This window comes from Miscanthus floridulus, chromosome 5 (genome assembly GCF_019320115.1).
Source record: "Miscanthus floridulus cultivar M001 chromosome 5, ASM1932011v1, whole genome shotgun sequence".
NCBI lineage: Eukaryota > Viridiplantae > Streptophyta > Magnoliopsida > Poales > Poaceae > Miscanthus > Miscanthus floridulus.
In genome coordinates this window covers 147,124,073-147,193,301 of record NC_089584.1, presented here as the reverse complement: position 1 = coordinate 147,193,301, position 69,229 = coordinate 147,124,073, and the positions used below count along the sequence as shown (strand labels likewise).

Below are 69,229 nucleotides of genomic sequence, written 5' to 3'. Positions count from 1 at the left end.
CCTTTTTGGTGATTGATGACAACTTGATTAAAGCTTACAAAATGATATAAACATTTAAACTTTTGGGTTCAATGATTTATGAGAGGCTCCCCCTTAATATGTGCTTATGATTAGAATTCACAAAATAACCTCAAATGTCAATTGCACATACTAAAACATATAGAAGACTCCCCCTAAATCATTGCATCCGTGGGGTGCATGTGTGTGACAAAGTTAAACCGTGATGCATATGACAAGATATATCACACAAGAATAAATATAAAGGCATCACATCAAATATTTTCATTCTAGCATGCATAGTCCTTATGAAAATAAATATAACACATGTAATTCACACATAGCACTCATTACACATTTTCTCAAGTCTAGAAACCACCGATATATAAAAAAGATCATATCTCAAGAGATACATAGATAAAGCATAAGTGAGTCTCATCTCTCACATGATACAATCTATCTCAAATCCAAGATACATCAATGAAGCTCAAAAACAAGAAACGACAGCCTGTAGTACATATCTTCAGGTACAAAGATAAGCAAATGAGACTATCCTGAAGCTTTAATCAGTCTCTCTCCCCCTTTGTCATCTATCACCACAAAGGTCCAACAATGACATACTAAGGACAAAGGGGCTACAAGCTGTCACACAAAGCACAAAGGGTGCTTAAGGTTCAAACTTTGTACTAATCTCTCTCTTTGTATTAAACTCTCCCCCTTTGTCATCTTAAAGAGGTTGTACTTGTCACTTGTTTGCAATTCAAAATAGATCAAGTACATGGGTTTACTAGCTCATGAACCAACTCATACACTAACCACTAGATTATATAATCATTCAAGCAATAGTGGTATTCTATGAGTCTAAAAATTTTCATTTGTAATGCATGATCCTATAAGCATGTACTATATGTACTAACGGCATACTAGTAAGGGATGAAAAATGATCATGCACAATACAATGATACCTTTGCTATATTGGAGAGGAAGATAGTCATATAGATTTCAATTCATTTCTCCAATAGCACCATGAAGTCCAATTATAAGCTTGGTGAAGACCAATAGATACCAATTCTTTGAATTCCTATTCTTCACCCATATGAATTGAGAATCACTAATGATCAAGTGCACTCTTCTTGTTGTGGTTGGCTTGCTTCTTCTTTGATCATTGCTTGCTTGAGAGAACTAAAAAGATGCACCACTTGTAATACCACTTAAAATTTCATGACTTGTTCTCTTTTGGGTGTTGCTTGCTTTCTAGACCAATCTCTTGATTTTCTTCAACCAAGTACCTCAAATGTCCCTTTAGATTACCACTTTGATTTTAGCCATCCAAGCCTAGGATAAAGTGACCTCTCTCCAAAGAACCATCATTGATACTCACTTGAAATAACTTAAAAGAAAATCACTTGATCCACTTGAAAGATTTTGTTTGATTGATCCATATTGTTGGACTTAATTTGATGAATAACTTTGAATCCTTCTTTAAGTCCTTTTCTTTCTACTTGTTTAAGTCCTTTTCTTTCTATCAAAAGATCTCCAATTATCACTAGAACTTAAACTCCATCTTCATCTTCATCTTGGTCTTGATCTCTAGCTTGAGTACCAAATGTGTACCAGATACACTCTTCAAACAAATTGTCTTGTACTCATCATTTGTCATACTTCTATCTCAAACCAAAACCAAAACATAGGTACCTCAATCACTTATAGATATGATTCTAATTTGAGGACCTTTGAATCTAAGTGACTTTTGATCAATCCAATAATTGTCACTTTCCTGGCAGATTCTGTACTCTTCAAAGAATAAATCATATCTCCCAAAGTACATATCCAAAAACCACAAAATTTGGTGAAGATGTGACACACTAAGCCTTCTAGTAGCTGTAAAAATTTTAGCTTCTTTTGACTTCTATATTGCTACCAGATTTCATATCTTTCCACACTGCTACATGCTGAAAACTGCTGCACTATAGCTGACAAGATCTACTCCAAATCCGAAGTATCACTTATCCAAATCTCATGAAATTTGCACAGCAACTAATACCATAAGTGTAGAGCATGCAGACCAAGTTTCAAGCCAATACAAATAGATTTGGTTGCTCAAACATGTCAATGATCACTGCTAGCTCAGATTTTCAATATTGGACAGATTTCAATAATTGAGCTATTTTTCTCCAAATTGAACCAAACTTGAAATCAACTTGTTTAAATACTCTCACAAGACATATGTCCATTCAAACCACTTACTAGAAGAAATCTTATGAACATATCCAATCAAACCAACTTTAAACTTGATTACTTAAGCATTTAATCCATTCAAACATCTCATAGCAAGCAACATATGCATATATATATATATCCAATTCAATTAACTCATATGCACCCAAATAAACTTTGATCAACAAGAGATATACTTTGATAGCTTATGATCATCTTTGCAAGCTGCAACTCCACTTATTTGCAGGCCTTCAAATACATCAATAAATTCCCACAACTTGAATATGACACTTGTATGTTGATAGCATATGGACTTCAATCAATTTTGACTTGGCATTGGGATAGAATTGCACTAGATTTTAATACTTGACTCAACATAAGATGAACAATAATAATTTCATTGAATCAAGTCTCCAATGCCATGGTACCTACAAACGATCATCCACTTTTCGATGGTACCCCAAACTAGTTTGGGTCCTCTCATGTTAGATGCAACATACTTAGGCATAGCCTTAGTATGAATAGCGGAATTTTTGCAATACTAACCAATAAGGTACAATAACAAACCTTCCTAGGCATAATATTTGCATCAATTGAAATAGGCTTAGGATTCTCACTTAGGGGACATGAATTAGCCAAGAATTGATTTTCTCTTTTATGAATATTTGGCAAATTTATGATTTTTAAAAACTTGAGAGAGAATTTAGACGGACATAGGGATTTTTATGGACTTGAGAGAACCATGTCACATGTGATTAGGCAAATAATCAACCAAGGGTAGCAATAATCACAATATGACATGACTAGGTCACAAAGACCCAAAAACCACATGATTTTCGAAAACCACACCACCTACACATGCTAGTTAGGGATTTTGAAAAACATCTATCCTATATCACACAAATGCACACACTAGCATATAAAGGGCCTTAGATGCACTTACAATGCATGTATGTAAATACATACCTTTGTCTTGAGCCCACAATATCACGACTGAGATAATACATGTCATGACAACATCATGTTGACCTCACTTGTCAAATAATCATACCATATATGAAATCAATTTTCATCCAAAGGACTACAAATAATACTAGATAAATTTGTTAGTCCACAATATCACCACTGAGATAATACATGGCATGACAACATCATGTTGACCTCACTTGTCAAATAATCATACCATATATGAAATCAATTTTCATCCAAAGGACTACAAATAATACTAGATAAATTTGTTAGTCCACAATGGTGCAAAATAGAAACTGAGCTCCCCCTAAATAAGTACCACAAGTAATTTGACTGACTTTCAACAAGCACTTTATTCTTTTAAGAATTTGGGAGTCAATTTTCTATTTTGACCAACACAAAGTAATTTGCCATATTTAAATTTCGTTGAGACATACTCACAACCCACTTAGGTTTGATAGATCACAAGCTTCTGAGCAAATTAAGGATATATGAAATCATATGGATCAAACCTCAATTGCATCCCAATTAGTGCTCTGGTTCCTACCATACCAGACACGTCCGGTAGACATAACGGACACGTCCGGCATGTGAAGAACATAAACACTTTTCCTTTCTACCCTGGCCATACCAGACATATCTGGTAGGCGCAGGACAGAAACAATTGAAGCGCTGCTTGTGATTCTTCGTTTTAGCTCTAGTACTTCTTGTATGCCTACATCTGAACAAATGCATTGCTCTACTAGAGAGCCATTAAAAGCATCACATGGCAAATATGATAATGATTAAATAAAACTAATTAGTCACTTCCAATTATTTCACAAATATGCTTATTTGTGAGCCATTGAGCACTAAACACAAAGTGGCTATCCTATAAGGTCTTTAGATACTTGTTACCAATGGTAGAGATGAAGTAAACGATATGGTCATTGATTTATCTTCGGGTCAACCATATATGAGATTATGATAAGAATTGATTGATAGATTGAGTGAATATTTTCAATTTACTTGCTCAACCACCTCGAAGCTTTCATCTCACCACCAAGTACCTACATTATCAACCTAAGCACATTTTGGTACCCAACTCTTGTTGGGTCCTTTTGGGTTAGTCAACAAGTGCTTAGGCACCCAAATGGCCTTAGTACTAGTTTGTGGTGAACACATCACCTTGCTAGTGCTAACTCCTTTTGTGGTCTTCCTAAGCATATTATCATAAACAAATGTGTTCGGCTTAGGGATGTTACCATTTGGGCAATCATAGCTTAGATGCCCCTTTCTTTTACAAGCATAGCATATGCGACCTTTATTTGCTTTATGCTTGTTTTGCTTGTATGGACATCTATCAACCTTGTGGCCCATCTCATTGCATCCATAGCATCTTCTTGTTGCAACTTGGGCTACCTTTCTTGACTCTTGATATATTGGGCATTTCTTGGTAGGATGCCCCAATTTCTTGCTCATGAGACAAGCGCTTTGTCCATCACTCTTCACTTGCTTGGCCTCCTTGATTGAAGCCTTTTGAGTGGCGGCTTCAACCTTGTCGGCCCAATTCTTATGTGGACACATAGCCCACTCATGTCCATACAATCCACAACCATAGCACATACTTTTTCCATGTTTCTTGCTCTTGGTTGTGTTGGCCTTGCTTGAAATGTGATTCCTTTGTTGGGTTTTGAAGGAAGTAAGGTTTGAACCCTTCTCAAGCTTCTTCACCATGTTATCACGGTTATCTTGAGAAGGTTGTGCTTTCTCCTTACCCTTCAATCGAATCACATCTTTCTTTAATCTTTTCACCTCTTCTTTGAGCTCTATGTTTTCTATAAATTTTTGCTCAATCGAAGATTGGCTTGCTTGAGAAGCACACTCATTAGCACAAGAAATATTCAATTGAGATTGTGTACAAGTGAGTGTGTGAGTAGGAGGTTGAGATGATTTTACCGTTGTAATCACAACCTCATGAGCCACCTCAAGCATGATGCTTGATTCTACTAATTCTTCATGAGAGCACTTGAGATGAACATAGTTTGCTTGTAGCACATTATATTTGCTTGAGAGTTCATCTAATTTTGCCTTGAGCTCAAAGTTTTCCTTCTCTAGTTGTGAAACACTAGAAGAGGAGTTAGTAATTAAAGCATGCTCAATTGATAATTTTTCATACCTCTCATTTATGCCCTTTAGCTCTTGCAATTTGGAGATGAGAAACTTTTCTTGATTTTGAAGAGATTGCTCTTGTTTCTCATTCTCTTCCTCTAGCTCATCATTCTTCTCAACTAGCTTCATGAGAATGAGCTTGTCTTTGTTGCTTAGATGATCAAGAGTGTAGCTATCTTCAATTTCAATATCACTCTCTTCTTGATCATCTACTCGTGCTATCTCCTTGGCTTGATCTTTCTTGCTAGCCTTCTTCTTGCTTTTCTTGGCCATGAGACACAAGTGATGAGGATCATGAGATACTGAGGTTGACTCATCACTTGGCCGCCACCGGGCTTGAGCCTCATCATCACAGACTGTCTGCTGTCCGACTGCCTCGGCCATACCGAACGTGTCTGGTAGGGATACTGGACACGTCCGGCATGCGCTTGCAAACATCGCAGTCACCTCGGCTTGCACCTCTTGCTCCAGCTCGGCGCTCTTGAGATCTTGTGAGGCTTCTTCGCTGCATGAAGACATAATGGACATATTTTCCATTGACTCGACCTCAAGTGCATCATCGCATTTGGATTTTCCATATAACTCAATGAGTTTGGTCCAAATGAGATGAGCACTCTCCGGAGGTGGTTGTCCATTGAATATTGCCTCATCTTGAACCTCTGCACTCAATGTACTCAAAATGATATTAATAGCTTGAGCATTGAGTTGCACGCATATTTCTTCCTCTTTTGATAAATTCTTATAGTTGCTCCAATCAACTATAGGAAGAGGTATGCTTGCAAACACAATATGCTCAACAAGAGGACTAATCTTTCTAAAAGCATTGAGTACATGAATTGACCAAGGTAGAAAGTTTGAACCATCATTTTGGAGAAGCATCGGCTCCAACTCGATAGGCGTCGACATCCTTTTCTCACGGCGGTGAAGCTTTAGGTGAGAACCTCGCTCTGATACCAATTGAAAGGATCTAGGATGTCGCCTAGAGGGGGGGTGAATAGGCGTTTCTGAAAAATCAACACCTTTAAAAGCGGAAACGATTAGTAATAGGAGTTTCCAAAATGGAAACTCCAAATCAAAGTAATACAACCCCTCACAAGTTAGCCACAAAGTATATAAAAGATACTAGATAAACCTAGGGAGCCAAACAACGGCAACCAAAGAGTTGAATCAAAATGCACTAGTCAGTTAATGTCGGAAGTCCCGACAGTTTGGGTCAGAACTTCCGACGTGTCAGAAGTCCCGACGTTTGGGTCAGAACTTCTGACGTGTCAGAAGTCCCGACAGTTTGGGTCAGAACTTCCAACGCAAACTGTCAGCACTTCCGACCCCTACGGGAAATGAACTACAAGTGCTAAAATGAACTTTGTGATGCCGATGACTTACAAACCCACTTCCTAGTGGTAAGATAAGGTGTTGGGTCACTCTCTTGACGTTGATAAGCCACCACTCCGTGGATCAAGGCCCAAACCCTAAGGAATAGCTAGAGAGAAGGAGACAACCAAATACAAGTAATTTCGAGCAAATCACAACAACAACAAGCACGCGGGAGACAAGAATTTATCCCGAGGTTCGGCAGCCCCACAAAGGAGCTCCTACGTCCTCGTTGTTGAGGTGACCACTTAGGTCGGAGTCTCTTCCACCTCCTTGCCTCACTCAAGGGTACCACAAAGGTCACTTGAGTTTCTTCACTAGAAAACAAGGGTAGTACAAACTTCCCAAGGCTCTTCCACAAGATGGAAGCTCTTGGGCGACGCCTCGCCGGCTAGGGGAAAATCCCCAAGAGTAACAAATGCAAATCAAACCGGCTTGACGAAGAAATCAAGTGCTCAAGCTTGCTCAAAGTGTTTTTCTCACTCAATCCACTCTCCAAACACTCAAACCCTTTAGGAATTGAAGTTGGAGGCAAAGGAGAGAAGAGTGGCGAGCCTAGAATGCTTGGGGGCTGTTTTGGCTGAGTGTTTGTTGCAATGAAATGAGTGGGCAACGGTTAGAAATGAGGAGAGGGGTATATATACTCCAAGGCAAAATCTAACCGTTCAGATCTACGTCGGGAGTTCCGACGCAGATCTCAGGACTTCCGACGTATGAAGAAAACACTATTCATGCGAGGTCAAAGTCCACTTGAGACAGCCAACGTCGGGACTTCTGACGAACGTCGGGACTTCTGACGGTCGGAACTTCCGACAAACGTCGGGACTTCCGACGTGCACAGTCAGCAGGTCAGTAGAACCATCGATGCCGGGGCTCCCGGCTTGGGTCGGGACTTCCGACTGTCGGGAGTTCCGACTCACGTTGGGACTTCCGACATCCACAGTCATCGCACAGGCAGTGACTGGGAGTCAGCACTTCCGGCAAGAGTCATGACTTCCGACTGTCGGGAGTTCCGGCTTACGTCGGGACTTCCGACACCGACAGTCACAGAAAATTATTCTATGTGCCCGTGAAGTGCTAGAGTCTCTCTTTTGATTTAATTATTATGCTTGAGCACTCTATCTTCCTCAGACCACCTAAACTTGCATCCCTCTTAATAGTATGGCATACCTATTAACTCAAGATCAAAAGAAAAACAAAATTAAACCTTTTGAGTTGATCTTCTTTAAATTGATGCCGTGTCTTTCAATCTTCATCAAGTGAGGGTGCCAACATGTCAATATTGAACTTTTCACTTGAGCATAGCCATCTTGAGCATGTGACTTGATTCCATTCATCAAATATGAATAACTCCAAATGCATCAAGTCACTTTAATCAACTTGTCCAATATAGATTTGATCCTTCACATCAATATGACCATCTTAGCTTGATTAGTACCTCAACTAAATGCAAGTACTTTCTTCTTCACCCTAGCTAGATTCTTCGGCCGCCAAGCCGTCGCTTGCCCTTCACCCTTGCTTAGTACCTCGAAGCCTTTCCTTGCTATCTTCACCATCTCAAGCCATTAAGTCATATCTTGTGTTGAATCATTCATTCATATGTATTATTATCTTTTTCATTTCAATTTAGCAAGCTTCAAATATGAGACCAATCCATATGCAATCCCTTATGTCTCATTAATTAAATCTTACAAGCTTGCTTTCACATAGAACATGGAAATCCCACAATAAATAAGCCTTTGCATGAATTCTATTTGCATTGTTGTCTTGTGCTTGAACTAGATTGTTTACACAATAACACATCATTTTGGCTTTCATTAAGTACCTGTGAGATAACCTATTACCTGTCCATACTTAGCAAACAGGTTAGTTCTTTAATCACGTTGTCATTCAATCATCCAAAACTCACTAAAGGGCTATATGCACTTTCAGCCATAATGTTTCTCTGAGCTATTTTCTCCATATTTGCTCTCCAAATGATTTTTTGAACCCTCGAACAGTCCTGTTGATGCTCAAACGCCTTCAGAGATGGCCCTATCTCTGGCTCCTCCCTACACATGCACGAGCGTCTGCCCTCTGCGTTATGGGTGGTCGACAGCGGCTCCTTGGTCACGCCTGTTCCTCCTACACGTGCATGGGCTCCGCGCTTGACGTTATGGACTATGGGCTAGCTAGGACTAGAGACTCAGCTACACACTAACTGTTCGGGTGGTTTATATTAAACATAAATATATTTTCACGCCAACTGATCGCCGAACTGCATATGTCGTTTCATCACCATTACTGATTTTTCTCCAGAGTTCATTTATTTTTACATCATGTACTACCCGTTCTACATGTTTGTACTGTAGGATCATCATCCAGGTGATCGGATCACCTAGTGCTCGGGCTCCTCCACCGATTAACTGGTCGGACCGCTCGGTTCATGGACTCCATCGTCGACCAGTTGATCGGACTGTTCGTCGGTCGTTTCTACTCAATGCTCACTTCGCCACCGACTAGTTGACTAGACTGTTCGCCACTCGTGCTTCTTCGCCAGCTACGCTGGTTACTCCTCAGCGCTCGGATTCTTTGTGCTCAAGGACTAAGTGGGCACACTTCACCGCACAGACGTCGTCAGCTACGTTGGTGCTCGGACATCGCCGCCTATGCCGGGGACTCCTCGCTCCTCGGTGCTTGGTCATCACCAGCGACGCTGGGGACTCCTCGCTCCTCGGTGCTCGGTCATCGCCAGCGACATCGGGGACTCCTCACTCCTCGGTGCTCGGACATCGCCGCCTACGCCAGGGACTCCTCGGTGCTCGGTCATCGCCAGCGACGCCGGGAACTCCTCGCTCCTCGATGCTCGGTCATCGCTGCCTACGCTGGGGACTCCTCACTCCTCGGTGCTCAGATATCGCCAGTGATGCCAGGGACTCCTCGCTCCTCGCTGCTCGGTCATCGCTGTCTACGTTGGGGACTCCTTGCTCTGTGGTGCTCGGTCATCGCCAGTGACGCCGGGGACTCCTCGCTCCTCGGTGCTCGGTCATCACCAGCGATGCCAGGGACTCCTCACTCCTCGGTGCTCGAACATCACCGCCTACGCCAGGGACTCCTCGCTCCTCGGTGCTCGGTCATCACCGCCTACACTGGAGACTCCTTGCTCCTCGGTGCTTGGATATCGCCAGCGACGCCAGGGACTCCTCGCTCCTCGCTGCTCGGTCATCGCCGCTATGTCCGGGGACTGGCTGCCTGCTCGGCTGGTCTTCTACTTTATGACCCTGGCACCACGTGACTGCGTCATCTACTGTCAGGCTCGGGGACTAGCTGTGGGGGTATGGCCCCCAAGACATGGGCCGCACCATCAGAGGTGGCCTAGCCCACAAGATCAAGGCATGCACGATGCTACTTGGCGTGCACCATAAGACATTGTATAGTACCAAATATGATACTTTTCTTGTAACCCTACCTCCTCTAGAGTATATAAGGAGAGGTAGGGGTCCCCTAGCGGATAGGATACATACATCTAGATCAAGCTACTTGGTTATCTAGATTAATACAATACACCAAAGACATAGGACATAGGGTATTACGTCGATCAGATAGCCTGAATCTGTCTAAATCGCTGTCTCTACGCCTTGTGTCACCATCCGGTTCCTGATTATGCGCACCCCACCGACAAATCTACCATCGCGGGATATCCCTCGGTGGACTATCGAGCATATTCTGTCGACAATACCCTCTCCCTCTCACCTGTAAAGTCATCCCCTTCATCTATAAAAGGGGATGCACTCCCTCCAACAAAAGAGACCAAATCATCCAAGCTCAGTTCCTTTAGATTCATTAGTCCAATAGCTCACAACCATAGAACCACCAGGTTCAGACCTTAAGCACATGCTTGAACACTTAGGTCATAGCAGAGTCCCCGTCGCTCTCGGCCCTTCTGACCGGAGCCAACCGGGCCTCTTGTACACCCCATCTTTCTCCTTCTTGTTTATAACCCCACAACAAACTTCGAGCACCTGGGCTCAGGAATAAAGTCACCGACTAACCCTGACTGGACGTAGGGCACGTTGCCTAAACCAGTATAAATCCTGTGTCATTGAGTGCTAGGCCACCTCCGATCACAACGTACAGTAAAACTATAAATATTCACTAGTTGATCACTTTCTGTATCGACAGGTTCAGATAAGAAGTTTGCGCTTAGCAGGTGGTTTCCAATGTTTTCCTCACATCCATATCATACTTCCATGTTTACAGTGATCTAAGCATATGTTTGACCTGGCAGGTAATACTCATATTTAAGTTACAGTTACTATAGACTTACGAATATGATTAAATTGTATGGAATCAATTTATAAACTGAACTAAACCATTACAGTTAGCACTTAAAATGGATGAAGCATATACATAACCAGGTCGCCATACTAATAGAAGACAAGCATGCACGGGATACATAATGAAGTTCAGAAACTGAATATAAGTTGCAGCATTTCAGCAGCAGCCATGGTCACAATTAACACAAAATAAGCTAGCATGGATTATGACATATTGTAGTACGTCAACTTCAATTTTGCTACGAGGAGTATGCTACTAGTACTCTGCTACCTATACAAGTCTTTGGTCCAATCAGTGCCTTTTTTTCTCTCTTTTGGAAAACAAAACAAAACAATACGGCATCTCACATCAAATGGTTAATTTTCAGTCAGACTAAAGTTGCTAAATAAGTTGTCTTTGCAGTTGCATAACTCATGACACATGGATATCAGGATATGGTGACAAAACTCATACAACAAGAAGGCACCACAATTAAACATAACAGGCATCATGTTAGGCATCTACCTTCTCATTTAGGACCGCAATATATTTGTCATATATAACAACTCAGCACCACCTAAGAACCTACCCACATTTCCTAACCCCTGTCAGGAATCACCTAGCGACTTTGTAATCATAACACAAGGAACAGTGTGTAAAAAGAAAACCCAAGCAATTGCATCAACTCATCATTAACCAATTGAGGCTTCAATACTTTATAAGAAAAAGAATCTTGACTTCAAGAACTATGAACCCTAGGCAGCACCAGGGAGAAAAAAGGGGAAGGAAGAGGAGAACTCACTAGCGCAAAATTTAATCCATATCCCGCATACCCGCACCGCGGATCTCAACTAGAACTAGATCATCGTGCTCGTCGTCCAGGATCAAGAACCCTAGAGGGAGAGATGACGAGGATGAAGGGGAGAGTGAGGGGATCACCGATGAGAAGGGATGAGGAAGGGGAAGGACGTACGGTTGGAGTCGATGGCGTCGTCGCCTCGCGCCGCCCCGCCATCGCCTCCACTGCGGGTGCTCGTGGTCGCCTCGCCTCTGGTTTCTCGCGTCGTACCTTGCGCCGCCTCCCTCCAGGATCCAATCTGGAGGGTAGGAGGTGTGGCTTTGTTCCAGGCCGTGGAGGGAGCGGAATGGCAAAACCTGGCCAGTTTCCTTTCCGGATCGTATCTAACCGAACGACCAATCCTGGCCCGACCTGACTTCAAACCGGGCCATGTCAATCCGGGCGGATCAGGCCGCGTTCCGGGCCAAAACGAACGAGGCCTTAGGGGGTGTTTGGATCCGGCTACTAAAACTTAGGAGGTGAGTTGGGAGGATGTTGCATGGAGTGTTCGGATACTAATAAAAAAACAAATTACATAATCCGTCAGTACTCCACGAGACGAATTTTTTAAGCCTAACTAATCTATCATTAGCACATGTTTTACTGTAGCAAACATTGTCAAATCATGGGCTAATTAGGCTCAAAAGATTCGTCTCTCAAATTAGTCGCAAACTATATAATTAATTTCGTAATGAGTCTATATTTAATACTCCATGTATGTGTCCAAATATCCGATAGGACAACGACTAAAATTTAGGAGGAGCAACCAAACACCCCCTTATAGGCCTTGGTCTGATTTGAAGAGACAACAAGGACTCGTCATACTGGTTAGGTAGCACATGGCTACCCATGCTAGGTTGGTAGCATAGTGCCGGTACAATAGAGAGTACGACGAACTCCGTACTTGGTCCTGCACAGTATAATTACTATGCAGAGTGTGGCCCACACGGTAGCCTGTCCGTATAGCGTCTAAGCCTGTTGATGTACTCCTCCTCCCGCGCAATTTGTCCTGTTCGCTTGGCTGATAAGACATGGCTGAAAGTATGGTTGGCTGATTTATTGTGAGAGAAAAATATTGTTCGTTGGCTGAAAAAGTACGGCTTATAAGTCAAGCGAACAGGACTAATGGCTACCCCGCTGTGCGGAGGATAGCATGTCCCACTCGACCATTCTTGTGCACCAAGTCGGTGCGACACCCCCAAGTTAGGTACGCTCTAGGCTAATTGGTTTGGTCTACCCTATCTTTTGGAGTCGGTTGTGATTCCGGTGAGAATGTCTTTAGACACTTTTAGCTTTCGTCTGCGCCGCTCTTTGCTATGACTATAAGGAATGTGTTTAGAGAATATGGGATATCTTCAGATATGATAGATTAAGATTGTGTAATTCTGTTATGCCTTTATCTCTATCGACTAAGCAATGTATTCCCATATAATTCTTTCACCAACTCAGCAATGCAATCAACTATTCCACCAATTCTATTTGTCATACTATCTCCAAAAAGTTTAGCGTGCCCCGGTCACTTTGCAAGCACAGGACTACTACGACATGTGTCTTCTCTTACGTCTGTTCAGAATTCTTGGGGAACTTTGGAATGAATGCATGCATCACACACTAGAACGAATATTCGTAACTGTCTTGTTCCATTATATTTATGGATACATCTTTAAGCTTTTGGTCCATACCATTTTTAGCTCAAAGGTAATGTGCTACTAGACTCACAAGCCACTAAACTCTGAAACATGAGTAAAATTCATACTACATTGATACAGGTTTTACATGCATGTGTAGCTAAAAAAAAGAATTCCGACCCATGAGTTAGGGGGTGTTTGAACTGCGCTACAAACTCCACCGTGGAGCAGCTCAAAAAAAAAAAAACCTGAAGTTTGTAAAGCACCCCTTTAGGTGCTCTCATATCTCCACCCTTTTTTCTCGAACAAAGCGTGCGGAGCTGAAACCGTTTAGCTAAAAATACGTGGAGCGAAGCTAAAAAAAAAAAACGTGGAGCGAAGCAGTCCGTAACCCTTAGCATAGCAAATGGATACAACCGTAAACACCGCTGACAGTGATATGGACATCAAACTACACTAGCCGGTGGGGGCAGGTAGCCTGTAGACTCGCACCCGCACCCGTCGATTCATAAAACGATTGGCGTGCTGATGCAGGAAGCCGGCGATCAAACGTGAATGTGATGCTGATTGTGCAGTCACGGGAACAGCCTATGTTCTCTCTTCTAGCGGCCAACATGGGGTTGCGTGTTCCGTCGCTACAAGTGAAGAGATCACGGAAAGATTCGTGAATCGTGATAAGAGATCTCCAAGAGCTGTAGTAACGAACGTACATGTACATCCATCTGCTCCTCGCCTGGCCCTGGCTCTCTTCTCCAATCCGGCTGATGCTGAGGCTGACTGAAACATCTGATACAGCGCCACATTGACAGTGACATTCAGATGCAGTATCTGCTGAGTAGAATAAGCACAGCGAGCAAAGAGGTCCAGGCAGCGACTGCTAGTTCTTCCTTGTTGGATTCGGTGGTGGTTGGCTGGCTCCCGCAAGCCTCGTAAGCTCTTGGAAAATACTGTAACTCTGAATTAGTCAGGGGGAGACCGATCGATCGAAGTCCAACGAGTAACATCAGCTCTCTGAAGTCTGAATCTGAACCGAGGATGGCCAATGACAGACCCAGTTAGTACACTGTCAGGTTTAGTTAGACACTTCTCCATTTTGTTAAATTGCTGCTGCGTAGCTGATTCAGTAACTATGTGGACTTGACCAGATATTGCTTATTAGTTGACCGGATAATAACTATGTAGACACTTTCTCCATTTAGTTAAACACTTCTCCATTTTGTTTAACACTAGTAGTGGTAGTGCTTGGTCATGGTAGTAACAATGTGGACTTGACCGGATATCAGCTTAGTTCGTTGGTCATCCCAGCTCTGATGAATTCATACAGTTTGCATATAAGCTGGTACTGTACATTCGTTTGTCTGCATCTGCACTCATCTGTTTGACCCGTGGTCAACGAAAGAAGGACAAGTTACTTGGGTTGGTTCACATACCACCGAGGAGGCTTAAAAGGGACGTGACATGCAAGACCGGAAATGCAACGGGATCAGACACACATGATTTGGTCCAGATTAAATGTTAAAGATGACTGTCAAGGGGGCACTGCAGAGAGAAAACCGTTTCAATGAACACGGCAATTTTTTTAAAAAAAAAAGCTTTGTTGTGCAGAAACCAGAAAGAACCTATTAAACCAAAATATCTAGCCCTGGAACTAACTTCAACTGTCTTAAGTCCTACGGCATGTATATAGTGAAGAAACATGTACTAGTAAGTCAACATCCAATGCAAGTGAACTGTAGAAAAAATAGGTGGAGCCCTTGACCCTGAACTCCAACTGAAAGTTAAGCTCCACATCTTCTGTTCCTTCAAAACAGCCAACTGTGAGATGACAGAGACGTGCTTTCCTCCCACTGCCAATTCTTCTTCTTCTTTTCTTTTGAAACGAACCCACTGCCAATTGTCAATTGTTGTGGTTGTAGTAGACAGGTAGAGGCATCGATCGGCGGCGATGACCGCGGACACTACCCATGACTTGGAGCCTTGGAGGCCTGGAGCTGTCCCCTCCTCCTTGCCAAGTTGCCATAGCTAGCAGCCGAGCGGCAGAGGAAGCGCAAGTCCCTGCTGCCTAAGTTCCAAACTTGTCAGTTTTTTTTTTTGTTTTTTTTTCTTGTAAGGAAGCCGTCAGCTTATCTAGCTGCATTGGTTACGCCTAGGCCTCAAAACGCTTGGGCCTGAACCGCTGATCACTCTTGGCCAAATTAAACCTACACAAAATAAGACTTGCGAGTGAAGGGGACCGTGACGCCTAAGAGGAGGGTGGATTAGCCAACTTAAAAATTCTAACTCACAACCATGGTCTCTTTTTCTAACCTTAGCAAAACCAATGCAAAAGATAAGCTATCTAAATGTGTAACTACGGTTTTGCTGATGTGTTGCTATCTCTACCGCAAAAGGAGTAATACAATCAATATAAATGCGGAAGCTAAAGAGCAAGGTAGAGATATGCAAACTCCCGTCGAGGACTCCGGTATTTTTACCGAGGTATCGAGAAGCGCGCAAGCTTCCCCCTAGTCCTCGTTGGAGCCCCTCGCAAGAGCCAAGCTCCCGGTCGGGTAACTCCGTAGATAGCCTCGGGCCTTTTCCACGCGCAAGTGGGTCTCCGACGTGCCTTCCGGTAAGCATCTCCCGGATGCTCTCCGCCGTCTTCACTATCAAGCTGCCGGCCGAAACGCCGTGGGCCTTGTTCCCTCCGGTACACGGTGACGGCCACACCACAAACACGGTTGATGTGATCTCGCAAGACTACAAGCACATTCGATGTACAACAATGGTGCGTGCAAGCACCGAGTGGAAAGAGGTATGCAAACCTCACTAAACACTAGGCCTAAACCTAGAGCAAGTGCATAAACGGTGGTCTAATCAACCTAAGCACTTCGCAAAGCACCTACGCTAATCACCTAATGAAACACTAAGCACTATGCAAGTGGAGATCACTAAAATGATGTATCAACACCTTTGGTATGTTTCCTCAGCTCCACACTACCCAAATTGCCGGTTGAGGGGTCTATTTATAAGCCCCACTGAGAAAGTAGCCGTTGGGATGAAATCTCGCTTTTCTACTACTGACCGGACGCTGGAGTCATCCCGATCGGACGCTTCCGGTCGTCCCGACCGTTGCAGCCGCGAACAACTGATCAGACGCTGCCAGCGTCCGGTCACATGCCACCGGACGCGTCCGGTCGCAAGTTCGCCGCTCTGGAACCCCTCTGTACTTGATCGGACGCTGCTGTCCTGCGTCCGGTCGGTTTGCCGCCAGCGTCCGGTCACTTGCTGAGTGTGTTGTCGGACTGACGAACAGTGCCATCGGTGCGTCCGGTCGATTCACTTGTTCAGCGTCCGGTCGCTGCTGTTGATGCCTGTTGTTGCCGAGCCACTGATCGGAGCGTCCGGTCACTTTCTTCCAGTGTCCGGTCACTTCTGTGAGCTCGTTTCTTCGTGATTTTGCGTGCGGCTTGGTTCCTATCTTTATGCTTGGACTTTGCTTGATATCTTGGATCTTCTCTTGTGCTTCTAAGGTCTTGCTTGAGGTGTTGATCATCGGATCATCACGTCGCCTTTGTCTAAGTCACGTCTTGCATCCTATTGAACTACAAAACAATCACTTGCAGATTCATTAGTCTAATTTGGTTGTATTGGTCATCAAACACCAAAATCCAAAGTAAATGGGCCAAAGGTTCATTTTCCTTATAATCTCCCCCTTTTTGGTGATTGATGACAACACGACCAAAGCAAGCAAATAATAGAATTTTGAAATTAAAAAACCACCTACTTGCTAGGATGCAATGCAAGAGGCAAGATTATATGATACTAAAAAGATATTACTTGTAAGACTATATAAAAACTTAGCTTGCCCTTACAAATATCCCCATGTGGTATTATGGATTTAAGCCTTGCTTCCTACATATTCTCCCTATTACATAGTCTAATCCATAATCCACTATCCTCTCTTTCTCGGACCTTTACTACAAATTAATGCTTGCTTTTGGTCCTCTAAATTCTTCCCCTTTGGAATCAAACACCAAAAAAGAAGACATTAGTAGCACAATGGAGGGTTAAACTTTGTGATCCTTTGTGTGTAGAGTGAAATAGATCACAAAATTTGACTCTCACATTATATAGACTAAGCTCCTCCTAAATATATGCATACATATGATAGAAGTCAAAACATAAGCATAATTGACAAAGTATTGCACAAGGAAAATTAATCTATATAATACACGGAGAAAGCATATAAATATCAAAACGAAATCAACATGATGATATTGGTTTAGAAATAACACATGTGGAAACCAATTTGATTTCTACCACTTGCAATAGGTGGTGGATATTTGAAGTATGATGCTTAACTCCGGGGACTCCATTTTCCTTGCAATGAGACTACTACACACATGATAAGCTTGAAAAGGTGTTGGTCTCAAAGCATCCAACTTGTAGAGTAACCTCCCCCTAAATTTGTGCACACAAGTATGGAATATTTGTAGAAAACATGCACATTGATTTTAGAATAAAAAATACCACTTGAAAGATGACATCACATGAATGCGAGAGTCATTTTTGAAGGCAATATCCGGGAGAAATTATCTATAATTTGGACTTTGGCACATATTAGATGAACAATTGAAGGACAAGCTATGTGCCGTGCTCCTAAATAATTTTAAACCATGTAGGATTGCTCCAAGGAATAAGAATAAAACCGAGCAAGCCTATCATATGAAATACCTAGTATATGCATGGCAAAATATATAAGAATGCAAATGCAAACCTAGGCATAAAGAGTAACTAGATGCTAGAAGATACCAATTATAGGAAAATTTAAATCTAATACCAATTGAAGTAAATTGAATCTAGTTACCTAACATGAGGAGGGGAATTTGGGTCCATAGTATTTACTAACCCACTTGGCAATGATTTTGTCTATTATGATGCACCCCATGAAATGCATTCATACTTTTGCTAAGTCTCCTAATTCCCCGAAGTCCATAGGACTTCTCACTTCCTTTTCGGATTCCAAACCTTCTTGGTGCTCTTCATGTTGGAAATGATTTTCTTTGGCACCCAAAAGTGTTTGGCCCCATTGTTGGCTTGCTTGTTCACCTTGATGGCCACCACCTTGTTATTTTTCTTCTTCTTCAAGAGATAAGGTGTGGAGGCCTTCTTGTCCACCTTGTTGGCGTAGGTGTTGGAGAGTTTGCTTGTTTGCTTTTTCTACTTCTTCTTTGCTCCTCCCCCATTCTTCACCTTGCACTCATAGGACTTGTGGCCTTCCTTGTGGCACACGTAGCAAACCATGATTTGTCCTTCATCAGGCTTCTTCACTCCTTGACGGTGTTATCTTGATGAAGTTGGGCTTGCTTCGCCTTGCCTTTCACTTGAGTCAAGTCCTTGGTGAGGCGAGCTACTTTTTGCTTGAGTTGCTCATTCTCCTTTGCAACCTCTTGTGTGTATGTATCTACAACAACTTTCTCAACACAAATTTAGTTGCACAAAGATAAGTCTAAACATAAATCATTACAAGAAGTAGAGGCATCCTTTTTAGACATATTAATGATAGAACTTTTCTTTTTAGATGCCTTGGTGGGGGTTGTGCTAACGGCTTTAAGATTAGCAACTTTATTAGTTAACTTATCACAATGTTTTCACATGGTTTCTATTTTAGCAAGCAAACTTTTATAAGCATCTTGTGAGCTAGCTAACTTTTCTTTTAATTTTTTATTTTTCTTTACAAGTTGCTCATCATTGATTGTGCATGCATTTGTTGTTGTACTAGCCTCAAGTCGTTCAATTTTAGTAGATGGTTCAACATTAAGATTAGTAAAGTTCTCATATTGTTCAAACAAAGTTTTGTATGCTTCTTGTGAACTATCTAGCTTTTCTTTAATCTTTTCGAGCTTCTTTTGTTGACTAGTGCAAACTTTAGCATAATTAAGATTTTATTGCATAATTTCTTCATAAGAAGGCATTTTATCATCACTATCACTCTCACTAGAAGATGAGCTTTCGTTACCTCGTGCCATAAGGCACACATGAGAAGAGCTTGATGATGAGTGCTTGCACCCTCGCCTCTTGTGATGGTCTTCTTCTTCACTTGAATCATCACATGTCCTTATTGATGTGAGTGTTTGTTTCTTGCATGCCTTCTTCTTTGTCTTGGGTGTGGGCTTATTTGGATAAACTTCCACAAAGTGTCCTATCTCGCCGCATCCATAGCATCATCTCTTTGTTTGCTCATTTCTTTGATTTGTGAAAATAAGATCTTGGATTTGGATGCGCACACCCTTAACATTGAGCTTTTGATTCTTCATCAAGGTCAGAGGTGGAGGAGGAAGATTGATCATCATCATCGTCATCCTCATCTTCTTCTTCATCTTCACTTGAGGAGCTTGAGCTTGAGCTTGTCTTAACTTGCTTGCCCTTCATCTTCTTTTCTCGCCACATGCAAGAGCTTTGCCTTTGCTTGATGAAGAGGCTTCTTCTTGACCCATCTTGCGTGACATTTCAAATGTCACTATCTTGCCAATGACTATGGCTGGAGTCATGGTGCTCAAGTCCTCCATATTGTGAAGGATGGTGATGATGCTTGCATATTTCTTTTGTGGTAGCACGGAGATGATCTTCCTTACAATGTCCACATCATCTAGCTTTGTTAGTCCTATTGAATAGAGCTCATTGATAATTAAATTCAAATGAGAATACATATCACGAACAAGCTCATTATCATTCATTGTAAAGGAATCATAACTTGTTTAGCTAGACAATGTTTTTGCTCATGGACATTTGATGTACCGTCATGGAGCTCTTGGAGTTTTAACCATATTTCATATGATGTATTAAAAGTGAATACTTTGGTTAAACACATCCATGCTAAAAGATTCAAACACGCAATTTTTAGCTCTAGCATTGAAATTAATTTCCTTTTCATCACTCTTTGTGGGTTTATCAGGATTCTTAATGGGTTTCATCCCATCACGAGTGACTCTCCAAACTCTCAAATCAACCGCTTCAAGGTAGCAAGCCATTCTAGCTCTATAGTAGGGGAAGTTAGTGCTATCAAAGTGCGGAAGTCCAGAGGTATCCATCCCAACCACTCTAATTAGCGTCGGCTCAATGGCGGTTAAGCCAAAGGTTCAAATTGAGCCAACCGGCTTTGATACCAATTGAAGGGGACCATGATAACTAAGAGAGGGGGTGAATTAGGCAACTTAAAAATTCTAACTCATAACTATGGCCTCTTTTTCTAACCTTAGCAAAACCTATGCAAAAGATAAACTATCTAAATGTGCAACTACGGTTTTGCTAGTGTGTTGCTATCTCTACCGCAAAAGGAGTAATACAATCAATGTAAATGCAGAAACTAAAGAGCAAGGTTGAGATATGCAAACTCCCATCGATGACTCTGGTATTTTTACCAAGATATTAAGAAGCGCGCAAGCTTCCCCCTAGTCCCCGTTGGAGCCCCTCGCAAGAAATCCCTCACAAGGGCCAAGCTCTCGGTCGGGTAACTCCGTAGATAGCCTCGGGCCTTCTCCATGCGCAGGTGGGTCTCCGACGTGCCTTTCGGCAAGCCTCTCCCGAATGCTCCCTGCCGTCTTCACTATCAAGCTTCCGGCTGAAACACCGTGGGCCTTGTTCCCTTCGGTACATGGTGGCGACCACACCACAAACGCGGTTGGTATGATCTCGTAAGACTACAAGCCCCTCCGATATACAACAATGGTGCGCGCAAGCACCGAGTGAAAAGAGGTATGCAAACCTCACTAAACACTAGGCCTAAATCTAGAGCAAGCGCATAAGTGGTGGTCTAATCAACCTAAGCACTTCGCAAAGCACCTACGCTAATCACCTAATAAAACACTAAGCACTATGCAAGTAGAGATCACTAAAATGATGTATCGACACACTTGGTATGTTTCCTCAGCTCCACACCACCCAAATGGCCAGTTGGGGGGGTCTATTTATAAGCCCCACTAAAAAAGTAGCCATTGGGGATGAAATCCCGTTTTTCTGCTACTGACCGGACGCTGGAATCGTCCTGATCGGACACGTCCGATCATCCCGACCATTGGAGCCACGAACAACTGATCGGATGCTGCCAGCGTCCGGTCACATGCCACCGGACGCGTTGAAAGGTCCTAGTATGGCTAGAGGGGGGGGGGTGAATAGCCTATTTAAAAATCTATAAATCAACTAGAACAATTTGATTAGTATGACAAATAGCGTAATGCAAACTTGCTCTAGCTCTACAAGGGTTGCAAGCCACCTATCCGACACTTCTAGTTGCAATGTTAAATAAGGCACACAAACTTACTAATCTAAAGAGCTCAACTAGATGAGTGTAAATAACAAAGCAAGCTCTCAATTCTAATTACACTAAAGAGCTTGTATCAACTAGTTTGCAAGAATGTAAACAAGCAAGTAGGGTGATTATACCATCGTGTAGGGGATGAACCAATCACAAGATGAAGATCAAGCCAATCACCGGGAGAATGCAAATGACAAGAGACAACCGATTTTTCTCCCGAGGTTCACGTGTTTGCCAACACGCTAGTCCCCGTTGTGTCGACCAACACTTGGTGGTTCCACGGCTAAGAGGTGTTTCACAAACCTCGTCCATACGATAGGACACCGCAAGAACCGACCCACAAGTGAGGTAACTCAATGACACGAGCAATTTACTAAAGTTACCTTTTGGCACTCCGCTGGGGAAGGTACAACTCCCCTCACAATCACCGAAGGCGGCCACGAACAATCACCGACTCGTGCCGATCCTCCACCGTTGCTCCAACCGTCTAGGTGGTGGCAACCACCAAGAGAAACAAGCGAAATCCGCAGCGCAACACGAATACCAAGTGCCACTAGATGCAATCACTCAAGCAATGCACTTGGATTCTCTCCCAATCTCACAAAGATGATGAATCAATGATGGAGATGAGTGGGAGGGCTTTGGCTAAACTCACAAGGATGCTATGTCAATGAAAATATGCAAGAGTTGTCCCTTGAGCCGGCCATGGGGCTATAAATAGAGCCCCCATCAAATAGAGCCGTTGTACCTCTTCACTGGGCAAAACACGCTCTGACTGGACGCTTCGGTCATACCGACCGGACGCTGGCCCTCAGCGTCTGGTCGCCCGATGGACGCCACGCGTCACCAGCTTCAAACGCTGTTCGTCAGATTTCAACGGCTACGAAGCTGACCGGACGCTCCGGTAAAACTGACCGGACGCTGAAGCCCCAGCGTCCGGTCGTTTCCAGTAAGCTCCCCGAGGCATATTTTTTCGACCGGACGCGTCCGGTCCACCTTGACCGGACACAGACCAGCGTCCGGTGCTCAACCCTAGCTACTGTGCCGTCTGACAGCTCGACCGGACGTAGCCTTTTAGCGTCCGGTCGTTGAGTGACCTAGTGTCCGGTCAGTAGACCGACGCCAGCATCATTTTGACCAACTCCATTTCAACTCTAACTTCTCCACCCTTGCTCAAATGTGCCAACCACTAAGAATTTGCATCCGGCGCAATAGAAAATAGGCATTTCATTTTCCCGAAAGCGCCAAACCCATCTCAACCCTACAAACACCACCTCCTTTGTAAATGTGCCAACACCACCAAGTGTGTCACCTTGTGCACAAGTGTTAGCATATTTTCACAAACATTTTCAAGGGTGTTAGCACTCCACTAGATCCTAAATGCATATGCAATGAGTTAGAGCATCTAGTGGCACTTTGATAACCGTATTCCGATATGAGTTTCACTCCTCTTAATAGTATGGCTATCTATTCTAAATGTGATCACACTCACTAAGTGTCTTGATCACTAAAACAAAATGGCTCCTACATTTTATACCTTTGCCTTGAGCCTTTTGTTTTTCTCTTTCTTCTTTTCCAAGTTTAAGCATTTGACCATCACCATTGTCATGATCTTCGCCATTGCTTCATTACTTGGAGTAGTGCTACCTATCTCATAATCATCTTGATACACTAGGTTAGCACTTAGGGTTTCATCAATTAACCAAAACCAAACTAGAGCTTTCACGCGTCTGGTCATAAGTTCGTCGCTCTGGAACCTCTCTGTACTCGATCGGACGCTGCTGTCCTGCGTCCAGTCGGTTTGCCACCAGCGTTCAGTCACTTGCTGAGTGTGTTGTCAGACTGATGAATAGTGCCATCAGTGCATTTGGTCGATTCACTTGTTCAGTGACCGGTCGCTGCTGCTGATGCCTGCTGTTGCCGAGCCACTGATCGGAGCGTCTGGTCACTTTCTTTCAGTGTTCGGTCGCTTCTGTGAGCTCGTTTCTTTGTGATCTTGCGTGTGGATTGGTTCCTATCTTTATGCTTGAACTTTGCTTGATATCTTGGGTCTTCTCTTGTACTCCTAAGGTCTTGCTTGAGGTGTTGATCATCGGATCATCACGTCGCCTTTGTTCAAGTCATGTCTTGCATCCTATTGAACTACAAAACAATCACTTGCAAATTCATTATTCCAATTTGGTTGTGTTGGTCATCAAACACCAAAATCCAAAGTAAATGGGCCTAGGGTCCATTTTCCTTACAGCGAGGTCAATTATGCCACGCGCGGTCAATCTATGTACCAATCAAAATTATACTAGGTCTCTCCACGAAAATGTTCCCCGCTGAGAGCTTTTAACCATTGTACACCCAAAAAAATATACACAGGAATTAGTCTCCATTAAAATCATCTATACTATAATGGACCAATCAAAATTATACTAGGTCTTCCCACAAAAATGTTTCTCGCTGAGAGCCTTCAACCATTGTACACCTAGAAAAATACACATAGAAATTCATCTCCATTAAAATCAATAGCTAATAAAACACCTAAACTAAATTCGATGGCCATGATTCGAGGTGGGATGCCAGGCTTCTCATCCAGGCTTCAAACGCATCTCACCCCGTAGGCCTGCACGTGCTCCGCCCCCAATACGCCCTCCATGGCCATGGATCGAATCCCCACCTTCTCTATCTCGATTTCTCTAGGAAAAAGAAAATAGAACTCACGGCACAGAAGTCGAAAACGATAGGCGAGGTCGGTAGATGGCGGCGGCGGCTCCACTCGATGCTTAGGAGCGCCCGCGCCTAGGGTTTGGGTGAAGGGCACGGCGGCTGCTTAGGTCACATGGGCTTGCGGGGTGCTCGTGGTGACTCCCCCAACACCTCATCTCTCCTACACGCGTGACTCGCTGACTCCTCTCCTCCCCCTACGGATCAGGGCAAGGCGTCAGCCGCTACCCCAACACTCTAGGCCAGCGTCGGCCACTAGGCCTCGCTCGGAACGGTGGTGAGTGGCTGAGATGTGCCGGTAGCAGTTGTGGGAGGAGCGCCCATGATCCTAGGCCAGATCTAGGCGACGCGATGAAGGACGCCAGCCGGGATGGGGCAACTCGCGACAACGGCAAAGGTGCCGCCCAAGGTGAGTTCCGCCTCCTGGCTTGATTCTCCCACGCGTGTGCTAGAGTCGTGATACGACACTGGCGTCGCTCGTTGTGCATCCAGGGACGCTGGCGGGACCAAGAATGGGGAGGGCACAAAAGGTCAGGATGCTTGATGGAACTGCCGCCACCACCGCGGCGAGGGGTAAGAAGCCAGGGGTTCTCACGCAGAGCGTCTCCTTCCCTGCGCTGGGTGCAGCTGCTGTGCGGACCTACCTAGACCATGAATAGCCCCCATCATCTGGTTGTCTTCAAGAAATCTAAGTAAGAACTTCCCCTTACCATGACCTAGATTTTGGTGACATTTTTTTGTTTGGATTCCTGATGGAGAAGGATCAGAGCATAGGTTTAGACGTTAAACTTTGAGTTGGTTGTTCACTGTGTTTCTGTTTCTCAATCATTAGGTGACGGAAACACTTTTTCTGAAAAAAACTCATAATTACAAAGCTGTGGATATCATTGGGACCTAACTGCTGGCAATGATTTTTTGATGGATCTTCACCATGTTTCTGTTTCTCGATTATTAGGTGACGGAAACATTTTTTTCCTGTAAAAAACTCATAATTACAAAACTGTTAGTATCATTGGGACCTAACTGCCGCCAATTGTATTTCGATGAAAGATGTAGGAGTTATACCTATGTGAATATTATTGTTATGTTGTCAATGTTCTGAAACTGCAGTTAGACCATTAGTTTAGAGAACATTAAATGGTTATCCCGTAAAAATTGATAAGTTTAAGGTCGTAGAAATTTATCCAAGCTTTCCTTCAAAGTATACTGCACTGGGTCGAGAGTTATGCTATGTTAAAGTTGTCTGTCTAAAAATGCAGTTATGATACTGAGTCAAAATTCAGAGGTATTTAGGAGACCTTACCTTTGATCTAAAAAATAATCCTATAATTAAAGTTTTGTCTTTCAACATGCAGTATTTATATCTGAACATTAGTTATATTATCGTTCATGGATTAGTGGCATGTTTTCAATTTGGCAACGACTTTTAAGAATTCAAACTGCAGCTCATATATATGACAGGGCCTGCCCTTATTCATCTAACATTGGTTCCACACTCTTTGAGACATGCTACAGTCTGCTCATGTACTATTTAATTTGTGACGGAATTCCACCTTGTTTTGTATTCTGACATTATTCATAAGTAAGCTTCCAAAGCATGCTTCTTTTTTTGTCTGATTTTACAGGAGTTTTAGATATAACCCAGCTGAGTTGAGTAGTTCTTGTCTAAAGACTTTCTGGTTACGGGTTCTTGCTCAGTGTACGTGGAGCCATAAGAACAACGATTGGGGATGTTCTCAAGAAGCTGGAGGCCTTCGCGCTAGTGCTCAGCCAGTGCATGCCATCTCCTTGTTGCTGGCTAAGCTTGTAAGACACTTAGCACCATACATTTTGTATATTGGAAATGCGAAGGCCTCACTCCTCAGAGGTTAACTATTGACAATTAAATTGTGATGATATATTATAAAATTAGTGCTTGGAAAGTAATGATATTTTTTTTTGTCACGGATTGATATTGTTCCATTCTATCCTTTGTTTATTATCTTTTCTGTTGTTTTACATATTGGTTAGGGAGTAGTGTAAACTTAAGTGCCAAGATGGATTAGTTAAAATGATGTAGGGGCTTTGATGCCTTTTGCTTCTACGGCTCATGGACATTTTGTGTTTTCGGCAACAATGCCATAATTGTCCGCAAACGAGAAAAGTTATGAGCCCAGTTACTTTGGAGGTGTGCTTACTAACAAGTAAAGTTAATCAGTTAATTATATTTTTACAGGTGTGCATAAGTTGTCCAGTGTGCTTGCAATATCAACACTGAAGAAACCAAACAACCTATCTATAGTGTTTTAAGGGCACTCCCAATGCAGAAACCACTATAGTTTCTATGGGCATTAATTGTACTGCCACCTAAGCATTTTGCTGATGTGGCAAGGTAGTTATTGAAGAGAGAGAACAAAAATCATAGAAACCGGGTCTAAGTTAGAAACTATGTCTACACGAGAACCAAGACACGAAGGGATGTGATTGGTAGCGAATGGAGAGAGAGTGTATGTGATTGGATAAAAAGTTGTTCTGTAGAAACTATCCATTGGAACCATGGTTTCTATACATAGTGTCTATGAAAATTAATAGGTATAGAAACTATACGTAGTTTCTAGCATTGGGACTGTCCTAAAATCTTCAGATTTGCGTTGTAATTCTGTAAAGCTAGACAAATTTTACTTGATGAAAGAAGCAATGAGAAGAAGATAACTCAGATTAACTGACTCAGATCATGTTTTAGTTTGCATATATTTCAGTTCTAATTTACATATACCTGATTTGTTCCATCGCAAGAGAGCAAGGACTGCAGCTAGGATGTGATATTTGCAGAGAAACTAAACTTCAAAGTAGCACTTATCTGGCTGGAGTTCAGGGTGGCGCATGCTTAAGATTGTTGTGGCCGTCGCCAACTGACCAGGTCGTGGCCATGGTTTGCATGTGTAGTGTTATAGTGAGAGTAAATTCAGTGCTCCACTGCGGCGTGCTTGGCGGGCTCGCGGTCGGCCGGGGGCATATCATCGTCAAATCTGATTAGAAGGTAAAGCTCTCAACTGCACCTTTTCATTTATATTGCTCAGACTTCAAATCTATCTCTGAAAATTATGTGTAGTAGTACAAATGTATGAATTAAGATTTTTTTTCAAAAAAAAAAGAATTAAGATTTTTCATCATTCATTGGATCATGGAGCATCATGTGTAGATTTCATTAGATGTGTTTAAAAGTATCGCTGGCAAAAAAAATGTTGCAACCTGGGTTACAATATGTATTTATCTCTATTGCATAACTAACTGCTACTCTATTTTCTTTTGTTTGTTAGCCCAAGTACAACGGAGACTCTTGATTAGACTCATGGGGAACGAATTTAGCTAATATAATTAATAAAATTGTTGAGACTCATGAATCCGCAGTAGAATGTGTAAAGGGCTCCCAACCGCTAGCATATTCTTTACTCTGTGCTTTTAGAAGCTTATGCTTTTAGAAGCTTATGAGTTTGAGGAGAATGGAGACCTGTAAGCCTCGAAGGCCATCTTCACCTATTGATCTTTTTATTGGAAGAGGTGATTTTTTTAGAGAAAAGGTTTGTGCGGCTTTATTGAACCATCAAAGCATAATTCGATTTACATTCATCATAGCATATTTGAGGTGCGTGTGCCATTGAAAGAGGGGATATAGAAGGCATTTTGAAAATGGATCATATTGTTGCCTAACATTGTCACTATTGTATCTGTATCGTCCGGCACCCATCCTCTGAGTTTTTTAACACTTTTTGTAAACTAATTTTAAATCTAACACTATTTTAATTTTTTTCAAAACTAACACTTTTGGCCGCGCCTATTTTCCTGGCGCGGTGAAACGCCTGTGCCGCACCATGCATGGTGGCGCGGCGAGAGGGATGACGTGACGTCGACCAGGGCGCTGACCGGTGACGTGGCAGGGTCTATCACGCCACCGATCTTGGCGCGACAGTGACGTGCCCTGATCGGTGGCGCGGTAGAGCCGGCTAAAGGCCCGCGGCCCAGTCCCTCCTGCCTGCCGCCGTGGGCCTTGTTATTTTACATTGATCTGATGCTAATAACATAAATTACACACTACTATTTTAAAATACATGGAAAACATGCAAGATATATATGCCAGCCAACCATTTTTGAAATAATTTCACTTTATTTTGTTCGTTTTAGAAATTCTCAACGCATTCGCTATTATTAAAAAAAACTTGGATGCATCGGAGAGCGACAAACGGATGGGTTGGAGGGTGACAAACGGATGGTATCACTTAAGATCGACCATGGGTAATTCGAGTACATGATACATGGGTACAATACATCAATAGTTTAAAAAGAAAACAAGACAACACAATGAAAGTTCTAGTACATAGCTACATTGATCATTAATAAAGCATGGAACTAACAGACGGCGCAATAAAAAACCATCAGTTAGAAACATACTGAGCAAGCAACTCGTCGTCTGAGTACCAATCCTCTACCACAACCTTATTGCTGTGGCTAGGGTCACCTGCATTGTCCTGATCTATCTTTTGCCTATAGTAAGTAGCCTCCGCTTCATCTGCGGCATGAGACAAGAACGTGTTCTCTTCCTCCTCGTTCATGTGGCTAGGCTCACCTGCATTGCTTTGACCTGTGTGTCGCCTGTAGTAAGCGGCCTCCGCTTCATCTGTGGCCTCTGTGGCCTGAGTGAAGAACACGTCATCATCCTCCTCTGCCTGCAAGCCCGTCTCTGCTAGAGCGATGAACTTGCTCAGTCTGCCAGTGTTGTCCTCAGCCTCCTCCGCCTACAAACCCGCCTCTGCTAGAGCGATGAGCTCGCTGAGTCAGCCAGTGTCGTACTTAGCCTCCTCCGCCTACAAGCCCGCCTCTGCTAGAGCGATGAGGTCGCTCAGTCTGACAGTATCGTCCTCATCATTGTCCCTCTCATCAGACAACACAATCGGTGATTGAACGGTGCGACCAACTCGTGTTCTATACTCATCTAACTTCTTTTCCTTATACCTTGCACAAGCCACCTCTCCGTCATGGTCCTCATTGTATCCAATCCCTTCATATATAAAATGTAATCAATTAGCAACGCGATTATATTATATTTAAAATCAGGCAATGAAAAAATGGCTTTCAAGCACTTACTGGCACATAATGCAACAACATGCTCGTTCAAGGCCTGCATCTGTACTCTTGTCTCCTCCCTTGCCTCCTTGCTTGCTCTCTCCTCCTCTAACACCCTCCATCTCTCCAATCCCCATTTATCTAGCCCAATATCGATCGGGTTACGAATACAGCGTTGTCTAGCAAACTCACGTATCTTGTCTTTATGATGTTTAACGAATAGATTGACATAGTCAGGTCGATATCCCCTCTTCCGTGTAATTGCTTACCTCTCCTTCAGTTCATCCAAGAACTTAGCTTGACCATCATAACATTCCCACCTGTATTTCCTAGTGCTATGTTTAAACGAAAAATTATATCTTATATGTCTTAGCAAAATAAACAAAATACGATTTCATATTTACCACAAAAATAACCAATCTCATCATAGTCAACCATATGGCCGCAAATAATAGCCTATTCCAAGCTCCGAAGGGACTAGGCCATAGTTGGATTTAACACCACATTCGTACATGACAGGAGGTGCTTTGTAAATTACCCTTTCTTTCTTCTTTTTCTTAACCTTTGGCGGTTCTTTCGGACATTGGTTCTTATGACCATACAACCACTCCTTGAAACAACACTTCGCCATTGAAAACACCTAAATAAGGTGACATTAGTACATGAACACATATAGCTCAATATTTCAACACATACACTTTGCACTTACTTCATGCTTGTTTGGATACATAAACTCCAACGCATTCTCAGGGTTTATCACAGCTCGATCTCCGCAATCGCACAGAGAAGGTTCCTCGAGTTGTCTAACTGCGGCTAAGTGCTTCTCCTTAGCCATCATTGGAGGGGGGGTTAGGGAGAGGTGGAACCCACCACTTGAAGTGCTCTCATGGATGTCGCCCTCTCCACCAATCATTGAAAAAGAGGTACTTAGGGTCAAACTTGTCTGCACCGTCAATCCACTGAAAAAAAGCACCTCTCATGTGCCTACACAACAAAATTCCAACAAAATATTAGTAACCTAGTAATACAAATGAAGAAAAAAACATACGGAAACAATTACTTACATTAAAACGACTGCATGTGTAGAAGCAACGAGCTGCTGTGTCCGAATGTCTCGATTGAAACACGTCGGCCGGACGACCACAATCACAGTTAGGGACATGGAGGTCAGGAGGGACGGGGGCATCTTTGCTAGACTCGTCGGGGTACAGTTCTCTAGGACGACCCCGTTTTCGCCACAACTGCTCTTGAAAAAAATGGTTCAAATTAAACATCAATCAAAACAACGCAAATTAATATAAAATATAATCATTTGCATTGCAACTCAAATAATATAACCAACACTTATAGCAACAAAAATATACATGGTAAACATACTTCTAACTAAATAATTAACCTTAACATCGACAAAATCAAACTAATATCTTCCTCCAAACCATAGCCCATAGTTCTCAAACATAATTTTTCTCCTAACCTTAACTCCCATTCATAATATTTCAATCCACCATTCAAACGAAAATAAAAAGTACGTCATTACCTTGAACGAGACCGAGGAGGGAGGGAGGCGGCCAGGGAATGGAAGGAAAGGGAGGGAGGGAGGCGGCAACAGAGGGCCGGGAGCCGACAGCACTTGGGAGTGGTGGGCAGGCGGGGCGGCGGGCGCGAAGGCGCGGCGGCCAGGCACGACAGGCAGGCGGGACTAGGCCGCAGGCCTTTAGCCGACTCTGTCGCGCCACCGATCAGGGCGCGTCACTGCCGTGCCAAGATCGTTGGCGCGGCAGACCCTGCCACGTCACCAGTCAGCGCCTCGGTCGTCGCCACGTCATCCCTCTCGCCGCGCCACCATACATGGCACGGCACAGGCGTTTCGCCGCGCCACTGAAATAGGCGCGGCCAAAAGTGTTAGTTTTTTTTTTAAAAATAGTGTTACATTTAAAATTAGTTTAAAAAGTGTTAAAAATAAAAAAATTCTCCTCTGTGCGCTTCGTGCTGTTTGACCTAGGGATTTATCGTGGCCATCTTCCTTTGCTCTTGCTTGTGTTGAAGAAATTGGAAACTCCCCTCCAGCATTTTTATTAATGTACTCGAACTGCATCCTTATGTAGGTTGTCTGCGTGCTCCTGAAGCGAGGATGTTGCCTTGCTTATGAAGTGAGAGGATCAAAAGAGAACAATCTGAAATGGGGAATAGCTGTTCAAGAGGGACATCTAGGGAGAAAGCATCATTAGCTGTTCAAGGGACGACAGGGGAGACAAGACAGTTACAGAAAGAGCGTGTACAATACGTGCCTTTGGTAGAGAGTCATATATAGGAGTATATGTAGCTTTGCTATTGTTACTGTTTTTTTTTCTAGCTCATACATCTATCTATTGAAGTACACACATGGATGACTTAGACATGAATGTTTGTGAATTTGTGTCTATCTGTTGATTTAGTTTTTTAGTTTTATGATTTATTTTAGTTTTAAGATTTATTTTTTCTAGATGCCACGGTAGCGTTAGTACGGACAATATACTAATATAACTAATGGAGTTATGGTATAGCGTTTGCAAGAGTTTGAATCATTTTGATTGGAAATCTAGGATCGTCAACGTTGATATTTTCACAAATGGACTTACATGTACCTTCCGAAAGATCGTGTCACAACTATACTATATGGCTGTTGTGTGACCCTAGCTTGGCAATTCTCAAACTTGTTCAGATGTGTCATTTCGGTCCTCAAACTCTTAAAACACTCATTTAGGTCCTTAATCAATGTTTGGGACTCATAACCAATTCAAGCAGCTCTAAACCCATACATGTATGCCTGACATGTGGGGAGACAAGTCAGCTCCATCTCCATCCTCACTCTTCTCTCTTGTGAGCTCCATCATGTATGACCAGATGATTTTCAGTTCAGGTGTTAGATCCGTGTTCAAAGAGCATCGAAAGGGTAAGCAGTAAGCTAAGAGGTGGCCATGAACTAATTGGGTAAGAAGTATTTCTTAAATCTTTATTTTTTATAATATAGATAGATTGGTGATAGAAGTATATCTCCTCCATTTGTAGGGATAAAATTGAATTAATTAATAAAAAAGTACATACAAAAATATAAAAAAACATGGGCTGCTATGGATCAGCTGGGCCGTGGGATCAACAAAAACATTCATGGGCTTCTACTTCTTCTTGTTAGGTGGGGTGGGCTGCGCAACTTGGCAAAAAGAAAGAAAGAGGAGCGCCCCCAACAGCACCCGTGGCCTTTCTTTCCTAGCGGCGAGCGGCGGCGCCATGCGCATGCGCTGGTCTCTTTGCCGGCGAAGGGCGAGCGGCGCCCCCACCCCTAGGTATCTCTTCCTTCCTGCTGTTCGAAAACGAGCACTCAAACCCTAATGCAAACTGCTTATACTTGGATCTATGGAACAATTAAAAGTATATACATGTATTATACCAAAATTTGTCGGGTGTACATGTGTACACCCATGTCCTATACGAGTCCGCTCTGAGCACGTTGATTTTTGTTTCGAAATTTCCCTACACGTTTGCATCCCCTTGGGTCCTTTTGGATGGACAAGTTATTATCCCCTAAAGGGACTATTTGGACTGAGTTCACTCTATCATTGTAATGATCAAGATTAATGAATATTAGAGAACGCTTTACAGTTTACACATGATCCAGTGGAGGAAAGGGATAAGTATGATGGTTTGGCTTCATCAAAATTGATTTTGGGCCGCTGCAGCTTATGTTAGGTCAAGGCCCATCAACCTTGTAAAAAACCCTGCATTCATAGACCTTATTAGAGGGTCTGATGGTTTTATGGCATTGCTTTACTGGTATTAACCCACAGTTTTCTTTAGAAAACAGTATTGGACGATGTTGATTAGAGCGGGTGGTGGCCATCGCATAAGAAGGTCAAAGAAGAATAAAAGAACTTGCAATGATGACAGAGAGACAGCAGAGTCATTGAATCCAGGTCTGCTTCTTCCTCATTTCTGCACATGTTTTTTTACATCTTTATTTATGTGAACATTCACAGTTGTGCTGTTTCATGTTTCTTTAACTAGGCGATATTCATCAGGACTCAATACAAGATGTCTGGAGTGAGCTCAGTGAAGAAGTTGCATCAAATTTGTCTGAAAGTGTTGTCTCAGTTGCTATACTCTGTGGTGATTATTTATGCTGCTCTTAGTTTTCTGAATATATATCTACATTGCCGTATACATGATTCAAATCGCAATGTTGTGTAGGAAGCTCTGTGTTATTTGCATGCTCGGGAATAGCTATAGAATGCCAGGGGTGTGTTACAAGGTTTCTGACTTCAGCAAGTTTGGTTAGAGCTTTAAATGATAAAACAAAACACCCTGCTAACTTGAAGGTTTGCGCTGCAATTCATCCTTTAGTAAAAAATGATTATTTAGTTAATATAATCTCGATCAATTTCTTGTTTTTTATTTATCAATATAGGTTGAAGTGCGCTATGAAGGCAGTGTTGTCACAGGATTTTTGGGGAAATATGATTTAGATTATGGCCTTGCTATTGTCAATGTCACATCCTGCCTTGATGTTCATGCTGTACGTCTCACTCATGTGGTGGACATGGAATTTCTTCCATGTACAAAGGTAGTAGCTTTAGGGCGTGGCATCTCTGGCAAATTAGTGGCTACTGGTGGGATACTGACCCGCGATTCAAGAGAATCTGAAGATAGTGAAGAGCTTATGCTGTCCACTTGTAAAATTTGTGAGGTACACTTGCATTATGATATAATTTAATTTTAATGTGTTTCTCCTATATACAGTCTCTGAGGCACAGTCGAATTATGATAGGGTTATTTTAATTTGTTTCTGTTCCTATATGCAGTAAAGTGTATCTCAGGGGCAAGGCAATAGGAATGTGCTTCCTTTTTCTTTCCCTAAATAACTCTTGTTCCATACAACTCCATTGTTTTGCTCCTGTAACCTTTTTTGTGTGCCAGGGTTGGGAAGGTGACCCACTTTTCAATACAGAAGGGAACCTTGTTGGCATGAACCTTTTTTTTGTTAAAGAAAGAACTGTGTTCCTGCCAACAAGCATAATCTTTGAACGGTTGGAGCATTTTCGAATATTTCTGAGGAGTGAATTTCTTGAACGGTTACAGAACTTGAAGGCGTGCAGGTATGCCTTTTTTAACTCTAACTTCATTTTGTATGTTTGACCATTGTTGGTTCACCCTCTCTTTCATATCCCAATTTAGCCCCCCTCCTCGTCATGACATAAAAGGTGAGCTGTTTTGTATTCCAAACAACTTGTGTGTCCGTGTGTTTGGTGGTGGTTGGGTGGTGGGAGGCGGCAATAATTTAGATCGTTACTTGATGTTCCTTTTTTTGAAAACAGTTACTTGATGTTACTTTCGTAGTTTTTTTTTTTGGCATCAAGTTTTGAGAGGGAACACTCTTTACTTGGTGACATACATTATAAATGCAGCAACTTGTCAGGTTCCTAAATACAGTTTTGTGCAACAAAACTAAAATAGATCAGGCGAGACCATAAGCCAGGGCCATAGTAGAGCAATGAAATGAGCTTATTGGGCTACCATTTTTAGCCCCTGGTCGGTTGGCCCTACTGAAAATCCAAAGTTGGTGTTTCACTTTTTTTGTTAGTTTAGCTTTTAAGTTGATTCTGGGCCTCATACTAAAGCTTGTGTTAGGTCAAGATCCATCATCCTTGACATAAAACCTTTATTAGGGCACTTGAATTAATAGGTGTGATGATTTTGCAGTGTTGGTTTACTGGTTTTGACCCACATTTTTGCCTTTTCTTAAAAAAAAACAAAATTGCTTCAGTACTGGTGAGACACTGGTACTTGAGAACAGTGGTGCTGATCTAACAAGATGCTTGAAGAAGAATAAAAGAACTGATGATGTCACAAGCTTGAATATTAAGAGGACTGATCTCGCAAGAAGCTTGGAGAAGAAAAGAACTTGCAGTAGTGGAGGAAAGACAACCAAGTCATTGATTTCTGGTCTGCTGGTTCTTCCTTTTATTTCTGCACATGGTTTTTACAGCTTTATTTGAGCAGCTACAGTGTGCCATATCATGTTTCATTAATTCGGTGACTTGTGTCACGGATCAAATGGTTTTACATTTGTAATTCATAATAAGTACCGCCTCTTACAGTTATACTTTGATACTTTCATATGTTAGTGTTAATCCAGTAACACTGTTACACTTTGTTTCTGGGTATTTTCATGCAGAACCACTTCTGATTTGTCACTCAGGCTGTCATCAGATTCTAAAATTTACAATTGGATATTATGTACTGAGTTTTGTGGTGATTATTACATGATAATCACTAGTCAGTATTAGCAAATGTCAGTTCCAATAACTTGACTTTACTGCACCAGGAAATAGTGATGTTCTTATTGATGATCCATTTGAGGATTTAGACTTCTCAGGTCATCCAAAGCCACCAATAGATATGTCTGGTGAGTCAACAGTTGTGAAATTTCTGACTTTTCATATGTTCTTTTTACAGCTATGCCGCACCTTTGTCAGCTAATTGTACTATGTATCTTCAAGCAGATGGCATGATTTTAGTCAATACTTTTGAAGATACTTTTGGCGACAAATATGGCAGTGGTGTCTGGAGTGAACTCAGCGAAACAGTTTCTTGTAACATATCTCAAAACGTTGTTGCACTTGCTTCATGCTATGGTGATTTTACAATAATGTGCTATTTAACTGTTTCATATTTATATTTGTTTATCACTAACTAATAGCCAATGTGATATGCAGGGAAAAAAGGATTTTTGCATGCACGGTTTTTTTATTGAATGGAATGGATATACAAGTATTCTGACGTCAGCTAGCTTACTGTCAGATTTTGTTGATGACAAGAAGATTCTTGAAGACTTAAGGGTTGGTGCTACTAACTACTCTTATTGATCCTTATTCTTGTAGTATGGTACTGCTTAAGTTTACTACACCATTTTACAGATTAAAGTGTTGCTTCCAACCAAACATATCAGAGAAGGGACATTACAACATTATAATTTACATTACAATGTTGCTCTAGTCAGTGTCAAGGATTTCTGTTCTCCACATCCAATAGATATTGAACATCGGAGGCATAATCATCTTCGTTAATTAGTATCTGTAGGGCACTGCATAAAATCAGGCATATTAATGGCTGCAAGAGGAATACATATGAACAGGCTGGGGAATTGAATTGCAAGTTGCTACAGTACTCCACATGTAAAATCACCAAGGTACTGCTGTTGATTACTATTTTCCTTTTTTTTGTTGCTTTTATTTACATGGTTGTAGTTAAGTTACATATCTGTTTGGCATTACAAATGACAACCTGTCCATGTCCACCTGGTTAGGCTGTTATTGGAGGGCCTGTCGTTGATCTTGACGGGCAATTTATTGGCATGAGCTTCTATGACATGCAAAGAACTAGACCTCCGTACCTATCATGGGATGTGATTCTTGATGTCTTGGCATATTTTAAGACAAAGCGGTATGTTTGGATTTCCTTCTGGAATTAAGTGGCTTTTTTTAACATGTTCAGGCTTAGAGCTTGCACTTGGCTGCAAGACTAGTGTGAACAATTCGTTTTAGAATCTTGTTAAAACAGGTTGCTTCAACCATGATTTTTGGTTAAATCCATCCTTTGATACGTTTGACAGGTCTGTTCCTGAAGTAGGCCATGCTAGTTATTATCAATCTGCTGCCCTGCTTGACTGGACTATTTTTGGAGACAAGAGTGTTCGTTCAAACAGGTATTCTGAATTTGAAATACATCATCATATTCATATTGTGAAGTTTCAATGTCGCGCATGCTTGAACTTCTGCCAGACATTACATCGTGTGCAAATTGTTCTTCTGCCACAGACATTACATCGTGTGCAAATTGTTGGATCGCAGTTGGCCTGTGCCCAAGGCATTTTGGTGCCCTGCTGAGCTTGCTGGCATGGTGGGTGAGACACGTGTTCAAAGGCGAGGCAAACGCAGCCGCCCCAAAGTTAAAATCGTCAATGGAAAGGAGTACTGTATATATTTGTGTTGATGAACCTGCTTGAGCTTGTTTCTGAATCGAAGACATTAAGCTATTTTGTTTTATATATAAATATATAATAGAAGAGTTTGTTCAGTGTGCAACACACACTAGTTGTACCCAAGAATCTCGTGGACAATTGCTTCGCTACGTTATTATTGCTAATTACAGATGATGGGTGGTCTTATGTACAGTTAGTTATCCTCGATTTCTACTTTAGCCATCATGATGTAGCGACGATACTGACGTGGAGTACTCGGTTGTATGGCGTGGCTAAAGTTTTAATTTTTTTAATACCTTTATTTATAAAAATTACAAAAATATAACCCTCATGAAGATTTGTATAGAAGTAATACAATATCGTTCTAGGATAAAACGAACCGGACGGTTTTGGATAAACAAATCCCGGAGTCCAACAATCAAGTGACGCAAACGTAAAATCATCCATTTCTCCAACCAGAGGTGTCTTCTTCTCCTTCACACATCAAACACAATCTTGGGACAGTAATTGATTTTAAATGGAAAATTCATCGACTACAGATTTTTAGACTTTTGTTTTGGCCGTTTATTCATTCGAGTCTGTTTGAACTTTCACAATGTACCTTACTAGTAGAAAGGCGCGCGCATTCGCGCGCTCTGTGTCCCTCTCCTTTATCCAGTAGTCTAAGAACTAAACCTTACAATGACATAAGAAATAATCAAGGCCAGTGCATACACTATGTTTAGCAATGCACGTTTGTTCAGCAAAGGTTAACTGAGAAACAGGATTATATTATTACAGAAATGCAACACCAATGGTGGCACAATAGAGCATGTCATTTGTGTCTAAGCAATGAAGACATATTAAATGAACGAAAAAATAAATCCATTCCTACATTTTATCATGTCTGCCAAGAAGAATTACACAATTGAAGTGGTTGGGTTAAATAAGAACTCATCATACTGTCCTATCTGGCTGTCCTTGCTGCCACCATTTCTCCATCTGCTTGCCTAGCAACAATCAGAGCTCATAGGTCCGAAAAGAAAAGCGAGTTACATGCAAATACCTAGAACATGTATTGTCGGCGTCCAATAGACAATAATAAGAGAAAAAAATCTTTCGTAAAAAAGTTTCAGATGGCAACAATCTGAGAGTTTTGTAGCATAGGAAGCTAACACCTTGTCCATCCTGAAAAAACGCTGTCCGGTTTCCCCTTCCTTAGGTGTCCACTGTAAGTCATGAACAAACTATCCATCATCTCAGATATTCAAGAGCAATCTAGAAATGGACATCCTACTCTATGTTATTCAAAGTAGAGTTAATCTACAACCACATAATTTTAGGCTAGGCATATTTCATATTTTTGTTGCACAGAAGGCATCAAGGTTGAGTAAACCTAGGTTTGCAATTGGCAGTGATGAATTAAAATCAAGAGCGTGCTCTAAGGTTGACAAACGCATTATATGTTGTACAGGTAAATATTGGAAAAAAAAATACTGAGTATCCGAAACAATATATGCTGCATACTTTCTCACTCATTTTTCTAAAATTACTGGGAAAATATCGTACGTTCCACGACAGGTGGAGAAATTATTGGAACGCATAAGTCAGTTTTTTCAACAAGTCATCTTAATTAGGCCATAATTAGAATGGTTTGGATGTACCTAACTGGTGTTTAAACAACACTGGTATTTGTATTGTTGGGCAAACAATTTAAAAAAAAAGATGCCGCTTCAGTAAAAGTAATAAACCAAAATTCTAATATGGTCTGCAACTAAAATCCTGAAGTAAAAATAGAGTATGGTTAACCTGAACTAAGTGTGAACTTTATGTTATAAAATTATGTATTTGAAAATCACATATACTGATCAGAGATGGAGCATTTATGGTAGAATCATATATCTGAATATAGTACTCTACTCAATCAGTAATACACCAAGGGAAGGCCTACAAAATGCGTGCTAATCTATAGCAGCAACCTCCACTACAACTCCACATTTTTGTGTTTCCGATAGTACAGTGACTAAATGTCATGCAATCCTGCAGTCATATGTAGGCTGACCCATATCAAGTTGCAACAACAGATATCATTTTAGTAGAAGGACAGAAACACCAGAAAATAATAAGTGGAAAAGTAAGTAAATAAGTGGAAAAGTAAGTATGGATGGCTTGTATTACCTGGTACATTCTAAAATCAACAATTCACAGAAAGAGCTCCATCCACTACTCCCTGATATTTTGCAAACAAAGAAACGAAGGTTAACCCCAAGATCTGTCAGGTAAGGCATAGTAGGTGGAGAAAATTCTTAAGGGCCTGTTTGGCTAGCTAGCAATGTGGGCAGGATTTATTTTAGGTCATCTAAGATTATGTAAATTAGGCAAACATTTTGAGTGGGAATCGTTCCAAGTTAGCATTGCAGCTAAACCGAACAACGGCTAATTCTTTTTTATTGGAAAAAGGAGAAACATGAACTGCAGAAAGGGCCTAAAATCTATACAAAAAGCTTCAAAGAGAAGAACCAATAGGGGTAAAAAATAGTGGATACTGTAAGTACAATTAATACTGGCATTGTTTACCATACTCATAGAAGAAACACACTTGCATATGTTGTGACAAAACTTTTTTTTTTGTTATTGTTATGGTGTCCAAGTGAACAAAGAAAGTGCCATCTAAAAAAAATGTCAACCTACAGCAAGTTGCATTATTCCAGTGATCAAAAGATGGAAAGGTAGCGCGAAAGTCGCACCACCCTGCATACGCAAGCTGCATAGTTCCAGTAATCATAAGAAGGAAAGGTAGCGCAAAAACTGACATCAGTATTCATCTAAATTTCTGGTTGGAAACAAAGGCGGAGAAGTATAAATCATTCCATTAACGATCCGCACAACTCAGTCAGCAGCTTGAGATATTCCTAAATCATAATATATGTAGAAACTGAAGTAAACATCAAGAGAAACAATGCAACTAAAAGTGCAGGAAGCATCCACTACTTAGATAATGCTTGTTTTTTGACCGAAGTCAGCAAGGGAAACCCCAGCCTTTTTTATTTTTTTAATAATGTAGATCTGTTTAAATTCGCTCCCACGGGGAGTTGAACCCAGGTCTGCTGGGTGCTACTCAGGTACTCTAACCACTAGGCTAGTTGGCAGTTCTGCATCACAAAGGTGAAAAAGAAATGCAACTTTGGGAACCAAGACGAGCACCTGACATGGCATCATTTCAATCCCCATGCACACCTTTGCTGGACCCATTGTCGGCCTGAACTTCATAACCTGTAACTGCAGCTTATTTAGTTCTCCAACCATGAGCACACAAAATCCAGATACATTGACTTGCCACGAGCCAGATTGTATGGTTAACCCAAAAATTAGAAATCTCAAAGAATGTCCAACAGCAAGGTAAGGCCAACAGACCAGCCCTTGTTGATGGATATATCATATATTTGGTGTCGATAACTATGTTTTGGAGAGGCACCTGTAGATGCATAACTACATCAGCATACTCGAATATATTAGTGAGGAGGCCCGTTAATTTACTTCTGATCACATACCTGCTCACAAAATTGGCAATGGTAGCTAATTATATTAGAATATATAATACATGGGGTCACGTAGCTCTGTGTGGCACCTATAGGCTCACTAATTTCTGAGCAAGCAGTATGTTTAATTACCATTAGAGGAAGAGATGCCTTTCTTTATTTCACCAAGTAGCAAAGGCTACATCTAAGAAAGCAGTATACCTGTCATAGAATCATGAAAGAATGTAACCATCATTATAGTAGACTCATAAAAGGATTTTAAAATCAAGTAGATGTACTTTACCTTACAAATTGTTGGCAAGAAGCATAGCAAGGAGCAGCAATAAATTCTCATCATGTGTCTATTACTACGTGGCCATCCATAGTGCGAGGAAATATACATGTACCAATCTCACACCTGCAGGGACCTACAAAGTGCTTTGTCCAGAAATTTAAGTTGAACTATTGGCGCACAAAAGAGGGAGTCACTAATTGCCTGTTTTTTTTGTTTAGCCTGTCCCTATAAACCTGGTAGATGACGACGTGCACTCTACAGGGAAAAATGGGAATCCAACAAAAGATCAAGAAGGAGCCACACATTATAGGAAATCTATCTATAAATAAAAGTAAACCACACCGAAAGGGCCAAATGTAAGCCTATCTTTACCTGCCAGCAGCCGATGGCCTCAGCCGCTATTGAGTATGCAGTTCCCCATGTATGAACGACCTGCAAGTGGAAGATTTACACATGCATATTTATCAGAATCGAGAACGAGAAGAATCGATCAAAAATTGACTCACAGCTTACCTATCGATATGTCATAGATTGAACATCAGTCTCTTGGAAACATCTCCTGCCAAGGGAATGGATTGGCCTCCATATACTATACATCGATTCACCCAAAATTTTAAAAAGAAATACCAAAGAAATCCCTGGAACAGGGGCATCCCAAAAGGCCAGCCCCCGCACGTGGCTGCTGCTGCCTGCTGTCGTGAGCTTCGGAGCCACCGCCGAAGAGGCAGGTAGGGTTTCTTACCAGTGGGAGGAGGCAGCACTGGGGACGCCCACGAGCACAGCCTCGGTGAGATACAGCCGTGAGCCTCGCCGCAACCGCCGGAGGAGGCACCTAGGGTTTTGTGGAGTGGCTACAAACCGCCAGGAGGAGGCAGCGCATGGGGATCCGCCGCCGCGGCCACCGGCGAGGCCGACCCGCGCCGCTCCGTGACCGGGGACGGCCACCAGCAGGCCTCACGGGGCTGGCCGCTGCACCGCGTGCCGCGAGCGCCGGCACTCCACCCGCATCGGGGGAGGAGGGAGACGGGAGCGAGAGAGAGGAAGCGGTGAGGCAACCTGTACGGGAGGAGGCGAGATTTTTTTGAGAAGGGTCGGGAAGGAGAATCATGAGTTGGATATTTATTTTGTTTTCCTGGATTCTCATTAGGAGCCCAGCAAGATAAATAGAAGCTGATGAAAAGTTGCAGGTGGCAAGTAAAAGCTGAAGAAGCTGATCCCTGTAAAATCTAATTCAACAAATCTCATCCATTGAATGGCAGATCCGACGGTGGGAGGAATTCCGCGCGACGTGGACGTTGGTTCTGTCGGAGGAGCCGTTCGGGCTTGTTTAGGTAAATTTACTTGAATAGAAAAAATATGCAATAGGTAAGGATGAGAATGGGCCAAGGATTGGAATAGGCTTAGAATTTGGGGCAACAATTCGAAAAATTGAATTTCAATATACGAGAACTTTAGACTTTAATGTAGGAACATAAATGACTTCAAATGAAAAAGTCATCGACAAAAACATTGTAGATCTCATTGACATTTTACAACTTTGGTTTTGGTTGTTTCTCCATACGAGTTCGTTTGGACAATTCAAAATTTGAATTTCAAAATATGAGAACTTCAAACAAATTTATGGGACCGTATATAATTTTAAATTGAAAAGTCATTAAAAAGAAAGTTGTAGAACTAATCGAGATCTACAACTTTTGTTTTGCTCATTCTATCCGAGTTTGTTTGAATAATTCGAATTTGAATTTCAAAATATAAGAACTTCGAATACAATCTTGGGACAGTAAATGATTTCAAATGAAAAAGTCATCAGCTATAAAGTTGTATAAATCATCTAGATATACAACTTTTATTTTGGTCATTTCTTCATCCAAATTTGTTTAGAAAATTCAAATTTCAAAATTCAAAAATTGAGAACTCCGAACAAAATTTTAGGAGAGTAAGTGATTTCAAATGAAAAGTCATCAACAACAAAGTTATAGAACTAATCGAGATCTAAAACTTTTCTTTTGGTCATTTCTTCATCTGACTTTGTTTGAACAATATGAAATTTAAATTTCAAAATATAAGAACTTCGAACTAAATTTTGGAATAGTAAATGATTTCAAATGGAAAAGTCGTCAACTAGAAATTTATAGACCTCATCAAAATTGACAACTTTGATTTTGGTCATTTCTTCGTCCAAGTTCAATTGAAGAATTCAAAATTTTGAATTTCAAATTATGAGAACTACAAACACAATCTTGGGATAGTAATTGATTTTAAATGAAAAGAGTCGGCAACTACAAATTTTTAGACCTCATCGAGATCTATAACTTTCGTTTTATTCGTTTATTCATTCATGTCTAATGGAAAAGTCATCAACTAAAAATTATATGGACACGCTGGCCACATGGCGCCAACGTAGCAAACATATTTAAAAAAATGCAACAAAAGTTTTTGTGACATAAATTTTTTATCACAGGCTCAGCTAACGTGGCAAGGATATTTTAAATAATAAATAAATTTTTTTTGTGACATATAATGGGTGTCGTAGGTTTATGACATTGCAAATTAACCGCTATGACATAGCAAGTATTGTCATAAGAGCATGGCGACATGCATCATGACATTTTTTGTGTCAATAATTTTTTCTACGTCATTAAGTAGAAAGGCCGGAAGGTTAATGTCATAAACTAGATGATTTAATGTTGTTCTCACTCTTTGTCATGGTGAAAATGTCAAAATGGTCGGTTTGTTGTAGTGTAGTTACACATGGACACGCATCTATCATGGGTTGGCAGATGACCATTCAGCTGTGCCATGTCTCGGTAAGAGCAACTCTAAGAGCATAGATAAATTTGGATAGGTAAACTGGCTCTCCAAAACAACTTAGCTTGTCGAAGTATGAAAGTTCTGCAGCAGCTTTTCTAAAACCAGCTCGTTATTTGTTTTCTAACCTATCGCTAGTCATCAGGCCTACATTGAAGTGCAACGGCATCACTTTGGAGCACACCGTCGAACACCTTCATGGCATGCCTTGCTTCTCGTCGAAGCGTCATGCCTCACTGCGAGAATAGGCCGCCGCCGCAGTGTGCTTGTGCGGGTCGAGCGTGAGCAGATCGATGACGTTTGTGTTCGCGACGGCGATAGCTCCATGTTTGCGACGCCATCTGCCTCCAGCTTCTCTACGCCACTACGGACGAGATGGCCGGCCGTCGAGCACCTCGTCACAGACCATCTTCCAAAGCCTGAGGCCTGAGCTAAAACGTTGCGGAAGCACCAGAGCTCCACTCGAACATGTGCACTTCCTTGGGACCATGTCGCTTGGCGGCAGCTGATGTAGTACGCACTGCTTGCTCGTCGAAGCTCGATGTGGCCACAGAGTCGATTGTGGGGTGCAAAGAAAAGAGATCCGCCGCCCTGACATGCGCACGGGCGCGCTATGCAGTAGCGCGGCGCCGGCGGCATAGAGATGAAGTCGGCATGCGTGAGAGTGATTTTGCTTTGTATTTACCGTAGAAAAAACGTGATTTCACCATTAATCTTCGACATTTGTTCTAAATCTCTATTGATTAACCCCTCGAAGTGCTGCTCCGCCCCTGGCTGGATGCCTGGATCCCTAGGGGTGGCATTCCGTGATGATGATGAGGTGCATCCTGTCTTGCCCATCTGCCCATAGGCCCTGTTCGGCTTACTCCATATTCGGCTTGTTCGGTTTCTTTTTTCAGCTGGAACAGTGTTTTTCTGTCATAACAATTCAGCCGGAACAGTGTTTTCCAGCTAGTTTCAGCCAAGTTGTAGACCAGCGAACGGGGCCTATGACAAGCGAGACTCAAGGAATAGCTCGTGGCTATTTTTACAAAGCGAGATAGATAATCTGTTGGAGGCTTGTTTTACACCAAATTATCTAAATGGGACTATACATGACCGGATGACAAATCTCTTGGAGTTGCTCTAACTACTTGAGAGCGATTGTTGTGCCAAATTTAAGACTTGCATAAGGTCAAGTTGTAATACTAGGCCAAAAATAGTAAAGGCATACTTAAATCAACAGTTAAAGTTTCACATGCAAACGAGCGGTTCTTTAATTTGATCACAACAAGAGTTCTATAAATTCAAATGAGTTGCAAGAGGACATTCTGGAAAGCTTATGAAATTCTCTACAAATCATTTATAAACATCAAAGCATGATTCTTACGTTAACCAAACCGAATTAAGGTAAACATAGAATCTATCCAGAAATGACAGGTTTACTAAATTAATTATTTAGTGATGATGCAAAAGCATAATTGGACCAAACCAAGTTTACCAACTTGTTGCACAGATCAGAGGAACATAAAAAAGTATAGTGCCAACCTCTAAATAAATTATTTAATGTCCTTTTCTAATTTATTTAGTTAATTAGGCGATTAAAGCAACATATAGTAAAACTATTCAGAAAAATCCGTAAAAATTATAGTAGCTATCTCATGCTTCACAAAGACTACCATAAAAATTTCAAAGCAATTGGCAAGCAGAACTTATTGTATAAAAAAAAACAGATGGCAGGGCTATTTCTAGCATAATTAGAAAACCCTAATGAAAAGTGTCAAGCAACAGATTTTACATTTTTTCTAGCATCATTTTAGCATAAGAATAGTACTCACCAAATTTTACCTTTACTGGATCTATAGAAAAATTATGAAAATTCCCACAATATCCATCCATGCAAACAAGAGAATTTCCTAACTCCTACATACAGTGTCCAAAATATATGAAAATTTAACTACAAGCTATTTATGATATGAGTAGTACACCATAAAAATTTCATGCCATTTGGAGCTACATAGAAAAAGATATAATTACCCCTATTTCCTTCATGATTAAAAGAGATAATTAGCAACTCCATTTTTCATAACAGAACAAGGCATAAATTATATTTTTATTATAAACTAGACATTATCATGAACTCAACAAAATTGGAACCACATCATTTGGATCTAGCAATTAAGAGATACACATTTTGAATATGTACTCAAATCTGTAAAAAAGAATAAAACAAAACAAATTTGAAACCCTAACCCTAATGCTGGGCCGGCCCGAAAGAACACGGCGGCCCACAACACATGCGCCCGCAAACGCCAGCGCGGCCCAGAAGCGGCGCGGCCCACGCCGGTTCCCGCCTGAGCTCAGCGACTGACGCGCGGGTCCCGCACGACAGAGAGACAGATAGGGGAGGGAGAAGGGACGACGGCGTAACACATCGCCGATGGCAGCTCCGGCGAGGCCATCGGTGCCAATGTGTTCATCTCACCCGTGCGCACCTAGTGGTACCCTCAATTGAAGCTATTTCCACGGCTAAAGGAAGTGGCGACAGCCATGGCGGCGCACGGCCACAGGTTGGCCGGCTCCGGCGAGGCGACGGCGTTACGGCCCTAGTGGCCTACTCTCCGAGCATCAATAGTACTCACAGGACCTAGCGCAAGGGAGAGAGTGGACGGTAAGAGGCTCGAGCGGCACGGCCACGTGCGAGCTCTGCCGGTGGTGGTCATGGCGACCCGGTGGAGCCGCCTTCGCGGTGAGCACTCCCTAAGGCGAAAATGGGATGCCGGTGGGGTCGAGGACGTGGAGGAGCTCACGATGGTGCTATGGCTCAGAGGAATCAGTCAATGGCACTCGGTTGAGGGGGATTTTGGCTCGGCGGTTGCACGGTGTCCCGGTCACCGCGCTCGTGGAGGAAGGAGATGGCAGAGAGTGAACTGGCGAGATGAAGAGCGAGTGGCGAGCCGCTGGCTTTCTGTAACACCTCGGGTGTTTAAATATTAAAATCTGACATGTCATCATATGCATTGCAAAGCATTTGGCATTTGGTGAAAACTTTGATGTACATTTACTAAAACAAGTTTACAATTGTGTAATGAATATTGAATTGTATTGTTTGACTCAAGTTCAATATTTGTTTGGATTTTGAATTTTTCCAGAAAACCCCGCTTTTCAACATTTAAACCCTACCCTAAAAATCCATTTCAAAATCTAAGCATATTTTGGGGTTGGGCCCAAAAGCAAAAGTGTAGAGCTTGGCAAGTTATACAAAGTTTGTTTTTGGAGTTTTTCAAGTTGTTTAGAAAAATTTTGAGTAATTCAAAAAGGCGTAATTCGTTAAATGTCCCCTATTTGAATTTAAAAGATCATTTCAAAATCTAGATAGAATTAGGGGTTGGTTATAAAAGCAAAGTTGTAGAACTTTTGATTTTAAACAACTTTTATTTTTGGAGATTTTTGAGTTGCTATACAAATTTGGGAGTAATTTGAATTTGAAACCGAATGGCAAATCTGTAAATTCGGTGAACAGTACTCACCGCCCTAGCTACATGGCCGGCGATCTTCGGTTTGCTTCCAGGCGTGGTCGTGGCCGTCTTTGATGTCGCGCTGGCACGGTGAAGGCCACAGCGCAGCTTCCTTGCGCTTTTGAGCCGCTCTACTTAGCCTTGGCCGTCGCCGTTTGCCTCCGCTCTCTTGCTCTGTTTTTTCGACGCCACGGCCATAACTCCGGCGAGCTTGTGTTGATGCCATAGTGCTTCACCGTCGCTGATAAGCTTGTCCCAGCTCCGTCTCATCCTTGCGCACCTAAATAACTAGCCCTGGTCACTTGCCATCATCGGGAAACGCCGTTCGACGCTTTTCTTCCTCACGGCCGACAGCCCCACCGTCGAGCCCGCGTCGCCGTGGCCAGCGCGCTACGGTGAGTCCCTGCCCTTGCCGAGTCTTGCTTCGGCTTTGCTGCAATGATGTAGTGCTTTGTGACCCATTGGTTTCTCATTTTGACCACCACAGCTACCGGAGCATCGCTGTCGTTGAAGATCGCTCCGCCGTGAACCCTGTCAACGTCGACCCGTGTCATCGTAGCTCATCCGGTCCCATTCTTTGCTCCAACGTGTTCGTGGTGAGCTACTGGACCTTCCCATGCCCTCTGTTTCCCCATTTTCAGTTTCATTTCGCCGGCGTAGCGTAGCCGCGCCGTCGTGGCCGCCATGGCCGACGTAGTGCTCGGTCCAGTCCATAGTTAGTCAGGCTTGTGCTCAAAATGGATGCGCCTAGTCTCGGGGAGGGTGTAGGTACCTTGGCCGTCGCCGTTGGACTCATCGGCGGCGAGATATCGCCGGTCAGCGCCATCATCGCCGTAGTCAAAGCGCGAGGTAGAAGATGACAGGTGGGGTCACCATGTCAGTGACTCAACGTTCAAAATGAATTTTTCTATTTTCAGATTTGAATGAATAGTGTCTGTTTTTGTTATTTTTGTGTAGATTTATATAGAGCTCCAAAAATTATGAAAATTTTTGAGTGACTTCTCTGTGATGTATAGTATTTAAGAAAAATATGAAATAATGTTTTCAGTAATTTTTAAATGTGGTAAAAATTGCTCAATTAATTCATAAATGGATTTCCATGATTTTTCTAGGCTTATTTATTTATCCAAAAATTATGAAATTTGTTTTGCCACTTAGTTAACATGTAATGAACATGTACTAAAATTTTGAGCTCAATTAGAATAAGTTGATTTATTTCATAATTTTGAATTAAATAATTAATTCATAAAAGCAAATAGTAACCTTTAATGATTTAGGTTTTTGTTTGGACTTTTGGATTGAGTGATGACCTCGGGTCATTAGTTGATAATGATCCTTGGCAATTGATGTGTGTGTTACGATAAAGATTTAGTTTGTTTGACTTGCAACTGTACCGCGAAGGAAAGTTGTATTCAAATTATTAATTTTTGTATCCATCATCGAGCATCATATTTAGTATTCCGCATCATGTTGAACATGGCATTGTTACTACGTGTAGTGAACGAAGGTGAACACGTGGTAGTTAATCAAGTCGTGGAAGAAGTTTATCCATCTGTTGAGGTCGGATCGAATACTTGTGAAACGTCGCAGGAACCGGACTTTTTCGTCAACGAAGGCAAGCCCCGGATGCATACAACCCTACCTTGTGTTTTACAAATTAATTTCGCTTTTGCTTTCTGTTACTGCATTAAGTGGTTAGGAGTTAAGTAAGAGCCTAATTGGTGCATTACCACCCTTGTTATTCCATATTTACCATATTACCAGTTTTAAACTCGTATATGCCTAGTTTTGCTTAGCTATGCGTAGAACGATGAAAGTCAGGTGACCCCCTGCCACCTGCAAGTTTTAAATGGGACATTGGTTAATATTGTTAGCATGTGATATGGGAATGTGGAGTAATAAATCTAGACCGGGCGGACTCGGTGTGTGTGAGCCACAAGACATGGAGGTCTTGTGAGCGGGTTCTTTCCGCCTGTGTCGATTAAGGCACGTCCGTTGTTGAATTGTATGAGGTGAGAATTTGTAGTACTAACCACATACTCCAGTAAGCCTGAACTTGGCAATTCTATTACGAGAATGGCTACTCGCGCACTGGGAATGGAGAGATGGCGGGAATAACGTGTACCCATGTGGCCATAGGCTGGAATGGTGGAGTACTGTGTTCTTGGGTGGCGCGGACCCGTTCTTATTTTAGAGGATCCGAGGGTAGGTTGATATATGTGAGTCAGGGACCTACATATGTCGTGTGGTCTGGAATCCCCAGCTGGGCTTAATCGGTTCGAATCGTCGTTGCTCCTCGGTTATGGAGACTCAACTCACTGTTCATCATCGTAGAATTAATAACCGGAACTTGAATAAGGCTTGTGAAGGTGTTGGATATGAAGTTTCATGATCTCAGTGCGGATCGTGTCAGCTTTGTATATAATTCTTGAGAAGTTTTCTATATAAAGAATGTTGTTAAAAGAGCTTTTACGCAAAAGAACTTTGATCATTGTTAAAGTTATACCTTGAATCCCTGAGCCTGCATTACTGAGTTTATCAGTTAATATTTCGGATAAGTCTTGTTGAGTACTTTTGTACTCAGGGTTCGTTGACCCCTTGTTGCAGGTGAGCCTCATGAGCAGATCTGTTTTGGATCATGCTGCATGACTATCGTTCGATCTGACAATGAGAAGTAAATGTGTGATCCTTGGGTAGGATGTTTATTTTGTGTGATATGTCTATATTAATTATGCCACTCCACTACTACTATGGTTTGTAATAATTATCGAACTTAGTTTGTAAGGTTTGAAACAACTGGTTTGTAAACTATGTTATCGTAAGACTTCCGCTGTTTTTACTCTAGTTTTGATATTTGAATAAATGTTGTAATACTGCAATGACTCTGTAACATGATCCTGCTCGGAAATCGTGGATGATTCGGGGTTCCCTGAGGACACCCGACAATCTTTTTAAGTTATTGGAAACATATGCATAAATGTCAAAAGTCATTGGACAGTGACAGGTGCATGTGGGCCCTATAACTTAGGAGGTTCTGCCACAGAATGATATCAGAGCGATCGTTACAAGGTTTTTATTGTATTGTTTTACAAAAACTTCAAAATGATTTGGATGACTAAATTTAACTTGTTAATTTGGTCTAAATTGCTTTTGACTTATCTTATTTCTTTCTCACCATTCCCTATTGGATTAAAAAGGTTTTGTGTGGTGGAGTAGTAATCATACTATGCCCTATATAAAAACAAATGTTGTTTATGTGTATTATAAACTTTGCTGTTTTTGTTCGTAAGAACGATTCATGCATCAGGAATAATTCACTTGTTACTTCCTTCACCTCTTAGTCTGGAGTTAAGTAGTGAGTCTGGTTTGAGGAATGTAATCCATCTTAGCTACTTTTTGGATTTTGATCAAATGGTCTTACTTGGATTAAATTGGCTTCCTACAGTATGACTCGTGCCAAGATGACGCCCCGTAAGTCCACCGGACCCAAATGAGTTCCTTGTCACCAACTTGCCCCTAGAAATGATGGTGCTAGCAGTAGCAGCTCTAGGCCTGATCCCCAGGCAGAGATACTGAGGGTTTCTATGGAGTTAGCACAATCTATGAGAGATAGGGCTTTGGATGTTATACAAATAGGAGAATTACAGGGTCAATTGAGGCAGCTCACCACCGCGCATAGGAACTGCGAAAGCATGTTAGTTCGTACGGTGGAAGGAAGAAATGAAGCTTGGCACAGGAAAAATGTAGCTAGAGCTAGAACTCATGAGCTAGAATTCTATGTAGAAGATTTAGAAGAACATAATACGTATCTACATGAGGAGGTTCATAGGCTTAGCAATCTACTAAATCCGAATCATGAGCCTCAAGCTGATGCCATGGACCCCGGTGTCATCCTTGCCGATGATGATGAATCGGGAGAGGAAGAAGAAGAAGATCCTGAAGAATTAGTAATGATTGATGAAAGTGATGATGAAGGCGGTAATAATTCCGGAATGGATACCGAGCCTGAAGTTTGAGGAAATTGAGGAAAAGAGTAGAGTTGTATAATAGTAGCTTTAGTTTAAGTTATGTAGTTCTATTTTCGTACTCGTGGGTTTGTTTGTACATTAGTAAACTCTATGTAATGTGTCTAGAGTAAGCTTTGATACAATTCAATAAAGACATGTGAATAAAGTTTGGTTTGTTATGAGCAAATGCGTCGTACACGGGGTTCGTTTATTCTAGGAACTTCACAAGATGAGGACGGTATTCTAGATCCGCCACCAGTTCCAACCAATTTAGCTGATGCTATAACTGCACTTGTCAATGTGACAGCTGAAAATTCTCGTTTACTTCATGAGATGGCTCAGAGTAATCAGAATTAGATGTACGGAAACCGTGGATGCCACCATAACCGACAGGAGGCTACATATGTTGATTTTACAAACACAAGACCCCCGGTGTTCACCAAGGCAGATGAACCATTGGAGGCTAATAACTGGCTTCGAACCATGGAACAGAAATTTCACCTTATCCCATGCACGGAGTATCAGAAACCTACGTTTGCCGCCCAACAACTTAGAGGAGCAGCAAGTGCTTGGTGGGCAAACTTAGTGGCTATGCAACCAGCTGGCATTCCAATAACTTGGGCTGAGTTCCGTACAACCTTCAGAGCCCATTATATTCCTGAAGGAGTGATGGCTATGAAGCTAGATGAATTCCTTGCTTTGAAACAAGGAGATCAAAGCGTGATGTAGTATGTGAGAAGATTTAATCATCTGTCCCAATATGCATCCGAACATGTCAATACTGATGCCAAGAAGAAGAGGTGGTTTATGAGAGGCCTGAATACCAAGTTGCAGACTATGATGACCACTTGCACCAATGTCACTTACCATGAGGCAGTAAATATTGCAATTGCTTCAGAATCAAAGTATCGGCAACATAAGGAGCTCAAAAAGAAAAAGAGTGTGCCATATAGATCTTTTGGGGGACGTCTATGTACTAAGGAAATGGTATACCAGGTACCCGTAAACCTAGGTGGGCATATTTTTCCCACTACCATGATTATCCTTAAGGATCAGGATATAGATGTAATCTTGGGAATGAATTGGATGTATCAGCATAAGGCTGTTATAGATGCTTTGAATAGGACCTTAAGAGTGAGTTTGCCTGATAGTAATTCTCAACTTCTTATCCAACTTCCAACCCTAAGAAGATCAGTGAGCAAGATTTGTGCAACTGCTGTCTAAGAGATTAGAGATATTCCGGTAGTGTGTGAATTTCTGGATGTGTTTCCTGAAGATTTACCCGGTCTACCACCTGATAGGGATGTACAGTTCAATATAGAGTTACAACCTAGAACAGCTCTGATTTCTTGGAGAGCTTATAGGATGCCATCTAAGGAATTGGCCTAGTTGAAGACTTAGTTACAAGAATTGATTGAGAAAGGGTTTATCCAACCTAGTTCTTCACCTTGGGGATGTCCGGCAATTTTTGTGAAAAAGAAAGATGAGACTTTGAGGTTATGTGTCGACTATCGTCCATTGAATGAAGTGACCATCAAGAATAAGTATCCATTACCTCGGATAGATCTGCTTTTTGATCAATTGGCCGAAGCTAAAGTTTTCTCCAAGATAGATTTGAGGTCAGGATATCACCAAATCAAGATAAAGCCTGAAGATATTCCCAAAACGGCATTTACCACAAGATATGGATTATATGAATACTTGGTAATGTCTTTTGGTTTGACAAATGCTCCAGCTCATTTCATGTATCTAATGAACTCAGTATTCATGCCTGAGCTAGACAAGTTTGTAGTAGTGTTTATTGATGACATTTTAGTATATTCCAAGAATAAGAAAGAACATGCGGAACATCTCAAAATTGTTCTGACCCGCTTGAGAGAACATCAACTATATGCCAAGTTCAGCAAGTGTGATTTTTGGCTTAAGGAAGTGCAATTTCTTGGACATGTCTTGTCAGCCGAAGGAGTTGCAGTTGATCCAAGCAAAGTGAAGGATGTGCTTGATTGGAAACCGCCAACCACAGTTCATCAAGTTTGGAGTTTTTTGGGTTTGGCAGGGTATTACCATCGGTTTATTCTAGATTTCTCAAAAATATCAAAGTCCATAACTGAATTGTTGAAGAACCAAGTTAAGTTTGTCTGGTCATCAAATTGTGAGGAGGCTTTCTAGACTTTGAAGAGACTGTTAACCACTGCACCAGTATTAGTCCAACCTGACATCAAGAAGCCGTTTGATGTTTATTGTGATGCTTCAGGTATTGGTATTGGATGTGTGTTGATGCAAGAAGGCCGAGTCATTGCTTATGTGTCCCAGCAACTTAAGCAACATGAAGAACACTATCCAACTCATGATTTGGAGTTAGCAGCTGTGGTTCATGCTCTGAAGATTTGGCGGCATTACCTGCTTGGTAATATATGTCATATGTATACAGACCACAAGAGCTTAAAGTATATCTTTACTCAGTCAGAGTTGAACATGCGACAAAGAAGATGGTTAGAACTGATTAAGGATTATGATTTGGAAGTCCATTATCACCCCGGTAAAGCAAATGTGGTTGCAGATGCTCTCAGTCGCAAAAGTTATTGCAATTGTCTGACAGTGAGAACAATGGGTTTGAATTTATGTCAAGAAATGGAAAAGTTGAATATAGAAGTAATTTAACAAGGAAGTTGGACCAACATAATTATTGAAGCCACTATTCGAGATCAAGTTATTGCTGCTCAGAAGGAAAACAAGGGTATAGCCCATATTAAGGAAAGAGTCAAGAATGGAAAAGCGGAATGCTTTAGTATTGACAATGAAGATGTGTTGTGGTTCAAGGATCGCCTGGTGGTACCAAAAGTTCCCGAGTTGCGGCAGTCAATTCTAGATGAGGCACATGCTACTAGGTTATCAATCCATCCGGGAAGTAACAAGATGTACCATGACTTGAAGCAAAGATTCTGGTGGACTAAAATGAAAATAGAGATTGCTAGATACATAGCAAAGTGTGATACTTGTCAAAAGGTGAAAGCTATACATTTGAGGTCTGCTGGTGAGTTACAACCATTACCTATTCCATCTTGGAAGTGGGAGGACATAAGTATGGACTTTATTGTTGGTCTACCCAAGACATCAAAGGGATTTAACTCAGTATGGGTTATTGTAGATCGACTCACTAAGTCAGCACATTTTCTTCCAGTCAAGACAATATATCCTATGATCCAATATGCCAAGATGTATTTAGCAAGAATCATGAGTCTCTATGGAGTACCCAAGACTATTGTGTCAAATAGGGGTACACAGTTTGTCTCCAACTTTTGGAAACAATTGCATTCTTCATTGGGTACCAAACTTCTATATAGTACAGCTTATCATCCGTAGACTGATGGATAGACTGAAAGGGTTAATCAAGTACTTGAAGATATGTTAAGGTGTTGTGTCCTTAACTATTCCAATAAGTGGGATGAATGCTTACCTTTGGCCGAGTTCTCATACAACAATAGTTATCAGGAAAGCATTAGAATGGCTCCATTTGAAGCACTCTATGGTCGTAGGTGCAGAACATCGTTGAGTTAGTCTGAGCCAGGAGAGAGAAGATTCTTTGGAGTTGACCTTGTGAAAGAAACAGAAGACAAGGTTAGGCAAATATAGAGTAATCTGAAGATAGCTCAGTCCCGCCAAAAGAGTTATGCGGATAGACGATGGAGACCATTGGTATTCAACAAAGGAGATTTTATATATCTGAAAGTATCACTAATGAAGGGAGTTAACCGTTTTGGTGTTAAAGGAAAGTTGGCACCCCGATACATTGGACCATATCAAATTTTGGAGAGGTATGAAAAAGTGGCATATCGCTTGAAATTACCTGAACATCTTGTAGCTGTGCATGATGTGTTCCATGTTTCTCAATTGAAGAAGTGTCTCCGAGTGCCTGAACAGAATGTTGAAGTTGAAGGAGTGGAACTAGAACCGGATTTAACTTATTCCGAATATCCTATCCGAGTGTTAGATCAGAAAGATCGTGTTACTCAAAGACAGACAATCAAGTTCTATAAGATACAATGGAATCAACATTCAGAAGAGGAAGCTACTTGGGAATCAGAAGATTACTTGTTAGAAAAGTTTCCAGAATTTCTAGCGTTAATATAGAATAGAGTAGTGTTAGTTGTGCTCGGTTGCTACAAGTTGTGTTTTGTAAAGGAACCTCAGCTGTTTTATGAACAGATTTTGTATGTGTTCTCGCGACACATTTCCTTTTCCATTACTTACCCTATGGCTTTGAATCTCGGGGCGAGATTTCTTTTAGGGGGAAGGATTGTAACACCTCGGGTGTTTAAATATTAAAATCTGACATGTCATCATATGCATTGCAAAGCATTTGGCATTTGGTGAAAACTTTGATGTACATTTACTAAAACAAGTTTACAATTGTGTAATGAATATTGAATTGTATTGTTTGACTCAAGTTCAATATTTGTTTGGATTTTGAATTTTTCCAGAAAACCCCGCTTTTCAACATTTAAACCCTACCCTAAAAATCTATTTCAAAATCTAAGCATATTTTGGGGTTGAGCCCAAAAGCAAAAGTGTAGAGCTTGGCAAGTGATACAAAGTTTGTTTTTGGAGTTTTTCAAGTTGTTTAGAAAAATTTTTGAGTAATTCATAAAGGCGTAATTCGTTAAATATCCCCTATTTGAATTTAAAAGATCATTTCAAAATCTAGATAGAATTAGGGGTTGGTTATAAAAGCAAAGTTGTAGAACTTTTGATTTTAAACAACTTTTATTTTTGGAGATTTTTGAGTTGCTATACAAATTTGGGAGTAATTTGAATTTGAAACCGAATGACAAATCTGTAAATTCGGTGAACAGTACTCACCGCCCTAGCTACATGGCCGGCGATCTTCGGTTTGCTTCTAGGTGCGGTCGTGGCCGTCTTTGACATCGCGCTGGCACGGTGAAGGCCACAGCGCAACTTCCTTGCACTTCTGAGCCGCTCTACTTAGCCTTGGCCGTTGCCGTTTGCCTCCGCTCTCTTGCTCTGTTTTTCCGACGCCACGGCCATAACTCCGGCGAGCTCGTGTCGATGCCGTAGTGCTTCACCGTCGCTGATAAGCTTGTCACAGCTCCGTCTCATCCTTGCGCACCTAAATAACTAGCCCTGGTCGCTTGCCATCATCGGGAAATGCTGTTCGGCGCTTTTCTTCCTCACGGCCGGCAGCCCCGCCGTCGAGCTTGTCGCCGTGGCCAGCGCGCTACGGTGAGTCCCTGCCCTTGCCGAGTCTTGCTTCAGCTTCGCTGCAATGATGTAGTGCTTTGTGACCCATTGGTTTCTCATTTTGACCACCACAGCTACCGGAGCATCGCCGTCGTTGAAGATCGCTCCGCCGTGAACCCTGTCAACGTCGACCCGTGTCATCGTAGCTCATCCGGTCCCATTCTTTGCTCCAACATGTTCGTGGTGAGCTACTGGACCTTCCCATGCCCTCTGTTTCCCCGTTTTCGGTTTCATTTCACCGGCGTAGCGTAGCCGCACCGTCGTGGCCGCCATGGCCGACGTAGTGCTCGGTCTAGTCCATAGTTAGTCAGGCTTGTGCTTAAAATGGATGCGCCTAGTCTCGGGGAGGGTGTAGGTACCTTGGCCGTCGCCGTTGGACTCACCGACAGCGAGATATCGCCGGTCAGCGCCATCATCACCGTAGTCAAAGCGTGAGGTAGAAGATGACAGGTGGGGTCACCATGTCAGTGACTCAACGTTCAAAATGATTTTTTCTATTTTCAGATTTGAATGAATAGCATCTGTTTTTGTTATTTTTGTGTAGATTTATTTAGAGCTCCAAAAATTATGAAAATTTTTGAGTGACTTCTCTGTGATGTATAGTATTTAAGAAAAATATGAAATAATGTTTTTCAGTAATTTTTAAATGTGGTAAAAATTGCTCAATTAATTCATAAATGGATTTCCATGATTTTTCTAGGCTTATTTATTTATCCAAAAATTATGAAATTTATTTTGCCACTTAGTTAACATGTAATGAACATGTACTAAAATTTTGAGCTCAATTAGAATAAGTTGATTTATTTCATAATTTTGAATTAAATAATTAATTCATAAAAGCAAATAGTAACCTTTAATGATTTAGGTTTTTGTTTGGACTTTTGGATTGAGTGATGACCTCAGGTCATTAGTTGATAATGATCCTTGGCAATTGATGTATGTGTTACGATAAAGATTTAGTTTGTTTGACTTGCAACTGTACCGCGAAGGAAAGTTGTATTCAAATTGTTAATTTTTGTATCCATCATCGAGCATCATATTTAGTATTCCGCATCATGTTGAACATGGCATTGTTACTACGTGTAGTGAACGAAGGTGAACACGTGGTAGTTAATCAAGTCGTGGAAGAAGTTTATCCGTTTGTTGAGGTCGGATCGAATACTTGTGAAGCGTCGCAGGAACCGGACTTTTCCGTCAACGAAGGCAAGCCCCGGATGCATACAACCCTACCTTGTGTTTTACAAATTAATTTCGCTTTTGCTTTCCGTTACTGCATTAAGTGGTTAGGAGTTAAGTAAGAGCCTAATTGGTGCATTACCACCCTTGTTATTCCATATTTACCATATTACCAGTTTTAAACTCGTATATGCCTAGTTTTGCTTAGCTATGCGTAGAACGATGAAAGTCGGGTGACCCCCTGCCACCTGCAAGTTTTAAATGGGACATTAGTCAATATTGTTAGCATGTGATATGGGAATGTGGAGTAATAAATCTAGACCGGGCGGACTCGGTGTGTGTGAGCCACAAGACATGGAGGTCTTGTGAGCGGGTTCTTTCCGCCTGTGTCGATTAAGGCACGTCCGTTGTTGAATTGTATGAGGTGAGAATTTGTAGTACTAACCACATACTCCGGTAAGCCTGAACTTGGCAATTCTATTACGAGAATGGCTACTCGCGCACTGGGAGTGGAGAGATGGCGGGAATAGCGTGTACCCACGTAGCCATAGGCTGGAATGGTGGAGTACTGTGTTCTCGGGTGGCGCGGACCCGTTCTTGTTTTAGAGGATCCGAGGGTAGGTTGATATATGTGAGTCGGGGACCTGCATATGTCGTGTGGTCTAGAATCCCCAGCTGGGCTTAATCGGTTCGAATCGTCGTTGCTCCTCGGTTATAGAGACTCAACTCACTGTTCATCATCGTAGAATTAATAACCGAAACTTGAATAAGGCTTGTGAAGGTGTTGGATATGAAGTTTCATGATCTCAGTGCGGATCGTGTCAGCTTTGTATATAATTCTTGAGAAGTTTTCTATATAAAGAATGTTGTTAAAAGAGCTTTTACGCAAAAGAACTTTGATCATTGTTAAAGCTATACCTTGAATCCCTGAGCCTGCATTACTGAGTTTATCAGTTAATATTTCATATAAGTCTTGTTGAGTACTTTTGTACTCAGGGTTCGTTGACCCCTTGTTGCAGGTGAGCCTCATGAGCAGATCTATTTTGGATCGTGTTGCATGACTATCGTTCGATCTGACGATGAGAAGTAAATGTGTGATCCTTGGGTAGGATGTTTATTTTGTGTGATATGTCTATATTAATTATGCCACTCCACTACTACTATGGTTTGTAATAATTATCGAACTTAGTTTGTAAGGTTTGTAAACTATGTTATCGTAAGACTTCTGCTGTTTTTACTCTGGTTTTGATATTTGAATAAATGTTGTAATACTGCAATGACTCTATAACGTGATCCTACTCAGAAATCGTGGATGATTCGGGGTTCCCCGAGGACACCCGACAGTCTTTTTAAGTTATTGGAAACATATGCATAAATGTCAAAAGTCGTCGAACAGTGACAGGTGCATGTGGGCCCTATAACTTAGGAGGTTCTGCCACACTTTCATCAGGAGCATGGACACGTGATGTGGAGACGCTGGCAGAGCATGCACGCCATGCGGTGATTAGCTCCTGAGTCAGTCGGCCATGGCATGCTCTGTCGGTTTTCTAAAATGGCCTGAATCGACGCCCAATGACACGACTGACAGCGTGATTTCGACGATCCATAACTCCCAAACGGTGGCGATCTGGTTCATGGTATAGTTAACAAAATTGAAGATCTAAGTGAGTACAACAACTTTGTCAATTGGAGCTCGAGTTGGTTCGGCCTAGTTAGGGAGATACAAGGCTCCAAACAATGACACACGAAACTAAAAATCGTCTCAAGGACTTAGAAAAATTCTAAGTGTAGAATTCAACCCCAAATCTGACTTGTGGGCCATGTTTGAGGCTGTTCCACACATTTTCATGAGTTGGTCATAAAACAACTTTTGTTCCTTGATAAATTGGCTAAAACTTTGGTAAGGGGTGCACAGCCATGCAAGGTCTCTAGGTTGGTATTTTGAATCAGTCAACAGTGGCACTCTATAGATCATTCTAAGTCAAACCTCCACTAGAGGGCATTTTTGTCATTTTGATCCACATGAACAATGTCCCATCAATTACCCTAAGTGTAGTTAAGGTGTATTAGACCCTAATTAACCACTCTACACAAGTGCTACACCAACTTCTAATGATCACATGTGATGAAGCAACAAAACAATCAATTTCACTCTAATGTTGCAATTTCATGTTTCACATGTTTCATGACTTTTGTTGAAATTTTAAACTTGTCATATCACTACCATGTTGCCATGTTTCAAGGTATGAGCAACTCATGTTTCAATCACATGTTTCACTACTACCATTCACAAGCAATCAAGTATGAAACAAACATAATTGTGAATATTGCATATGCATGTTTCAGTGACAATGGCATGATGATATAGATGATGCACATGTTTATGAAATGAAATGCACATTTTGTGGAAGCCAAACACCTAGGGTGTTATAGCCCTCCCCCCTTAGAAAAATCTTGTCCCGAGATTTGGAAAGCGTACCAATCAGTATAGAAAGCCGGATAATTTTCCTTTAAATAATCTTCCCGCTCCCATGTTGCATCCCGATCACTATGATTACTCCAAACTACCTTGTATAACTTAACTACTCGCCTTTGAGTCACCCTTTCTTGAGTATCTAGAACTCGCACGGGCTTCTCCTCATAAGAAAGATCAGATTTCAAGTGGATTCTCCTCGTAGCTACTCTTTCCTCGAGAATACAGAGACACTTCTTCAGCTGAGACACATGGAATACCGGGAATATAGCTCCCATTTCATGTGGTAGATTGAGTTTATAGGCTACTCTTCCACTTTTCTTGATAATACGGTAAGGTCCAATATATCGAGGCTCAAGTTTCCTTTTGATTCCAAAATATTTTACTCCTTTCATAGGGGATACCTTCAGATAAACATAGTCACCTACTTCAAACTCAATAGGTTTTCTTCTCTTGTCAGCATAGCTCTTTTGTCTAGCCTGAGCGGCAGTCATATTCTTCTATATAGTTCGGACTTGCTCTTCGGCTTCTTTTACAAAATCAATACCATAGAATCTTCTTTCTCCGGGTTCCACCTAGTTCAAAGGAGTCCTACACTTGCAGCCATAAAGTGCTTCGAAAGGAGCCATTTTGATACTCTCTTGATAACTGTTGTTATAAGGGAATTCAGCGAGAGGCAACCATTCCTCCCAAGAGCCTTTGCAAGAGATAAGACAAGCTCTAAGCATGTCTTCAAGAATTTGATTAACACGCTCAGTCTGTCCTGATGTTTGCGGATGATAGGTAGAATTGTGGATTAGATGAGTGCCAAGATTCTGATGTAAGCATTCCCAAAAGCGAGCTGTGAATTGCGGTCCTCTATCTGAAACAATGGATTTGGGTACACCATGGAGACGTACCACTTGTTGAAAATAAATATCAGCATAGTTGTGAGGGTCATAGGTAGACTTGACTAGAATAAAGTGAGCGGATTTGGTTAGATGATCTACGATAACCCAGATGGAATCACAACCCTTTTTGGTAGTGGGTAACCCAACAATGAAATCCATGACAATTTCTTCCCACTTCCAGCTAGGAATAGAGAGTGGCTGCAATAATCCGGGCCTCATGTGAATAGCCTTGACTCTACAACAGTTATCACACCTTGCCACGTAGGCTGCGATTTCTTTCTTCATCTTGGTCCACCAATAATACAGCTTGAGATCTTGATACATTTTACTGCTACCAGGATGGATGGACAATCTAGAAGAATGGGCTTCCGCCATAATTTGATTTCTATGTTCTTTGTCTTTGGGTACTACAAGCCTATCATTAAACTAGAGAATTCCTTTGTCATCGACCCTAAAGTGCTTGGTCTCCTGATCTTTCATCTTCTGCTTGATATGAAACACACCCACATCAGTCTTCTGGAGTTCGATAATTTGACTTCTAAGAGAGCAATCCACAGTGATATTGTGGAGTACTATAGGATGAAGGAGGTGTGCCAGATGAAAGTCTTCACTAACTAAGGAATTGTAATGGGCCTTTCTGCTTAAGGCATCAGCAACCACATTGGCCTAGCCAGGATGGTAGTGCACTTGAAGGTTGTAGTCTTTGATCAATTCTAACCATCGTCGTTGACACATGTTCAACTCGGGTTGAGTAAAGATGTACTTGAGACTTTTATGGTCAGTATAGATGTTGCACACATTACCTAGCAAGTAATGTCTCCAAATCTTTAGGGCATGAACAACCACAGCTAGCTCTAAGTCATGGGTAGGATAATTGATTTCATGCTTTTGAAGCTGGTGCGAAGCATAAGCAATGACTCGGCCCTCCTGCATAAGAACACACCCCAAACCGGTGCCACATGCATCACAGTAGACATCAAAAGGCTTCTTGATGTCAGGTTATGCCAATATAGGAGTAGAAGTTAGTAAGGTCTGCAAAGTGTGGAAAGCCTCTTCACACTTCAGAGTCCACACAAATTTCTCATCCTTTTGAAGTAGTAGAGTCATGGGCTTGGTGATTTTAGAGAAATCCGGGATAAAGCGACGATAATAGCTAGCCAAACCCAGGAAACTTTGGACTTCTGTGACCATAGTAGGTGCCTTCCACTCTAGGACTTCTTGCACCTTAGTAGGGTCAACCGAAATTTCCTCTCCAGATAACACATGACCTAGAAAAGGTATCTTGTTCAACTAGAATTTGCACTTGCTGAACTTAGCATAAAGCTGGTTGTCACGTAATCGAGTTAAAACAATTCTCAGATGTTTGGCATGCTCTTCTACATTCTGAGAATATACTAGGATATCATCAACGAACACGATGATGAACTTGTCCAATTCCAGCATGAATACCGAATTCATCAGGTACATAAAGTGTGCCAGAGCATTTGTCAACCCAAAAGACATGACAAGGTATTCGAACAAGCCATAATGAGTAGAGAAAGCTATCTTAGGTATATCTTTAGGACAAATTTTGATCTGATGATAGCCAGACCTCAAATCGATCTTGGAGAATACCTTAGCTTTGGAGAGTTGATCAAACAGAATATCAATGCGAGGAAGAGGGTATTTGTTCTTGATAGTGACAGGATTAAGGGGGCGATAATCCATGCACATGCACAGAGACTCGTCCTTCTTCTTCACAAAGATAGCCAGACAACTCCAAGGAAAAGAACTAGGCCGAATCAAACCTTTCTTTAATAGCTCATTTAACTGAATCTTTAGCTCAGCCAACTCATTGGACGGCATTGTATAGGGCCTTCGAGAAATAGGAGCCATACCCAGAATGAGTTCTATCTTGAATTCTACTTCACGGTCTGGAGGTAATCCAAGCAAGTCATCAGGGAAGACATCTAGAAACTCACAGACAACCAGTATATCCTCAATGGCTTTGGCTAGGGTAGCATTGGCTATATTGTGGATAGCGATATCATGAGGTAACTACACTAGAAAACCCTTCTTATCCACAGGATCCCTCAACATTACCACACGGGTTGATGTATCGATCAACACTCCATTCCCGCTCATCCACTTCATCCCTAGGATTACATCGATTCCTACCCCTGGTAGAACTACAAGATTCGTAAGGAACTCTCGATCCCCAATCTCAATCTCTAATCTTTAACTACTTGGTTAGTCAGGATATTATTCCTAGCAGCACTAATACAATAACCACCCTTGACAATTATAATCACATTCATCTTATGCATAGATGCAAAAGTAGAACTCATAAAGGAATGTGAAGCACCAGAATCAAAGAGCACAACTGCAGGGTGATCATTAACAAGGAACTTACCAGCGGTGACCACTTCGCTAGTAGGAATTTCCTCCACAGTAGTGTAGTGAACACGCCCCTGACGGACATTTTCCTAAGCATTCTACTTGGGAGGATAGGGACAAGTACTAGCCCAGTGACCAGGCTTGTTACAGTTCCAACATGGCCTGTTTGCTGGTGGGACATTGGAGCTGCCCTGCCCAGAGGTATTTTTTGGCAAGGAAACTGTGTACCCCTTGTAGAAACCAGTTTTGGCTTGATTCTTCTTCTGAGGTGGGCGGTACTGGACATTAGCATTGGGTGGACGATATTGGGTTTTGGACACCACTAGTGCTTTAGACTGAGAAGCACCTGCCTCAAAGTTTCTTTTACGGTTTTTAGAAGCAGCATATACCTTATCATTATTCTCCTGAGTTAGGGTGTCACTAATAAACTCATTGAAGGTGACACACTTGCAGTTGCCCATAGACTTCATCAGTTTAGGGGAAAGTCCCCTCTTGAAACTAGCTATTCTTTTGGTGTCAGTATCAATGAACTCGGGAGCATACCTCGCCAGGTTGTTAAATGCCTGGAGATATTCAGTAAGACTCTTGTTGCCTTGAGTTAGCTTCATGAACTCGGTATGCTTAATGGCCATGAGGCCAGGAGGGATAAAATGTCCCTTGAAAGCTTCCTAAAACTGGTCCCAAACTACATCAACATTTGCAGGGAAGGTGGTCCTATGATGGGTCCACCAGATGCCTGCAGGACCTTAGAGCTGGTGCCCTACATACGAGGCCTTCATACCTTCTATCAAACGGAGCAATCTGAACCTTTGCTCTATCATACTCAACCATTCATCAGCTTGTAATGGTTCTTCTGCCTCTCTAAAGATAGGAGGCTTTGTGTCCATGAAGTCCTTAAAGCTGCTATACTGGTTCGGCTTGAGTCCCTAGCGGACATGTCGGTCATCACGGTTAGCCAGTTGGCGCATAGCCTCAGCTAGCATGCGCTGACTTTCAATGACTGTTTGCATTAGCTCAGCTGGTGTGGGCGGTGGAGGAGGTGGTTGTTCCTCATCTCCAAGGCTACGACCGCGACAAAGATTATAAGCCATCTGCAAAATGTATAGCTAATGAGCACTGACGATGTGGAAATTTTGTAGAAGAATTGTATAATTATGCCAAACTGACTCCAATAGAGAGAATGAATTTATACTATCAACAGAGGCACAATCATCCATCACAATCACACAACTCATCAAGCGCATCAATTGACACATTAATGCGATGAACTTAACCAGTAATGAGATCGATAGACCGCATAGACGGAAATTATCAAAGGCTCACATACATGGAGCATAACACGTTTGATAGGTTACATCCAAGCTATAGAGGTTCCAAACTTACATCCAAGATAACATAGGGTTCGATATTACATCCTAACGATTAACTTATTACAAGCTACTCGTTCATGCATGAGGATCAACAAAAGACTAGCTCTAGCGCATTAGCTAAGTAGTAAGCTAAACTACGCATCATCCTTGGAGTCAGTGTCGAAGATCTCTCTTCCATCTTCATCACTAGCAGATTCTAACTCCTCATCTTCCTTCTCATCAGGTGGAACATCCTCAGGTCCATTAATCTCAATGTCATCATCATCCTCAGCCATGATGACACCAGAGCCCATCTCATCCTCATTGTCATTCTCATCATCAGGGGGCAGGAGAGGGTGAAGTTGATTGTGTAACAGGTGAACCTCCTCATGGAGATGGTCATTGTACTCTTCGGCAGCTACCAATTGCTGCTCTAGTTCTACCTGTCGCGCTCTCAACACATTCTCTTCGTGCCATGCTTCATTCCATTGGTTCAGCATGTGAATCAACATGCGCTCACAGTTGCTGTGAGCAATTGTCAACCTCTGAACCTCTAGGGTTTCTTGATCCTGTTCCTATGTTACTTGCTCCAAACGGTGCTGAGCCGCACTCCTCTCAGCAGTCACCCGAGCTAGCTCTGCCCTTAGCCTTTCTGCCTCAGTAGGCTCCAGACAGGGCTCACAAGGAGCTAACCGGTGACAAGGCGCCCTGCCTCCAGTAGACTTGCAAGCAGTGCATTTCGTGCGCGCCATCTATAGCAAAAAGTTGCAATGTAAGGGGAGAATCATTTAAGGGATACAAAATTTAATTAGTCGAGACCATCATATTTTAAAGGAGGGAGTAATGCAAGAAATGCCATGTATGCTTGAACATGATGCATGCACGATCCATACGTCCTCACAAACCTAGAAAAATTTAAAGGCTAGCAAAATATACAGTGGCATACATACGTTCTCTCGTATACGGTAGCTAGTCGATCTACAATGATACGTTGTTAGTGTACCTATAGAAAATTTTATTTCAGCCCAATAATTTCCCAAAAAGGCATGTAAAGTAAGCAGTACACTAAATACTTTCGTACATACATCCCCCGATGCATATACTCTAGTATCATAGCTACTCGACAGAGATACCCACACTTAAGTACTCTCATAGATACATGATCGAACATGTAAGTATGCGAGCAACCACAACTACTCTCCCCTAGACCGACGATTGGATGATCATGCTCTCACAACTCCCACTTACTAGAGCGTAGAGGTATTTTGATCCATACATTACCATCCAAGCGGATGGCATCCATACAATAGCACGCCGTATGGACAACAAAATAGAAACAAGTAGGAAACCCCAAGTTAGTACTTTAATAAGCCACCTAAGAGTCCTTATTTGGGCATAAAGGATATGACCACTGGCAATACTTAGTACTTAATTTAGAATTTTCACAAATACTTTTGTTTTAAATACACAAATGACATGTTTAGTGTCGAATCTTGCTCTGATGCCAGCTGTAATAGAACCAACCAAATCATAAGAACGTAAGTACAAAAACAATCACCGAAGTGATCAAATTCCTATACTTAAGCTCCCATAATTCCAGTAGTCCAGAAATCATGAAGGATTTCAACCAACTCTCGACATACAAACCAAGACCATAGTGATTCAACACAACAAATTATTCGTTACAACATTTCACAAGTAGCATTCGGATTACATCCATCAGAGTTCAAATAAAATATTACAAACCAAGTTCAAACTTGTGGAAGCAACATAGTTTAGTACATACCTTCATAGTTTCAAATACATTGCCATATCTTAGTTATGTCCCACAAAAGCATCTTCAGGTACGAGAACTAGGAGAGACCGCGCCCAACGGTCTAGTCTTTATCCCCAGCCGGGAGAAGGCAATACTTGCAGCAACCAATGTAGAACTGGTCATCTGCAACAGGTGGGAGATAAACCCTAAGTACGAGAAGGTACTCAGCTAGACTTACCCATCAAAACCAGAAATAAAGACACCAAGGGCCATGCAAGGCTTATGAGGTGGGCTAGCTGGACACAGTTGCATAAAAGAGCATATGAATATAGTGACCAAATATAACTTAGCATCAAGTTTATCATCATTTACCTGTCCACTACATTTGCACCTATACTAGAGCACTCACTTATTAGGAGCAAACAATATTAACCATAGCAGGTATAATAAGGCTGTCATCATCATATCATTATTTCCAAACCATTATGTTATTTAGTGTATCTACTTTAGAGATAAGCCCGTCAAGTTCTCACTAACCGGGAGAGACGGTGACTCGAATCGAATTACAACTCAGCTGAGGGGGTATTCCTAACTCTCACCCTGGCATACTTTGCAAGGGTAGCCATGGGTCACCTTTGGGACAACTCAGGAACCAACTTCGCGGGTTTGATTAGCGCCAGCGCTCTTAGGGATTACCCTTCTACTAGGACGATCAGGACTTTTAAATCACCTGCCCTTGGACTCACACCTATGGCTCCCTTTCGAGGCGTACTTTATACTTATCGACTCCCGGCCTGAGTTGAGCTACTCGGCTTCGCGGTCGGTCTTCGGACACAACCAACTAAGAGAGAGGCATGCATTCAACATGAACAGGAAAGGCTCCAAGATTCAGTCCTTAAGCAACACAGACGGAGTCACTACAAACCGGCAAGCCTCCGCTCGGTCTTCATTTCAATTTAAGATAGGTTCTTTTCCATGATAGCAAATATAGCCAACCGTGCCACATGCATATTCCTATATCTCGCAGGTGATAGGAAATCACCTGACTTCTACCGCGTTTAAGCAGGGCTAAGCACTACGCGAACCTGAGCTACATAGGATTCAGGGTATCAATATCTAGACAAGGATTGGATAACCAATGCAACAAGTGTTTGCATCCAACACCTAAACTTAATGCAACAATATATATATGTAACAATAATACTTTAACTGCATTTCAAAAATTAGGAGGCTTAATATGCTCCGGGGCTTGCCTTTCACAAAGTTGCATGGACGGTGATCCGGACACTCAACGGCGACCTCGTCTAGCACTTCTCCCAAGGGCTGCACCTCCTGAACCTCCAGTGTTGGTTGCTGCTGCTCCCCGCTTGGTTCCTCAAATTCCAACAGTGTCACACCTTCCGGTACACCTATTGCATGCCGATGCACAAGATAAATATCATAGATGCATAAGGAATGACATGATGCTCATGATGAATGGATCACAGTAAGTGTTTAACGAAACATCACTGGACACTCGTTTACCGATTAAGAATAGCTCTATTCAAATCACTTTAAAACATGTATCTAACTTAACTTGAAGAATGAGAGCTACTTACCTAACTTGCATAACCTAAGGTAAAGATGCTCATCTTCAGTTAAAGGCCTAACACCTAGGAACATTACCACAAGCTTAGCGAATAGTAAAGGCATACTTAAATCAACAGTTAAAGTTTCACATGCAAACGAGCGGTTCCTTAATTTGATCACAACAAGAGTTCTATAAATTCAAATGAGTTGCAAGAGGACATTCTGGAAAGCTTATGAAATTCTATACAAATCATTTATAAACATCAAAGCATGATTCTTACGTTAACCAAATCGAATTAAGGTAAACATAGAATCTATCCAGAAATGACAGGTTTACTAAATTAATTATTTAGTGATGATGCAAAAGCATAATTGGACCAAACCAAGTTTACCAACTTGTTGCACAGATCAGAGGAACATCAGAAAGTATAGTGCCAACCTCTAAATAAATTATTTAATGTCCTTTTCTAATTTATTTAGTTAATTAGGCGATTAAAGCAACATATAGTAAAACTATTCAGAAAAATCCACAAAAATTACAGTAGCTATCTCATGCTTCACATAGACTACCATAAAAATCTCAAAGCAATTGGTCAAGCAGAACTTGCTGTATCAAAAATAACAGATGGCAGGGCTATTTCTAGCATAATTTGGAAACCCTAATGAAAAGTGTCAAGCAATAGATTTC

General features: G+C 41.8%; 1 protein-coding gene and 2 long non-coding RNA genes across 9 annotated transcripts; 1 reads left to right on the top strand and 2 right to left on the bottom strand.

Moving 5' to 3' along the window:
- The first annotated feature begins 32,789 nt into the window (after positions 1–32,789).
- Positions 32,790–37,761, top strand: LOC136454043 (putative protease Do-like 14). Of its 6 annotated transcripts, none has more exons than XM_066454594.1 (14): positions 32,790–32,898; positions 33,417–33,525; positions 33,617–33,718; positions 33,800–33,927; positions 34,017–34,295; positions 34,526–34,704; positions 35,373–35,551; positions 35,934–36,014; positions 36,112–36,243; positions 36,325–36,447; positions 36,526–36,797; positions 36,915–37,051; positions 37,221–37,313; positions 37,426–37,761. In XM_066454594.1, the coding sequence occupies exons 2-10, from the start codon at positions 33,426–33,428 to the stop codon at positions 36,360–36,362; spliced, it is 1,218 nt and encodes a 405-aa protein (XP_066310691.1). In that variant the 5' UTR covers positions 32,790–32,898; positions 33,417–33,425; the 3' UTR covers positions 36,363–36,447; positions 36,526–36,797; positions 36,915–37,051; positions 37,221–37,313; positions 37,426–37,761. The 6 variants fall into 6 exon arrangements, with proteins under 6 accessions (XP_066310691.1, XP_066310690.1, XP_066310688.1 ...); XM_066454593.1 differs by having other exon boundaries at positions 32,796–32,898; positions 33,410–33,525; positions 36,689–36,797; XM_066454591.1 differs by having other exon boundaries at positions 32,796–32,898; positions 33,410–33,525; positions 36,680–36,797.
- Positions 37,762–38,420: 659 nt separating this feature from the next.
- LOC136454042 (uncharacterized) lies at positions 38,421–41,036 on the bottom strand. Its single transcript, XR_010759113.1, has 3 exons — positions 40,773–41,036; positions 39,747–39,798; positions 38,421–38,797 (listed from the first exon to the last, which is right to left on the bottom strand). It is a non-coding gene; the product is annotated as an uncharacterized lncRNA (long non-coding RNA).
- Positions 41,037–41,122: 86 nt separating this feature from the next.
- On the bottom strand, positions 41,123–42,302 carry LOC136454041 (uncharacterized). 2 transcript variants are annotated; one of them, XR_010759112.1, is made up of 5 exons: positions 42,124–42,302; positions 41,895–41,970; positions 41,754–41,813; positions 41,391–41,636; positions 41,123–41,308 (listed from the first exon to the last, which is right to left on the bottom strand). It is a non-coding gene; the product is annotated as an uncharacterized lncRNA (long non-coding RNA). The 2 variants fall into 2 exon arrangements; XR_010759111.1 differs by lacking the exon at positions 42,124–42,302 and having other exon boundaries at positions 41,895–42,102.
- Between the last annotated feature and the right edge of the window lie 26,927 nt (positions 42,303–69,229).

What these genes read in the sequence shown, in the direction of transcription:
- LOC136454043 (XM_066454593.1), top strand. Translation starts at nt 32,843, where the DNA reads ATGCGCATGCGCTGGTCTCTTTGCCGGCGAAGGGCGAGCGGCGCCCCC. An exon ending in CTCAGTTGCTATACTCTGTG is followed by an intron (nt 33,719 to 33,799) that starts GTGATTATTTAT and finishes AATGTTGTGTAG; the next exon opens with GAAGCTCTGTGTTATTTGCA. An exon ending in TGCACTTGCTTCATGCTATG is followed by an intron (nt 36,244 to 36,324) that starts GTGATTTTACAA and finishes TGTGATATGCAG; the next exon opens with GGAAAAAAGGATTTTTGCAT.